This window comes from Anolis sagrei, chromosome 5 (assembly GCF_037176765.1).
Source record: "Anolis sagrei isolate rAnoSag1 chromosome 5, rAnoSag1.mat, whole genome shotgun sequence".
Classification (NCBI taxonomy): domain Eukaryota; kingdom Metazoa; phylum Chordata; class Lepidosauria; order Squamata; family Dactyloidae; genus Anolis; species Anolis sagrei.
The window spans coordinates 26,677,625-26,749,713 of NC_090025.1; the positions used below are offsets into that span (position 1 = coordinate 26,677,625).

At 40.1% G+C, this 72,089-nt stretch overlaps 1 protein-coding gene across 1 annotated transcript; it reads right to left on the bottom strand.

Annotated features, from left to right (window-relative positions):
* Nucleotides 1-4,477: 4,477 nt before the first annotated feature.
* EMCN (endomucin) lies at nt 4,478-55,302 on the bottom strand. The gene is made up of 13 exons (XM_067468612.1): nt 55,073-55,302; nt 40,772-40,819; nt 38,862-38,906; nt 38,199-38,243; nt 32,730-32,801; nt 30,888-30,959; nt 25,584-25,670; nt 14,374-14,415; nt 13,650-13,682; nt 9,756-9,851; nt 9,408-9,432; nt 5,551-5,612; nt 4,478-4,593 (listed from the first exon to the last, which is right to left on the bottom strand). Exons 1-13 carry the CDS (start codon nt 55,164-55,166, stop codon nt 4,493-4,495), a joined length of 822 nt encoding a protein of 273 aa, XP_067324713.1. The 5' UTR covers nt 55,167-55,302; the 3' UTR covers nt 4,478-4,492.
* Nucleotides 55,303-72,089: the final 16,787 nt, after the last annotated feature.

Consider the following 72,089-nt stretch of genomic DNA (forward strand, 5'->3'; position numbering starts at 1 on the left):
GGTTTTTTTTTTTTTGAGCTGTGCATCAAAGGCTGTAATGCAGCTGACTTTTTGCAGCAGAGGACCATGTAGGATCTTGGCAAACCATTTGGTAGAAAGCAAAGTTGTGTTTTTATCACACCATGTTACTATGGTTCTTTAAAAAGCAAAATCAAACACTGTTGTATCATTTATATATCTGGCATAACATAGATATTTACAGTGCAGTTTTGTGTAACTTTAATGCCTAATGACTTGGCCAAAAGCACTGTAAATGTGCAAAAAAGCAAATTTGCCTCATACAACTTCAGTCTTTTCTTTTTGTCCAGACCCCTTCCACACAACTGAATAAAACCCCACATTATCTGTTTTGAACTAGAATATATGACAGTGTGGACTCAGATAACCCAGTTCAAAGCAGATATTGTGGGATTTTCTGCCTTGTCATTTTGGGTTATATGGCTGTGATGAAGGGCCCCCCCGGGCCCATCCAGACAGTACCTTTATGCCAGGAGCTTTCGTAGCAAACAGAAGGGTGGCCAGATACCCATCCCTGTAAACATGGAAGCAATAGCCACAAAAGGCAAAAAACACGGGATTTCCAGGTGCGGGAATATTGTGGTTTTGAGCCGAATCTCTGGATCTTCGTGTGTCTGTATGTCCCTGCAATCGGATTTTTTATCTGGGTTTGTTCCTGGGTTTTAGATGCTTGTTCTTGATTGGTCAGTTCCTAAAATGAAGGTGAAACTTGAGTAGAAGGCAAAAACTTTGTTTGTGTGCCAGAAACCTAATGATAGGAGACAGTATGATTCAAATGTATCCTATTTTGGACAAACATAACATGCTTCTGAAGTATGGTGGAAACACTGAAGATCTTTAAGAGGAATCCTCAGGAGAGTCAGATAAGGCATTCTAGAATGATGTAGGGCAGTGGTTCCCAAACCATTTTTTGTCCAGGGACCACATTGATCAGGAACCATTTGACCAGGGAACACTTTGACCAGGGACTACTTCCAACATTAGTACCAAAAGGGTTACGAATTAGTTTGTGGTCAACTTTAGATTCAGTTTGGTTACTTGGTATGCAGATTCAGAAAATTGCATTGGATAGACCTCATCAGCTCTAGTTTCTGATACAGAATATATGCCATCCAGTAGTCAGCATCTGCTCACCCACAGAAAACCATATTTAATAATCTAGAGCTGATGTGGTAGTAGTAATCTTTTGTGGGTAGTCAGCCTCTCTCCTCCCAACATCCCTGTTGCCTCAGCACTATAAGAGCGTTTTGTGAGACCAGTCGCTCTCATTGCTGTGTGGTTTCAAGGCAACGGTGTAGTAATAGTGAGGCCACAGACCATATTTTCATTCTTGGGGACCACTGGTGATCCACGGACCACATGTTGAGAACCACTGATGTAGGGGAAACAGACATTTTTTACTAGGGTTTGGATACAAAACAACATTCCAGCAAGTAGATATTCTGCTTGGTGCAACATCTGGAAAACCTACTTGAGTACAATGATGCCTGGCTTTCAGCAGAAATACTGTCTTAAAAATCAAATATTTATTTAGGACACATGTTTTTCTCCTTAAAGTCTAATTCCTTAAATAAGGTTTGGTTTCTGTTGAAATGATCACTTTAGATCTGAGTAGAAAATCTTTCCAGTTTTGCATTCTTGTTCCATAATGCTTTTGGTGAACAACAAAGTTGCCTGAAAGTATAGATAAGTATATGGATTACCTTCAGCCATTTGAAAATTGCTGCATCCTTGCCCTTTATGTGAGATCTGTAAGAACCTCAATGACAACTAAGTTGAAAAGTGACAGAGGATAAAGAGTTTCCAGTACAAAGCAGCACTTTCTCTCTTTTCCATTTAGAAGGCATTGGTGCAAAAAGAAGCAGATTATGAAAAAAAAAAAAGCTTTAGTGTTCCCACTGTGACAGGAGAGTAGAAGCCTTAAGCAGTTCTGCTTCCCATGTAGCTATCATCATCAAATATTTACCTGAAAATGCAGGACTGAGATCCAGCTTACAATTGCGCAAGCTGAAAATGACTATTAGAAATTCTATCTTGTGTAGTCCTGTGCCTGGAAAAATAAGGATGTTTTCAGGGGAGATTTTTATCCTGGGAATGATTCTTCTACAAGGTAGGAATTAATTTGATTAATTTGTAATCTTGGGCATGTCCCTTGTAAGCCGCCCCGAGTCCCCTAGGGGAGATGGTTGGTGGTGTATAAAAATAAAATTATTATTATTATTATTATTATTATTATTATTATTTGATCTAAGTGCTAACTTTTTCCATTGCAACCTTTTTGTGTTTTCCTATCACTTGTTCTGTATTTTTTCTTACTAGGAAAAAGTATAGTGAAGGACGTATATATGAAATATGTGCCCAATTTGGTAGTACCAGGAGGCCTCCATCTGGTAGCATTCTCAGTTCTTTGTCTAGGATGCGATCAATATTATCAAACCACATACTGCTAATCACTGCAATGATTATCTCATGGATGAACCTAATTTTAATATTCTATGATCTATATTTACACCACAAGATCTTGTCTAGTTCCTTCATAGCTTTACTCCTTCGTTTATTAAGTGTTCTTAAACAAGTATCATCTCTTAGCTTCTCCCCCCACCCATCAACATTATGGAAACATCATTCACCCATGTTCTAATCATTCTTCAGAATGGATTTCCCTCTCCCCATATAACTGATACCGAGTATAATAGTTGGGATGGTCATTATTAGTTATTTATACCTTGCTTTATCCCCCCCCCCCCCCCCCAGGGAACTCAAAGTGGTGTAACATAAAAGCATCAGCATAACCATTTAAAATATATAAATATATGAACATTAAAACAGGATTAAATATAGACAGTATTAAACAACCATTACTAAGTAAAAATTCTCTTCTAGACCTCACTTTCAAACTCATGGAAATACCATTCATTCATTCTCCAATCGCTGGCAGAATGGACTTCCCTCTACCATTACTAAGTATTAATAGGGAACATGAAACTGTTAACTGTAGTTATCTATAACTACTCCATAAGCACGTGGGTGAATAAAATTTATGTCAGGTTGGGGCAGGCCAAAAGAGGTTACTTAGTTAAGTATACTTAGCTACTTAATAAAGCAGCTGATGTAGAACACTGGCCTAAATGACTAACAAAGGGCCCATCCAGACAGGCCCATAAATCGGGACCTGTTGTGGTTTTACCAGAGGTGTCCAAATGACACCTCCGGTAAAATCAAATTAATTTGGAAGAAAGATCCGGGTCTTACCAGGTGTTGACCCTGTGTGGATTAGACCGGGGAACTGCATCACGTAATCCCCGAGCCCAATCTACACAGGCATCTTGGTTTTTCGACCTCCAGGAACCTGAAAAACTGAGAGGGCACCCACCCTCCCCCAAACTCCAAAAGAAGCAATTAAAAGTAAAACAAGCCAACCTAGCTACCATGATGGTCCTTGTCACACTGAGACTCCTGCCCCCCCCCCCCCCAGCACATCATTTCCTCCCACCAGGAGGGTGCAAGGAAGACTGTAATGGTGGCGGGTAAGGTATTTTTTAACTTTTAAAGGGCTTCTTTTGGGGGGCTTCAGGATGGCTGTATGTTGCCATCCTCCCTGAGAAAACCTAAGTTTTGGGTGGGTTATGGGGACTTCAGTGCGGGTTTAAGTGATGAAGAGCCCAAAATGTTAGTTTTTCATACCTCAGTCCGGCTATATGAGGCAACCATCTCCCCTTCCAGCAAGAAGAAAATGACAATCTAGTGTAGCATGAATCTCTGTCGCTATTTGTTATTTTTTATTGGAAACATAAGAAAACTTGTTAACATTTTTCTTCCATTACAGATAGAAAATATTTTTATACAAAATCAGCCTCATTAGTGACATACCAAATGCTTTTTACCTTAGTTTTGTAGGATGTGAATATTACATTGTTTTTACATACGTAGAAAATAATAAATATGTACTATACACCAGTTATGTAGACACTGAGAGAAAAAAATACAAGAGAGTTCTCAAAAGATATTTTTCAAAACAATTCCAAGATAATTTTTTAGGGAAAACAGCAGACACGTAAATACAAATTATGGAGATCTAAGTGTGCACTTTCTGCCTGTAGGTTTGTAGATGCCACTGAATCACACAGCTGAGAAAGTCATGCCTTGGTCAGTGGTTGAGTTTCTTCCAGGGGAAAATAATAAAACAGGAATTCTTCACACCTGAAATGCAATAAAGTTTCAAGATATTTATCCCAACATGATTATATTGTATTCTTTATACAAAGGTCACCACAGTAAGATATAAAAATAATTTGACTTTTATTACAATGTAGATGTCATTATAAAGTTCCTAGTGCAAACTCCTACATTAAAGAAATGCAACATAATGTTACGCTTATAGAATTACTCCTCAGTTGTGCTATGCCAAATTGCAATGTTTGAATCAAATTTTTCATAGTATGTATATTAAAAACAAGAAATATTAATGATGTGCTTAGCGAACAGAAAACCTCGAACGTACACATTTGTTGCTCGAGTGTGAAGAGGAATCATTATGCTGACGAGTTTTATTCTTCCCTTGAGAAGACTGCTCTCCTAAGAAAGAGAAGGGTCAATTCATTAGACATAACAACATAATGACATCAGGTTTTAATGACATCAGAGTTTAATTGCAAACACAGGTAAACATTTTTGGGGGAGGGGGAGTTTACAATTTTCAGAATAACCCAGTTGGCCAGTAAGCTTTCCCAAAACAGCCACAGATAATTCCCCAAATTGTCTGGATGTGAATGGAACATCATATTTGGCTCCAGAAAATGGGACACATTGTAGCCCATGTGGGGTTTTGTGGAGCCAGAAAGGACCCCCTGACTCCACATGAGTGCCCTGCCTTAGAGAAAGATGAATGTGACTAAAAAAAGAAGCATCCAAGCAAAATTTGGAGGCAGAACAGCCTTTCCTTTTAGCCCTGTTTAACTGAAAAACGCAATATCACAGAACTCAAGGCAAAAGTGGATTTAAAACTTATGAAAAAGCATATGAGCTGGAAATGTATTAAAAACTTTCAAAAATCCAGCGGTGAAAAGTATATTAAATACAAATTGAATTAGCTCGAATGTGAAAAGGAAGAGAAAAATCAGGTTCCTCAAGTGGTTATGACTCAGAGGCTTTCCAGATATAATATGTGATGCCTGCAACATTGTTCAGTAATGAGTTTATTGAGCTTTTCTTTTTCCTGAAAAAGAAGAACTTTTAGCCAGGGTGGAAGATGTGGAACTTTCCAAGATGACTTGGAAGCTCTCTCTTTCTCTCTTTAAAAGGCAGCATGCAAATATTACTTGTTGGAAAGGGGACTTTTAACTGTCATAAGTAACATTTTCAAGTCTTGGAACAGTGACACTGTGCACTTTCAGTACACATAGGTCAACTATTTAGGCCAAGGGAACTGGTAAAATCTGATGTTTTGTTTCATGCAGAACAATATTTTTAAAACCCAGTTTCCACTTCTTGCTAACTTCAGGCAACAGTTGTTAATAAGCAAGTATAGCTTACCAGTTTCTGGAGATGTTGTCTTAACAGAGATAAGTTTCACATTCTCTTTATCTGATGGGGCTCTGTTAGGACATACCAAAATGCCAACATTAAAAGAGTAATGAATGCCAAGGGGAACATTTCTGAAAGAGGAACATTTCTAATCTAGAGGTGGGATGTAATCAACTGTGGTTTGAGTCCAGCTGAAACAGTTTTCCTCTCAGACTGCAGACTTTTTTCCCTCCCTTTTGTCATAGATCCCAATTGTGCTATCTGATTGCTGATCTCCTTTCACGGAAAATTTGCTTGGCTTCCATGCTGGGCAAAAATATCCTATTCTTCCTCAGCAGTGCATCACAGAATCATATCACAGAATCACAGAATCAGAAGAGACCATGAGGACCATCCTGTCCAAACTAATTCTACTCCCACATTACCATCCAACCTCATATTAAGAACTTCCAAAGAAGGAGAGTTTGTTACACACCAAGACACTGGAACAGTTCTTACCATCAGGAAGTTCTCCCAAATGTTTAGATGAAATCTCTTTTTCTTTAGTTTGAAGCAATTGCTCGATGCCTTAGTCCAGTGGTTCTCAACCTGTGGGTCCCCAGATGTTTTGATCTTCAACTCCCTGAAATACTATCAGCTGGTAAACTGGCTGGGATTTTTGGGAGTTGTAGGCCAAAATATCTTGGGACCCACAGGTTGAGAACCACTGCCTTAGTCTTTGGTGCAGCACTAAACAAGATCTCTCCCTCCTCAGTATGACACCCTTTCAAGATATTTAAATATGGCTATCATATCATCTCTTGACATTATCTTCTCCAGGATAAATATACCTAACACCTTCAAGCACAGCTTCCTGATCTTTTGCCACTTTGGTCACCCTTCTTTGGACACCTTCCAGCTTGTCAATATTCTTCTTGAATTGTGGTGTCCAGAAATGGGCAGTGTATTCCAGGTGGGTAGAACAGAATGGCACTATTGCTTCCTTCGATCTAGACACTATACTCCTATTGATGCAACCAGGAATTGCATTGGCTTTTTAAGCTGCTGCATCACATTGTTTTTTGCATACTATGTTTTTATGCACAAGAGATGACAGAAGACTCTCCCTCCAGCAAGGATGCCAAGCAAACTATAGATGGAAGAGTAGATGGATAGCTCTGTTCCTTCCCAAGCAGGTAGCTGCATTTCCATGCTGGGAAAAAGAGAAACCATTTCCTCAGTACCAAGCATGTCTCCTCTGTCCCAGCACAGGAATGGAATTAGGTTGCTGAAAGGAACAGGTTGATTTCTTCTTCCTCCAACTAAGCCAATGCATCTTGGCTAGGGATGTAAATCTTCGCTTATCCCATTCTTTTCAGCTGGAATGCATATTTTAAAAATTCTTTCCCCATTAGATAATACTATAAGAGTTTTTGCCGCATTGTCAGAGCCTTTACATACTTTTGTGAAAAAACTGCTTTTAAGGCTCCTACAGTTGTGCAGAAAATGGTATTTTGTGTCAAACGCCCTGATTCCTGTGTTTTTCACTATTTTCCCTCAAATGGTTGGATTGGATAAATATTTCACACAAAAAATCCTGAAATGAAGGAAACTTAATTTTCTTTATGAAGGCATTTCTATAGGTTGAGCTACTGTTTCTTATTTGAGGCAACACAAATCACAAGTATCCTTTACAAGTAATATTGACTTTGATGTAAGTCTTAGTTTAGGCAGGCTTACTCTAAGGGAAGAAAGCATTTTCAGGGAGGATTAACAGACTGCACTTGACCTTCCTATAAAGATGCATTTTCTAGGTGAATATTGTGTATGGAACTATAAACAGCAACTGCATTCCCTAGATTGTACAGGGATATAGTGCAGTTTGGCAAAAACATTACCCTAGCTGAAATAAAGGCCAACCTGAGCACATTTGAAACTCTATTTGGAAGACCCTGCTTTAAATGATTGCCTTTTTGGATTCATCCCAGTACTTCCAATATCTTCCAGAGGTAACTGAAGGTGCTATAAAGGGAGCTGAACATGTTATGGTTTTTATGGATGACAGTTTGGTATCTGGGTCAACAGTAGGGAAATATGTTGAAATCTTCAAGGTAGTCCATCTGGACTTTATTAAGTCTAGATTTAACGGAGTCAAATGAAACTTCTGCTCACACAAAATTGAATTTTTGGAGCAGAAGAGAAAGGAGGGCAGAGTAAATACAAGTCAAGATAACATATGGTCTGTTGGAGAAGTGCAAACACCTCCTTCTGTTCCAGAACTTTGGGATATCTTGGCAAGAATAAACTTACTGGGATGGTAACTGCCAAATTTGTTTTGATTGCTAGAGCCATTGCATGAGTTATGGAAGAGCGATATTGCTTGAACCAGAGACTGTTTTCAGAGGAATGAAAGAAATAAATCCTCTGAGCTGTCACAGTGCTGAAACTTTATGATCCAAATGAGACCAAACTGTGAGTACAGTCACCAACTGCATTGCCACAGGATGTCTACTGTTACAATTAAGATTGTGTGCAGATGGTTCTTAGCATCATCCACCTTTTTTTTGTGGACAGAAACTTTCAGAGAAAGGAGAAATGTTTTAGATTTCCAAGAGATTTTGTGAAAACTTAGTCTGAGATAGAAATAATAATTTAGGGAGAAAATGTGCTTTAACAAAGGTAATGAAAAACAAAAAGAAGGCAAAAAAGATTGTTTATGTAGTGAAATATAAAACTATTAGGATTGTGAACAAAATGAGATATCAGCAAGCTGCACTTTGAGCCATGTGATGGCAAATAGTAATATAAGGGCCCCTTGGTGGTGCAGTGGGTTAAACCTTAATGGTGCAGTGGCACTGAGCCATGGCAATTAAAGTGGTATCAAAATACAATAATTCTTCAGTGTAAATGCACCCAAAGTCTACTTCCTCAGAGGCACGGAGTGAAATACCTAGGAGCAGATCTTTATAGGCAGACTGTGTGTGAATAGCTATGGAAATGCATGACTTGTGGGTATGGTGAGGTGGTGACAACTCCAGTATTAATTATGGTAGCTGGGGGGGGGGGGGGGGGAGAGGGAGACAGATGTTGCTTAAAGTTAGAATGAGTTGATAACAATATGAATGATTGGGGCTGTGGTTAGCACAGCGGGTTAAACTGCATGCTATAGGAAATCTTGCCAATTAGAAAATAGGTAGTTCAAGCCATGGGTTGAGGTGAGCTCCCACCGTCAGTCCTACCTTCTGCTGACACAGCAGTTGGAAAACAGCAATGTGAGTAGATAAATAGGTACCACTGTGGAGGGGAGGTAAAAGACACCCTGAAGACATTCCGGCAATTCAATCAAGAAGGCATCTATGGACAAGAAGCTCCTCAGCATGGAAAAATGGCAGCACCTCCCCATGCCTGAGTTGAGCATAGACTCCAGATGTCGGAAATGAAAAAGAGGGAAGCCTTGCCTCTTTCTATGTATTGTCTGTCTTTGTGAATTGTATAACGACATTGAATGTTTGCCATATATATATTCTGTAGTCTGCTCTGAGTATCCTTGGAGTGATAAGAGCAGAATATAAATAAAGATGATGATGATGATGATGATGATGATTATTATTATTATTGAAAAAATATTGGACTGAAGTGTGATGTCAACTGGGAAGCAGAAAGGAGTCATGAAGCATTGGCTAAAAGGATTCTCATGAAGCTGGGATGTTAACTGGTAACATGATACATGCAGTGTGCCAAGAGACCACCATCTCTGTTCAACCCACTGTTGGTAGACTGGCGTTCATTGATATATTCCAATTCTGCTGTTTCACCTTCCAATCTTCCTCAGAAAACCATTAGGAAAAGTGTATACAGAAGGACAGAAGGAAAGGGGCACAACTTACTGTTCAGTTCCATTTTCTTGCCTCTCTGAAAAGAAAACAAGCAGATTGTCTTGTCATTCCATCATGATATATTGGGGAATTATCTTTTCATACCCTTTCCCCCTGAACAGAAAAAAACTCTCCATGTCTAGTTTAAAGCACATTTACATTTTTTTTTTAAAAAAAATGCAAACTAAGAGTATAAAAGTACTCTACACTGAACATAAGATTAAAAAAAAAATCAAAGCACCCGCACAGAAAAATCCCTGTCAGTTCAAAGTATTTTGTATCGAAAATGATAACACACAGTATAATGATAATGAATATTTAAAATACAGTTTTTTAAACAAAATAAAATTAAATATATACCAGGAGTTGTCTTCAAGCATATTTTGTACAAAGCCATCAGAAGGAAAATAACGAGGGATATTACTATCAAGGCGATGATGACTGGCAAAAGAATACCTGCATGTAACAGAGAAAATTTATTCATTCACAATGTCTACTTTACATGCTTTTTCAGAGATAAAATTAAATATCAAAAAGCTAAATTTCAATGCTTTTTGGACCACTATCAACAGCAAGGGAAGGATAATTTAGAACTGGACCTATTGTTAGGCCTAGTGAAGCAACTGACTCAACTGAGTATTTCATCTATTTACTTTTTCTGAAGCATAGAGCTATGTATGCCCATTTGGCATTCCCTAAATTAACTTGCCACTTTCAGGTGTTTATTCCACTGCTCTTGTTAGAATGAGGTTCATCAGCCAGTTCACTTCTGAACATGACTGGAGAAGGGTAACACATCTTGACTTTTCCCCCAAGCAGCAAAATATCTTTTTTGGGGGGAAGTGGGGTCAATTGTGTTTCAACCCCATCAACTCTGGGTTGCATACATGAATATAATTCAACATTAGGTTGCTAGAGGTCAGGCATTCTAATAGTCCAATTTAGACCTAAAATTACTATTGTTATGATATGGGAAATGAGAGACCCTTGCTGCTAATTTAGTGCAAATCATCCCGATTTTAGGGCAAACAGGTCAAAGACCTCACTCTCCTTTCTGCCCACCCACTCCTTATTTGTAGCAAGAGAAGACCCGCAAATGGCTAGATTTTCTATATTCCCGTATGACCACTAAGTGGCAGGCTTACAGCCTTTATGAGAGAAGATACCTGTTTCTCTCTTTACATCCAAAGTACGCTGTAGGAAATAGATGTACCATATAAAATTTGCATTCATTCCCTCTCTATATATACACATACACACACAGTATATCTTCCCAAGTGGCATAATTCATTCCACATTTGAGTTAGGAATGGCATTACCCCAGCAAAGATCAATAGCACATTAGCAACATATTTATTTATTTATCTATTTATTTATATATTTACTTCACTTGTATACTGCTTTTCTCACCTTGGAGCGAGGGGTGGGTTCAAAGCTATTACCAACTTATTTATGGCAAAATTTAACGTCTCACATACACATAAACCCTAATATAGAGCAACATATGGCTTGTTCTTGATGGGCGATGGCATTGCAATGATCTGTTGCACTGGTTTTGGTGTGCAGCAGCAGTGTTCGGAAGGGGGATAGTAGAAACAGCCATTTTGGTCAGAAGAGAAACTACTCTGCCAGATGTGTAACCTGTCCAGGACTTTAGCAGAGCATCTTTCTCTTCCAACATTGGTGCTATTTGCTGCTGGACCCGCTACCATAACAATACAGTAAGTGGCCTTGTCCCAATTTGGTCTTGTCCCAATTTTTTAACAAGGAGACATTAATGTTTTATGCTTTTATTGATGTTGTTATGGTTTTTATGATATGTTAATGTTTTAATTCTATTTATGGTACTGTGGGCATTGAATTTTGCCCTGTAAACCGCCTTGAGTTGCCTGTGGGCTGAGAAAGGTGGTATACAAATACAGTAAATAAATAATAAATAAGCAAGAAGGGGGCATGCATCATGTGGACACTATGAGGCAGATTCTTGGATGCCCTGGTTTAAATTGCCCATGTAGATATGTCCCTAGAGGCTCCTTTCACATGGCACAGTTATAGCACTATTTCCCACTGTAACTTCCATAGCAAGATCTTTTGGAATTTTGGGAATGAAGGGAGGGGTATTTCCGATTCTGTGCCAGGATTGCATACAATGTGCCATTGCAGTTGAAATGGAATATAGAACTATAACTGTGAAGTGTGAATGTCACTGACTTTCCTACTTTGATGAGATGCAGTATGTTTCTATATACAGCAAATATTTAAAGTTGCAAATTTTATGTAAATTGGTAATGGATGGGGTGATCCGTAATTGTCCACCCTGCTGGAAAATCTCATTACTGAAGGCAGCTTATCAACTGGATAAAGAAATAAATACTAACTTATACTGAATTACTTTTAATTATTTTGGCATGTTTGTCATGTCTCCTTTTTGCATAAGAAATATATTTCAGTTGGTTTTGTAAACCGTGTGGAAATATCCTCACAATTTGGGATCACAGCAAGTCAAGCAGAAAGATTTTAAACACCTTCACATGCGGACAGCCTGAAAGCAACCTTTGTGGAAATCAAGTACTAAAACATACCTACACAGAATATACCAAATAGAAATATTCTGTGTAGGCATATTCTGTTCACTTATGCTTCATATACAGTCAGGGGTATAATTATGGGGTGCAGAATAAAGAAGTTGGCATTTCATAGAAAGTTTCCCCTTCATCTGTGAAATCTTCCTTCAGCACCCAAATTTGTAGTATATTGAAGTTACTTAAAAACTTCAACGGCACATTGAGAAATACAAGAAAAAAGTGGGGACAAAATTACCAAGGTAATGAGGACACAGCAAAAAAAAAAAAAAAAAGCTGTGAAAATATTTCATTTTTTCAATCTCAGCAATGCTAGAAATTCAAGAAGTAAGAAGGTTCCATGGGAAGGCCCAGAATTATTATTGTGGGGAGGTGTCCTCATTTTGGCCTCCCCTTATAGATATACCATTAAGTGTAGCACCCAAATGTTTGTGACTCTAAAACAGGAATGGGAAAACTTTCTAACTTGGGGGCCACATGGTGGGCTAGAGCAGGGTGGGCGAGGTGGGAGGAAAGGGGTTCTCCCCAACCCCCTCCCTATCCTTTCCTCCCCTTCCTCTTCTTTTTCAGAGGCAGAAAGTGAAGGAAAGATGGGAAATGTTTGAATCCTGAAAAGGTTGGTATTGGTCAGGATGAGATGGTGGACAGGAGATAAAAAGTGTATCAATTAGAACCCATATTCCCTACTTCTGATATAGAATCCTAGAGTCCTAGAGTTGGAAGAGACCCCCAAAGGCCATCCAGTCCAACCCACTGCCATGCAGGAAGGCACAATCAAAGCACTCCTGATAGACAACCTCTGCAGAAAAGCCTCCAGAGAAGGAGACTCCACCACACTCTGAGGCAGCCTATGCCACTCTCCAGGAAGTTCTTCCTAATCTTTTCAGTCGCATCTCTTTCCCTGCCATTTGAAACCATTGCTGTTTTATGCTCTGGTATCTAGAGCAGCAGAAAGCCAGTTTTCCCCCTCCTCCTCATTGGGACACCTTTTAAAATCTTGAAATATGTTCCCTCTCTATCTTCTCTTCTCCCAGCTAAACATCCCCCAGGAGTAAAGGAAGAAGAACGAGTGTAAGAGAAGGATGGAAGGAAGGGTGGAAAGGAATGGAGGGAGGGGAGGGAAGACAGAGAGAAGGAAGGAAAGGTAGGATGGTGAGAGAGAGGAGGGCCTGGGAAAAGAGTCCAAGAGGCTGCATCCAGTCCCCAGGCCTGGGTTTGCCCATACCTGCTCTAAAAGATTACAAAAAAACACCAGAAGGCAGCATACTCCAAATGCCTTGCCCATACCCTGCTAAATGTTGTTGTTGTTGTTGTTGTTGTTGTTGTTGTTGTTGTTGTTGTTATTATTATTATTATTATTATTATTATTATTCAAACTTGTCCTTCTGTCTGTCAGGGTGATGTGGTTATGTCTGTTCACACATATCACACTGACCTCAATCCTCAGGAAGAATTCTGCAGCTTGAAGAGGAAAGCGATGTCAGTCTGAGCTCATTATATCCTGTTCTCCCATTTGGAAAGGGCTAGACAGGCGGGCAGATTACGTTTCTAGTCCAGCAGTCCCTGACAAGGCTGACAATTTCATTCCAGCCACTACCTTCCAGCCAAACAGCTTGTAAAAGCAATGAATGGGGAACTGAGAGGACATATAGGACACATGGAATTTACTCACTGCTGTACGAAGAATCATCCTTTGCACCGCTATCTATAAGGAGGAAAAAGTAGAGATATTCTCACAAATATATGAATGAATGGACACATATTCAGCATAACATCTGTGCATCCCTCATACATATATATATATCTTTATAGATTGAAAACCTTATACACAAAGTTGATAAAACATCACTTCACGACACCATGTCTGTCTTGGGGTTGCATCACGTTTGAATTGTGACTGGATCATCTTGTTTCATTCGTGAGAAAAACCCATCAATTAAGCCAATATCGCTGTTGTTTTGCCAATACTTCTTTTGCAATAATTTCCTTCAGCTCTGATATTGCAAAGCAGAGGAAGGTCTCGCAAGAATAACAGTATTGTGTGGCTGTGCAGTTGCAGCAAAATAGGAGGAAATACAGTGTGCATGTTGAACAGGGTGGACAGGAAGCAGGTTTTACAGAAGACCGATCATGGGAAATCACATCAACAGAGTGACAGCATAGTGCAAAGGCAGTGAGGAGTTCCAATAATTGTATGTTTCTATTTGCTTAAAGAGCAGGAATGCCACGAGGCAGCAGTCTGGTGTGATAAAGTCCTAAGATGAGCAGCTGTGGAAAGGGTTCAGTCCAGAGTCATTCCCCCTTATGCCATTGGCCACATGGGAATCAAACTGCTACATTAAAACATAAGCTTTAAGTCATTTTGGAAAGGGACAGAACACACCAGATTTACTCACCAGTAGGAGATGGATCCTCCCTTTTTTCATTATCTGTGGTATCTATAAGAAAGACATGAAAATACACATCATTCACTGGAATATTTTCTGCTTTTCAGAAATTACATTTGGTACTTGAACATAATGGTCTGAAGGCACCGGAACACAATAGTACCTTTCTTCTCTCCTTCAGTACCACCACACTCCAAATAGCAAGACTGAGATTCTGAGTGCAAATGCTGCTGTCTTTCTCTCTCTCTCTCCCCCCCCCTTCCCCCCACTGTGCAGATTTTTATGTTAATCCAGGAGCAGGCACTATATAGTCCAATGACACATTCAAATGTGCAAACTCTCTTCCTCCGAATTAGCCTTGCCTTAAGGAAACCTGTACACCTAGGACAAATAAAGTTCAACCTTCACACTGGAGCTTCACACACGAGGCCTACCTCACACTGTGGGGCCTAATAACACTAAGGTCTATTTTACCACAGTGAGGCTTACTACCACTGAGGCTTTTTCTCCCACTGAGGTGTCCTCTCACACAGAGAGGCTTCTCTCACACTGAGAGCTCTCTCAAATTGTGGCGTTACTAAGCAACAGGCACACCTGCTTATATTGAACTACAGCTTTTGCGGCGTCATTGCATCCATTTAGACCTTTCAGTGCTTAACTCATATTTTTGTAATTAAAAATACCTAGTTATTTTTTTTAATATTTCTGATATGACCTTCATACTTGGTCATTGGCCATGTTGACTGATACCAATGGAAACTTGATTCTAACAATTCTGGAAGCCCATAGTTTGCCTGTGATATCTAAGCCAAAGGGAAATATCTAAATCCCAAAAGGAAATAACCTTTAGGTTAGGAACCAATCCAATTAGAGCAATTCAAATATTAATTGATTCCACTTAAATCTGACCTAATTACACTCCATGTCAACTTTTGGTTTTATGCCAGTTAAATAGTGTTTGCTACATAGAGATTTAAACTGGGTTGAAATAAGGTATCTGAACTTCACATTTTATATGTTAAGCAATCTCTCTCCTTTTCTAATAAAATTAATCTTTTAACACTAGCACAAGGTCTACCGATCCTTTTCAGAGGTTTTCTTATAGTCTGCTTCAAAATTATTGCTGTTCTCATTAAAAGTAGATCTTTTATTCCTGGTCCAGGTGCAAATTTATTGAGTTAATGTTCGGCTTATATTGGTTAGCAATATTCTGCCTGTCTGCCTTGTCATGTTCATTCTGTCAAAAACAGTCTAACCTTCATTATTGTGTTACTTGAACTTTTCCACATGCTTAGACAGTTTCGACTGACTGAAATTTTTGATTTTTTTAGTGTAAAAAATGCTTTTGCCCCCTTTTGCTTTCTTTTTCTCCTTCTGTTCATTTTCCCTTGTCCACTCCAATCTTTTGGGGAAAAACATTTGTTATTGAAAAGATATATACTTTTTTCTGAAATGATGGAATTTATTCTCAAATTTGCATGCTGCTCCCTAAATTTGTAGGGGAATACATTTGCTATTTATTTTTTTAAAAAAACAACCTACAATTGCAAGTATATAGTACACACTTGCATTAACAAATAGAGCAACAAATCAGTATTTGTTTGAACCTGTAAATGTATTTTATTTTGAGTATATAATTATTATTTATAGTTGCCCCTCTATAGCCACAAAATTTTCATCCACAGATTTAATCATTCATGGCTTGAAAATATTTTGAAAAATCTGGAAGGAAAATCTTGATTTTGCCATGTTATACAAGGAATACCATTCTAGTACACCTTTGTACAGTAGACTCTTAGTTAACTGGTATAGAGATTGGTAGATGTCAGATAAATGTAGTTTTGGGTTGCTTGAGAGCTATTATTAAAATAGGTCTACCTTCTACTATACCCCATGTGATACTATACTGTAAACTCTATGTTGACTTAATACTAATACAGTAATTAAAAGCAAATGAAGACAAACTTAACTTAATGTAACACAGTTTTACTGTACCTCCATACCAAGTTCGGAAACTCCAGATAGCTCAAACCACAGGAACACCCAGGAGTATATCATTCTTATGCTAAAGTCACTCCACTGGTTGCCAATTAGTTTCCAGGGAAAGTACAGTGTTGGTTATGACCTTTAAAGCCCTACATAGCTTGGGTTCAGGTTGGGGTAGCTCCTCCAACTTGCCAGAACCCGATTGGCAACCAGAATTCATGGATATTAGCATCCATGGAGATGCTAAACTGCATAAATATGAAGGAACAACTTAATTTTTTTTATTTATATCCATTCCCTCAATATTGCAACCGTTTTTAAACTAAAATGTTTACTATATAAAAACATAAAAAAGCATTATAAACAAAAGAAAACACCTAACTATTTTAAAAGCCTATTTCTACACATTCTTTATCTACCGATAGAAAAACAGGAAGAAGAAGCCCTTCTAATAGTCCTAAAATCCAAAAAGTCTCCAAGGGCATCCACTAAGAAGGCCCTTGGAGCTAGAAAGCCACACATATTAACACTGTTTATGAATTGTGTAACGGTGGTGCAATGAGTTAAACCCTTGTGCCAGCTGAACTGCTGATCTGGAGACCTCAAGGTTGGTGGTTCGAATCCACAAGATGGGGTATATCATCTGTCAGCTCCAGCTTCCCATGCAAGGACATGAGAGAAGTCTCCCACAGGATGGTAACACATCTGGGCAATGTCCTTGCAGACGGACAGTACTCTCACACCAGAAGCAACTTGCAGTATATTCTCAATTCACTTATGCCACAATAAAAATGTATTGTGCTGTTTTGTGCTAACTTTGTTGCTTGATGGTTCATGTTGTTTAAATGGAGCTGTTTCATATTTATTTTTCAATTTTTAGACATTAAATGGGAAAGTTAAGACAGAGAAATTGTGGGGTTTTTTTTGGCCTGAAATGGTTTCATGATTTCATTGATGTAATGTAATTGCAACCAGGAACTCCCAACTCATATAGTATTCCATTAAACCATTAAATTATATTTGTCCCCAACAATGAGATATAGCAGTCATGTTCCCTTCCGTTGATCATGAAGAAATCTGTCAACAGGAATGCATTAGTTCTTCTATTATTTATTCTCAAATTATTCTTACCAGTCAAAAATCCCTTTGCTGCACTTTAATAGAGGTGTGGGCTTTCTAAATGATTTATTTATATCATGTGTAATTTAAAAGGAAATCCAGTGTGCATCATTATGATGGATTGGTGATAATACAAGTCAGTTTCTTATAAAATAATGTGCAGAAGTTTTTCTCTTAATCCCTTCATTGTTTTCTTATGATATTTCTACATACATTCTAGAATTAGACAAGTAAAATCAGTGAACATGGAGATCATGCTATATTTATTATATGCTACTAAGTAGAGTTGTGCACAGATTTCATTCCTACTGCTTCTACCATTTTTTCGTGTCTGTTTCTTCGGGAGCACAAAATGGGAAGCTCCCTTCCCGCACAAAAATCTGCTCAACACGAAAGCCTGCTTTTGTCTGCAGCCAAACTTGTCTCCTTGCCTTGGAAAGAAAGTGTGTGTGTGGCAGGGCATGCAGGGCACTCCAGGCCTGCCTGCATGCCCCACCACACACTCTCTGAGAGTGTGTGCATGGTAGCCAGCCAGGCTGTGCAGGCAGTCTTGGAGCATTCCTGCAGCTGAGTGTCTCTTACTCTATAGCAAGAGGTGCTCGGCTGCAGGCATTGGCAGTTGTGCATGCTTTCTGGGCCTGCCAGCATGCCATGTCACACACACACACAATTTCTAAGGAGGGAGTGTGTGTGGCGTGGTGTGCAGTCAGGCCCAGAAAGCATGTGCAACTGCCAGTGCCTGCAGCCGAGCACCTCTTGCTCTAGAATAGAAATAGCAGGTGCCAGGTAAGAAGAATGGAAACCTCCTTAAAGCACACACCAGGAAGGGGAGCCAGTGGGTGGGAAGCCACCCCGATAATGGTCCAATTTCCGGAGACCCAAACCAAAAACAAATATCTACCCTCTCAATTTTGGGAGGCTACCACAAAATGGATTGGGGCCCCCAATGAAAGCCCAGACATGAAATAGGCAAGGTTTATCCCCAAAAGCACAACCCTACTACTAAGCTGCAAGTGGTTTTGGTGAAACATACCACACTAGTATTGACAACCTGTAGCATTTGGGCTATATGTAACCCCATAGAAGCCTGAGCCTAATTTCAATAGAATGGTATCTATTTAGATTTTTATCAAGAGACTTTGGATTTAAGAAATGAACATTCTGAAGTCATTTACTATCCAGTCATTCTGTAGAACAAAACTGCAATTTTCCTATAGCAAGGGATTGTCTGCCAGTCTGTTTCTGGACACAAAGTGTTTATTATGATCTGTAAAATCCTATATTCCTTAGATATGAGTGACCTGACAGACCATATATCTCCCTATAAGCCTGAATTGATCCTGAGCTCCAAAGAATCCCACCACAAGTTTTTTGTTTGGATGGCCTTTTGGCTGTTAGCTAGCCATGATGAAATATCTTTTAATAGGACATAGTAGACTTTTATAATCGTAAACAATTATTTTCTATATGATTGTTGGTTGTTTTGTATTTTCTTTTGACTTCAATTGACATCTGCTACGGTTTCCATACTGGGGATGAATTTATGCATGTATTTTTTTCCAATCCTAACTTTGATGAGCCTCTGTTTCACATATATTACTATAAATAGCTAGCAGAAACAAAACAGTGACTGTCACTATTTGTGATCACTATTTACGATCTATAATTGGCTATTGTTAGAAAAACCAGGAACACTGAAAGAATACACCCATGTGTTGGGGGGCGGGGGGGGGGGAGAAGGGGTATGGCAATACTGTGAAAATGAGTTTAGCACCATCACTTCTGATGTATCATACATTTTTGTTTCCTCTGGCAAAAGCACATTCTTTTCATCTGAATTACATATACAGGGCAAAATTGCTCCACATTTGAAATACCACGCCACACAGATATAACTGGAACAAAGCCACAGCTTTATTGGTTACAGCTGTAAATGGAGTTGGCCTGCCTCTGAATGGAATGGGATGATGGGGAAGTGACCACGTGGGCTTTCTGGCCATGTTGGCCATCTTCCCCAGCTACCAGGGAATGCCACAAAGGTATCTGTCCCTGAAGCTGGTCTAGGTCTGTTTCTACCCTGCTGGAATGAAGGCAGTTAAAATGCTATCAAACTGCTATAATTAGACTGTGTGAACACATCTCTGGTGTCAGAATGGTTATGTTAGCAGCAATGTTGTGAATAGCCATTATTAATAATGTAATTGTTAGTAATGTCTGCATTTAATTTTCTTCTGTTTTCATTGTTTACAACTGCAACGGAAACACTATGATTTGCAGATATACTCGAAATTTGGGACAATATTGCATCTCACGAAGTGGACTATATTTCATGACATCATGAGAAATGCATTTGTTGCTCCTCTTTTACTGCAGCTGACTTGCATGACTATCTATATGTAAACTAGCCATTAGCTATTCCCTGGCTTTCTTTATTTCCAATAAGGATTGTACAATGCAAAGTAGTGAGTGGGCTACAAAGTTTGTCTGTATGATATCCTTAAGTTCAATCCTTGGGCCCTTTCAGACAGGCCCTGTATCCCAGGATCTGATAAAGACCATCTTTGAACTGAATTATGAGTCCACACTTCCAGATAATATGGGATAAACAGAAAACCTGGGATCACATCCTGATATATAGGGCCTGTCTGGAAGGTCCCCTTGACATCACCAAATTATACCTAAATGAATACTCCAAAGAACTGCTTTCAGTCAGTGTGGTAGCTATTGACCTAGAATATATCCCTTTATTGTTGACCCAAATACCAAACTGTCATCTGGAAAAAATAACATACTTGACATGTCTTTTTATTAACATAGTCAAATACTCTGGAAGATTCTGAAAACAAAACCAAGCTGATCACATGGTGTTATGTCGAAGCTGTGCTTGTTCTCTCATATAATTGGAGTATCAACATCCAATTTAGACAACGCAGCTCTTGCATTTTTTTAAGATGGGACATTCATGTTGCACTTTTCCTTTAATGAGCCAAGGTAGGAGATATGTCTCCCCTTCTCTTCATTTTGTTGGAAGTCAACCTCACATTACTCAAGTCTGCAGTCCTCAACAAGCAGAAATTAGTTAGCTTTAGCTAGGCTGAGGAAATCTCCTCCACTCCTGAATGTCTGTTAATTTATCAATTTGTGCTCTCTCTAACTGAAATCTCATATTCTTCTTCTGTTTTTCCACCTTTGCATGCAGACCTCTCTCTATTCTCTGTATTTGAAAAAAATATAGTCTTTGGAGGGTTCCCCCGCCCCTCTTGTTTTTGAACCTTAGAAGTAATGGAGTTAGACAGAAGCTTAGACCCAATTCTTTTTTTGTCAGCAGGGAGCTGCTTGTTGCAGTGATGCAATGTTACCTTGGCTGGCCAGCCATCTGGATGATCAAAGGGCTGTGGGGACACTCCTGTGCTGCATTGGAACAGCTCTAGAATGCTTTAATCTGTCTTAGGACCTCTTCACACAGCACAAAAATGCCCCATTTTGCTGCTTTATTTCATGGCTTGATTGGGGCCTCCTGTGCGCATGGCAGGTTCTGTCCTCTTTCCTCCCGAAGTGGAGGCAAAGAACCAAAAGCCGCTTTGTTCTCCACCATGGGGAGGAAAGTGTACTTTGGGTTTCACTTTCCTCCCCAATTCCCTGTGTCATGGCAGAAAGGGTGCTGGGGCAACAGGCATTGTTGCCCTTTCTGCCATCTCATGGGGGGAGGGAAAGGGTGCCAACACACCCTCTTCCATCTCCTCCACGTGATGAAGGGAAGAGGGAGGGTGTGTGGGGCATCACTGGCCACCACAAATGCCTTCCTTTTTGCCAGTGATTGCTGGCAAAGAGATCCTTACTCTGGAAAGTGTAGACACATTCTATGTTATGTTAGACAAAACTTTCTAAAAAGACATGAACTGCAAATGTTTAGATTTTTTCTTGGAAATAAGCTTTATTGGATGAAGTGAGGTTTCTGAGTGAAAGTGCATTGGTTCAAATTGACAAAGGACTACAATTCCACTTTAACTGCCATGACAACATTCTATGGAATCATGTAGTTTGAAAAATGCTGCTGCATTTTTCCAAATGAAACAGAGAGTTTGAGAATCGGGACATTCATAGAGATACCTAGGTGCTTGTTTATAAAACTATTTCCTCCCAACCCTGCTATACGCCTGTGAAACATGGACTGTCTATAGATGTCACACTCAACTCCTAGAACGATTCCATCATAATTGCCTCTGAAAAATCCTGCAAATCTCTTGGGAAGACAGGTGGACAAATGTCAGCGTGCTGGAAGAAGCAAAGACCACCATCACTGAAGTGATGGTCCTATGCCATCAACTTCGCTGGACATTGGCTACAATGTCCAAATTCCTGATCACTGCCTCCCAAAGCACTAACTATACTCCCAACTCAAGAACAGAAAATGTAATGTTAGTGGACAGGAAAAGAGGTTTAAAGATGGGATTAAAGTGAACCTTAAAAATGTGGCATAGACACCAAGAACTGGGAAGCTCTGACCCTTGAGGTCTCTAACTGGAGATCAGCTGTGACTAGCAGTGTTGTGGAATTTGAAGAGGCATGAATGGAGAGCGAAAGGGAGAAACATACCAAGAGGAAGGCACATCACGCCAACCCTGACCGGGACCACCTTCTACATGGAAACTGATGTCATCACTGTGGAAGAACTTGCAGATCAAGAATAGGTCTCCACAGTCACCTTACAGACCCACCACAAAGATACTACACTTGGTAGGCCATCATTCTCAGGCTATGAGGGATCTCCTAAATAAGTAACATAAGCATGTGGTTTGAAATTTGGGAAAGCCCCAATGAGAGTATTCTAAACCCCTGATGACACTCTAGTTTTTATAGTTCCATCCTATGGAATCATGAAATTTATAGTTTAGTAAAAATTTCAGGATTCTATAGGATGGAACTATGAAATCTGGAGTGTAATCATTACACTATCATTGTCTAATATTAAATAGCTCCAAAAGGGACTATGAATATTTTCTCCAATGTGGTTTACATTCTCTTGGTTGTAACACTTTAGTGACCACATTTTGGTAGTTGGGAGGAACCCATCTAATGGCAGATGAGTTTAGACCCCAAAGTATGAGGCCAACACTTCTCCTTCCCTCCCTTCCATTCTCATCCCACATTTGCTACCTCCTCCTCTCTTTCTACTATTTCCTTTCTCAGCTTCATAACTCTCTATTCTTCTTACTTTCTTTTCGTCCTTCTGCTCTTGTTGCTCCCTGCCCAGCTAGAGATCCTTCTTGCCAAAACATCAAAACCAATCTCTTCCTAAAGACTCCTCCCCACGTCTGTCACTCTGTCCATTTTGTCTTCTTTGAACCAGTGATTTGTCATATTTGGTCAATAGCACCATTGGTCTTGAATACCTCTTTTTGAAACCAGCATGCAGTGAGTAATTGTGCCACATCAGGTTCATCAGTGGGGAAAGCCAAAGAAACAGACAGTGATTGACAGATCTATCATTCATGTTTTATGATTCCCCAATTCTTTCCAGTCAGTCTTAGTATCCTTTGGGTGGCCTGTGAGATACAGGGGCAGATGCCCTGCAAGCAGATTCTGGGACAATGTCCAAATCCATCGCTAAATAATGAGAAGGACAATATTGTGTGTAATAAGTTGTTGGTGGGCAATGAACTATGGAGGGAGGTGAGGGAAAACTTTATTTTTTGACATCGCTGGCATGCATATTTCCAATTGTCTTATTCTACTAGGAAGTTAACAGGCAAACAGATGGTGCAAAAGAAAGAGACCCTAGAATATCCTCTATCATATTCTCCAATGGCCCTTGAGTAAATAAACCTCAGCAGTCTTTCATTTGTGCTTTTTCTTTCATTATTTTTTTGGTTGACAACCAAATGAAATGAGACTTAAAATGAGAACAAATCTCTTACCTCTGATTGCTCAGAAGTGGAGCTATGATGCCAACTAAAGTAAAAACCTGCTGGTCCTCCTATATGCATAAGCACTAGGCATGGGCAATCCATGGTTCTAAAGTACTTCAAAACTAGAGGGTGCTGGTGCTTTGCTTCTAAAGTGTTGTTCTGGTGGTGAAAATTTCAGAACTCTAACAAACTTCCAAAATTTCATTATTCTTTCATTATTGGTGATTTTTTATGATAGTTCCAATTAGGAACTGCCATTTATAATGAAATGTTGATTTTTTTTCCGAGTTCTGAAATTTTCACCACCAGAACTTTAGCAACACTTTAGAAGTAACACACCAGAACCCTCTAGTTTTTTAAGTACTTTAGAACAATTTAGAACCATGGATTGCCCATGCGTAATAAGCACCACAGTTACCCCCCCCCCATCCCCACTATTGCTTGTGGCAAGAAGAATTAGGGTCCCTCAAACAGGAGATAGCTTGCAAGAGAATTATGGGTGGAAATGGTAACCAGCTGCTTCCCAAAAGAACAGGGAAACAGACCCATATCAATCGCTGCTGCTGCTTCAGATTGGGGTAGTAAATACATAACAGTCATGAGCTATTAAGTGCAGCTTAAACATTCATAATAGCCATATCTGGCCACATTATTTATTTATTGCCATCAAAACTTTACATGCTGCTTTATAGTCCTTCTCCAGATGATAGGATTAAATTTGTGTGAAATGAGTCCAGATAAACCTCTTTGGGAAGATCCAAGTTCAGACATGCTACTTTTTGGAAATAAACTCCTTGTCCCTATGGCCATAGTGACTGATAAATTATGAGTGTTGCAGTTTGAAAAAGTAACTCTTCCAAGGTTTGGACAGGATCCATTGTACAGGGGCATTACAAAGAAAAAGCGCAACAAGAAAGGAAAAGAGTACTACTGCTGCTGCTACTACTACTACTACTACAACTACTACTATTACCATTTCTTCCTCCCCCTCACCTTTTCCCCAGAACTGGGACCCCAAGTAGCTCTTCCCCAGATGGTTCTCCAATTCAATGTTGCTGTTTTACATGTATGCATTAACATTTGTCCTAAGTTGCTTGATAACTTAAGGCAACCCCATGAATTTCACAGGGTTTTCTAGGTAATGACTACTCAGAGGTGTTTTTGACATTTTCTTCTCTGAGATATAATTATGGAACCTGGTATTCATGGATGGTTTCCCATCCATGAATGGAAGTGCTGACCATGCTAACTTCCAAGATCAAACAGGATCTGGCATTTTTAGGGTATTTCACTTGTGAATGTATACTAGGTGAGAAAAAATTGTAATGGTTCCTAACAATATTTAAAAGGAAGGTACAAATAAAGCCACAAGTTACAAATTTGATATCAAAATAAAAAAAATTATAAGTGGTATATAATTATATATATTTAAAATAAAGCACATAGTAATACGGCATATCTCATTAAGGATGTGTCTATTTTGCATTCTGCCAAATGCCAAAACTCATATGAATGCAATGAGCTTTGCCTATTGTTGGAAGCACAACAGGGAGGGAGCCAGGTCTATCTTTCTTGGTGAGTCTGGGAGCAGCCACACACACCATTCAGTTATTTTTGTTATTTTTTCCACACACACCTGATATTGTTATCATGTTTGGATGTCCACACTCATGCACAAGACCTTGAACTTTGTGTAACAGTAAGAGGGTTGTGTTGACGATTCCCTTCCATTCCCAAAACCACCCTTCAGTCTCAGGTTTTAGGAAGTCGGCCTCCACAATTGCTCTTCCATGTGTGTGAGACAGGGTTGAAAAACTATATAATACTTGTTGCTGTGCACATGTTTCAAAGCATTTTCAATCTTTGTGGTGCACCCAGAAATATGATCACAATCTGGCAAAAGAGAAGAAAGGTAACTAAAAATCAACAGATGACTCAAAAAATGAACCACAGTATGACCCTTATATCCACAGGGACATGCTACCAAAATTTATATAGATACACGAACCCACAGATAATAGTGATCCCTATTGAAATAAAGGACTTCTGCCCCCAAAGTACTATAGAGTTGTGCTGGAGGACTTAAAAATGTCTAGAGAGTACATATATCAGATGTGGATAAATTGAATTGTAAATGCGGTTACAGGGGTTGTACTGTAATATACTGTTATTTCTCCCAGGAGCAGGAAATCTGTCATCACTTACTTGTAGTTGTTTCTTCATTTGCTTCCTGAGATGTGTCTGTTGTACTGTTCAAAGTGCCAGGACTAGCCATTGTCTTGTTATTTTGGTCTGTAAGAAAAAGAACTCAAATGAACAACCAACAACAACATGGTTCTAAAGTTTGCTTTGTTTTGCTACCAGCAGCACCAATCTATATGTTGCTACATTCCTCCAAAAAAACCCCTTCACATGGTAGCTTTCTCCTTTTGTTGATAAAATCCAAACCCTCCTGATTCTATGTAGAGTTTCCATGTCAATAACAGATGGCTCCATGGAAACCCTCCATATGATTAGACTCCTACCGGCATCTGGCAAGTCAATCTAGATTGAGAAGTGAGTCATTGCAGAAGCACCTTGCCATGCAAAAAAAAAAAAAAAAGTTGCACAGATACACGTTTGTAGGATGAGGACATCCAGGTAGAGGCAGCTCTGAAAGGTTTTTTTTGTATATGTATTTTATTGATATTTTACTTTGTGAGCGGATTTATACAATTAATACATACATGTCGTCTGTAACCACATTTCTCTATCCCCATCCATTATCCTCCACCTCCTCCGTTCAATATTATCCACTCCCTTATCTAGTATGTCTTAGAGTTCATTCACTTTTTTGTTTTGTTTTTTTTTAACTCCATCCATGAGCTCAGCTTTTCCCATCTCTGTACAATATTTACATTGGCTTTGCCTCTTTTTATCCATTCTGAATATATGAACCATTTCTCTTTAATTTTCCTCATTTTGTCTTTCTTCGTATCCTCAGAGGTTACATTTGCAATAATTTCTGATTGGACCTGGTCAAACAAATAATTATTCCAATTAACCATATTCCATTTTTTTGCATCCTTCCAATGCCAAGCTATTACAGCCTTCCCTGCAAGAATCATTGCTTTGAATACATCTTGATATTTTAGATTGATCTTCTTGTTTCCTAATATTCCCATGAACATCAACTCCATATTTACTTGAAGTGGTACCTTAAATATTTTCTCCATTTTTCCTGTTATTTGTTCCCAAAATGTTTTCGCCTTTGGACATTCCCACCACATATGTGCATACAATCCTTTGCTTAAGCTGCAATGCCAACAAGTTGAGTTTTTACCATTAATCATGTTTAATAGCTATGCTGGGGCATGATACCATTTCCATAAATAATTCCTTTCCATTTCTTTGAACTTCTCTATTTTGATTTTCCTAGCCTCTTTTTTAAAGTCATCTATTATTTGTCTTGTAATTACTCCCTCTTTTTCCCATTTATCTTGTAATGTTCTTATAATATATTCATCTTCTTCGATCATTCCTTTGTATATTACTCCAATTAACCCTTTCTCAGAAATCTGTGCTTTTTAAATTATATCTTCCATTATACTCTCCTTACCTATACATTTCCCCCAAACTCCACCAGTGTTCACATTTGGGCATATTGAGTATTTGTGTCAAGTTTGGTCCAGATCCATCATTGTTTGAGTCCACAATGCTCTCTGGATGTAGGTGAACTACCAATCCAAAACTCAAGGTCAATGCCCACCAAACACTTCCAGTATTTTCTGTTGGTCATGGGAGTTCTGTGTGTCAAATTTGGTTTAATTCCATCATTGCTGAAATTCAGAATGCTCTTTGATTGTAGGTGAACTATAAATCCCAGCAACTACAACTCCCAAATGACAAAATGTGGGCATATCGGATATTTGTGCATAATTTGGTCCAGTGAATGAAAATACATCCTGCATATCAGATATTTACATTATGATTAATAACAGTAGCAAAAATACACTTATGAAGTAGCAACGAAAATAATTTTATGGTTGGGGGTCACCACAACATGAGGAACTGTATTAAGGGGTTGCGGCACTAGGAAGATTGAGAACTACTGTACTAGTGCTTAAAGACCAGGCAAAGAATATGTCTGAAAGCCTGTAAATTGCCTCCTGCAGAATTCTGGGGCATGTCGTTTTGGCGGGAGGGGGGAAGCTTTCAAATGCTCAGCCAGAACTGTCCTGGGCCTCACTAAACTACAAGTCCCAGAATTCTGCAGGAGGCAGCCAACAGATGTCAGATGGGATTAATACTCTTTGCGTACTCTTTCAGCTCGTGTTCAACTTTTTTGAATTCCCACAGCTGAAAGGTTGACAGATTATAATGAAGCCACTCATTCTTGTTAAAATGTTATAGAAAAAACATGATTCTACATTTTACCCTTAATAGTGGTAGCCAGATTTTACTGTTGGACATTCCACAGATATATAAACCCCATTAGTTCCAACAGACCTCACAGCCTCTGAGGATGCCTGCCATAGATTAGGGCAAAATGTCAAAAGAGAATGCTTCTGGAACATGGCCATACAGTCCATAAAACTCACAGCAACCCAGTGATTCTGGCCATGAAAGCCTTTGACAACACAGTAAGAGGTGACTTTGCCAGTTCCTTCCTCTGAAATAACTGTCTTTCCCCTTTCCTTACAGCCCGGAAGGCTGCTTGGAGAGATACACATGGCTCTTGTCAGAGTTCTGAACTGATTGTTAACAGAAGGAGTGTGAAGTTAGGTTGGGGGAAATTAATGCATATTCATTTTTTCTCTCTAATGGCACATATTTCTGTAGGCAATGTCCTCTACTGCACCTTTTTTTATTTCAGAACACTGTAATACCCAATTCAGAGGAAAAACAGCCGGCAAGGTTACCAAGGAAATGCCAACACAATGTCTTGATTTTCATCTGTGAAATTATGAAAGGCCTGACCTTGCTGCTTATGTTGCTTGTTAACCGTTTTATCTTTTTTGAATTTCTTGCTGTTTTGATTGATTTAGTTCTAGCTGCTTTGAACATTCTAGGTATTAAAATCAATAACTAAAATCAGTAGTATCCCTCTGGAAATCCTGGAGACTGTGTGGAAAAAGGAGACGTTAGGAATGGAGAATAAATTCTTTTCATCGATAGTTAATGTCCTGCCTTGCAAACTTTATAAGGCTTACAAGGCTTGCTCATTGCAGTCATGGGCTGTCTTTAGGCACAAAGATCCACTTAGTACCCCTCTCTAATACAGTACCATTCTGAACTGAAACCCAAGATCCTCCAGTTGGAGTTGAGAAGGAGGCATCATTTATATTCCACTGCTGTTTAAACAATTGGAAATTGGCAGCTCTTGTGAGGGTCTATTGCAAATCCTGCAGACATTCAGCCCCACCTTCTGACCCAAATCATGGTTTAGTCAGTGGTTCTTAACCTCTGGGCCATGGAACACCAGTGGGTCGCAAGGACGAAATTCTGGTCTGTGAGCCTCCCTCCTCTTTATTTTATTTTATTTCTGCTCCTTTCATGCCACTTGCCAAACCTTCCCTGTTATTGACCATGGCATATGTTCTGGATCAGAAACTAGAGCTGATGTAGTCTATCCAATGCAATTTTCTGAATCAGCACCCCAAACCAAATCTAAAGTTGACCAAAAACTGATTCGTAACCCTCTTGGTACTAATGTTGGAGAATGGTCCCTGGTCAAGTGATCCTTGGTCAAAAAAAAAAAAGGTTGGGAACCACTGGTTTAGTGGTACTGCATTCTCTGTCCCAGCAGCCCTATTTCCCTGTTGTGGTCTGCAAGCACACATTGTCTCCAGGAATGCACACATCTTCACAACAGAAGTCATGAAAGACAATAAAGATCTTAACCTTTATCATCCCATTATAAACTAGACATTTTTTAACAAGTTGAGGAGGAATCATTAAAATATTCTTGTGTAGGCAGGAAACACTGAATATAGACAGGACTGAAAATGGTTTCTGTTTTATAAGAATATCAATTGAAAGTTCTTTATAACATCCCAGTATCTGAGATGCATGTTGGATTGCCTCCCTGAAAGATAAATGGTTGGATTGATTACTTGCCATATATATATTCATTTATTAGTCGCCCTCATATATTAGCTGAGGGCAGATTTGGGGGCCAGAATTATGGACTTTGATATGACTTGTGGATAAGTCATGGCTCATTTGGTGGAGAGGGAAAAACATCAGTATGGTGGCCAATTCCCCTAAATCCTACTATTGTCATTTTTCCACCCAGGTACTCAAAAAGGCCTTTTGCCACTACTCAGAGAAGGGGATGCTTCAATGTTTGATTACTGTTAAGGTACTGTATTCTCATCAAAAAAGGAAACTATCTTTTTGTTGAGTGGTGAAAGGCGAAAACCTCAAAGAAGTGCTGAGCTCCTATTAGTGTTCTTTGAGAGAATGGGACAAAGAGCATTGCTCACATTTTTCCACCCAGGCATTAAAAAAAGTTCAGAAAAAGTGCCATAGCAGACAAAGCAGAGCGGGCAAGTGCTTCTTTTTGGATTCCCTGGGACATTTCATTGCTTTACTCAGAGAAGGGGATGGTTCCTTTTTGGATAAGATCATGAATACAATTGACTCATGGATAAGTCAACCCAGGATTGGGTTTATCTCTTGACTAAAATATTTAGACTTCTACATGAATATACACACATACATACACACAGTAATTATTTCCACAACAATATCAAGACAGACTACATGCTCTTTTCTCCTTCCTTCCAGGTCAGGTGAAGAGATAGGTAGGTCAAGCAAAAGGGAAGAGATTGGCCCAAATTCACCCAAGTAAGGTTCATGGTTCAATGTATTGTCGAAGGCTTTCATGGCTGGAATCACTAGGTTCTTGTGGGTTTTTTTCGGGCTATAGAGCCATGTTCTAGAGGCATTTCTCCTGACGTTTCGCCTGCATCTATGGCAAGCATCCTCAGAGGTGTGAGGTCTGAGGATGCTTGCCATAGATGCAGGCGAAACGTCAGGAGAAATGCCTCTAGAACATGGCTCTATAGCCCGAAAAAACCCACAAGAACCTAGTTCATAGTTCAGTTGGGACTGGGACCCATTTGAACCCCAGTTCAACATTTAGCTACAATAAGACACAAACTTTTTTTCTCCTTACTGCACCTTGTGCATTTCCTTTCTCAGCAGGAATAAAATAATCCCAGGGCTAGGCTGAAAAGTAGCTATTTTTGTATTAACAATTTGGAACTGGTTCTCCCCCAAGACAAATTTCATGGCTTGTTATGTTCTCAATTTGAGATTTGTAGAAGGAATTTTTCTTACCCACTACAGTAATAATAATAATAAAAACTTTCTTTCCAGATCAACTGCATGCAGGGGACCTGAGGCTATAAGAAGACATCACAACGTAGGAAGTAAAATGCCACTCTAAAACATTATATCATTGCTCAATAAGCCTATTGTGGACACCCCATTATGAATAAGAGTAGAAAGTGGATGTCTTACCCTTGGCAGATAGAGTTTCATTGGGGTTTGAAGTAGTCATAGGCTTCTGTGTTAATGATTCGGCCCCTCCTGCTGATATTTAGGATAAATGACAGTGTGTTAAACTCTGTTCTGAAAACATGTTTGTCAAGGGGACAATCTACAGGCAAGCATGGGGAAGTCAGACAGAGCTATTTTCTGAACCACCTCAGGTCCTTGCCTTTACCTCATTTGTTCTCAGCACTGCAAAATTCAACCCTGTGTCCCAGACAGAATATCTGCATATTGCCTGAAATGAACTAAGGATGTCGTGCCATCAAGGTTTGGATGCATATTTTCAGAGATTCTTATTCTCCGGTTGCATCTACAGCTAGATTTGGAAAATCATTTTCAAATGACAGTTTATACCAGGCATGGGCAAACTTTGGTCCTCCAGGTGTTTTGGATTTCAACTTCCACAATTCCTAATAGCCTACTGGGCATTAGGAATTGTGGGAGTTGAAGTCCAAATCACCCGGAGGGCCAAAGTTTGCCCATGCCTGGTTTATAACATCCAAAGGCATGCCTTGGCTAGTGCCAAGTTTAATTGCTTTCAGTCAACAGGAATGGGCCAGGGGAAATCTTTAATGAACACCCCTTGTAAATACAATAAAACAGTGATATTAGGCTGCAACAACTGTGCAGTTTGAGTACTTGTGCTTCTAAGCACATTCACTCAGCTTTCCCAGTATTGTTCTAGTTAGGCCAGTAACCGAGGAAGTACCTGACCTCAAATAGTGATTCAGGCCACTTGATGAAATTGAGCAATAGAGACAGATCTGTCTTTGCTCATTTGGCTTTGCCTGCATGCCACAAGCTTTAACTTGGAGTACAAGTTAACTTCAGGTGCCTGTGCTCTAGTGGTCCTTTTTAGTTAGGAACTGCTCTCTGACCTAAAGGAAAAGCAGTCAAATTAGTGGCTTTTGTTTTGCTTCTTTCCTGCCTTTGGGATCTCTGGAGAAAAACAAGAGAACAAAAGAAAGTTCAAAAGCTCAAAACAATGCAAAACTTAAACCACATCTTCATCGCCCACAGCATCAATTCAGCATTATAGATTCATAAGAATTCAGCAAAGTTCTAGTTGTTGATTTCTTTTTGCAGTACCAGCAGCACTATTGAGCATCTATAAAGAAGAATAAAATAAAATGCGTGCTTCCAACATTATGGTTAATTGATCTGCCCTTTGGGTGTAACTGCATCTTTCGAAGGCAAGAAAAATACGTAATTTATACACTTCACCCATTCACCATTGATGTTATAGAGGCTGATGTAACATATTGAACTACAGGAAAGCCAATGAAACAGCTCTTTGCAAACAGATGAATCAGAGTTGGAAGGCACCACAAGGGCCATGTTGTGTCACACAATATGCAACAGAGACATCACCATCCAAACTTATTGCCATCCAACCTCCAACCTCCACTGAAGAAGATTTTATTACCCTCAGGCACAGTTCAATGTCAAACAGCTGTTATCATCAGAAACTTTCTCCCAATGTTTTAGTAGAATCTGTTTTCTTCCAATTTTTAATGTGACAGAAGAACAGTAAATTTCAAATTAGTACAGAGGATTTTCATCCATCTAGACTTCTGTATCCTGTGGTAGCTTTCCTCCTTTGATGTATGAGATAGCAAGTGAAGTGAGAAGACTGTGAGGCATATCCAGAGGTCATTATAAACTTAAAGAGTATCAAAATGCTAAGTGAGATAGCTTTTCAATCTTTCTAGATTTCTTACACAAGCATAATCTCTCACTGAATTTTGATGAAGTGAGCAGGCGTGATGTAATACATTCAGCAGTAGACATGGAAAACACAGTATTTACCTTTAGCTGGACTTTGAGTTGTTGACTGTGTTGTGTTTGCTGAAGAAATCGATGTATTTGTTGTGATCTTAACTGAAAGATACAGTGCATACATCATTTGATGTGGTTTTCCCCATCATATAAACATAAAAAAGAACCATTCTGGTTTATGTAAAGTAAAGGTAAAGGTTTCCCTTTGACATTAAGTCTATTCGAGTCCAAATCTGGGGGATGGTGCTCATCTCCATTTCTAAGCCAAGAGCCAGTGTTCTTCATAGACACCTCCTAGGTCATGTGGTTGGCATGACTGCAAGGAGTGCCATTACCTTTCCACTGAAGTGATCCCTATTGATCTACTCACATTTACATGTTTTCAAATTTCAGGTTGGCAGCTGGGACTGACAGCGGGAGCTCACCCCATCCCACTGATTTGAACGCCAACCTTCCGGTTAGCAAGTTCAGCAGTTTAGCAGTTTAACCCAAAATTAATTCAAAATTCATATTATTAGGATGGAATTACTGGTCACCACAAGGCAGTACAGAAAGAGGAAAACCATAGTACAGGTGGATTGATGTAATCAATGAAAATATGGTCCTCAACAGGACACTTGTTGGCCAGGGCCGTTGGAAGTCTCTCAATCACAGAGTCACTATAGGCCAAAGTTAACTTGATGGTAAGCAATAGTTGGCCACCATAAGAGATGATATTAGTCCTTGATGGCCACAATATGGGGTAACAAATTGAAACTAAGAGCCCTGCTATTTATTTAAAAGGTCTATGAGAATTCATAGAAGAATCCAATAAAGTAAATGGCAAAAAGGGGATGATTCTGGGGAAACAAGGTGGGAGTTTGGCCCAACAAAAAGTCTTGGGGGGTACATGCTGCCTCAGAACATTATAAAATTGATCATAAATTCATCATTATGAATTGATTTCCAGCAGAGGATTCTAATATTTTCCTGTTTACCAAATATTTACTATGTTCTAGAAAGCATTTGCTTTTCGAAGGAAAATTGTGATCCTACTGTAAGGGTGTATATATCAAATAAATGGAATCAGAACAAATTAATTGTGCTTAGATCCCATGATATTCAGAGTATTAAGACTAGGAGCTAACTTTTCACATTAATTTCAGTGGTACCAAAATGCAACTGATTTAGACTGGATAACACACTCAATGTTTGTTGTTTTCTGTAGCAAATGATTGTATTACTCAGAGAAACAGCAGCACAAGTTTGACATCAGAATTAAGCAGGAAAAACTGTGTATACATCATTGGTGGGGAAGGTGTGGTCCTCCAGATATTGGGTGGGTATAACTCTCTTCACAATCTAACAATGATGGGAGTTAAAGGGTAAGAACAGCAGGATGTCCATCTGTTCACCATCACTGATCTACAGTCTTAATTTCCTCCTTTACTTTCAGCAACCTTTGCATTTGGCTTTGGGCTTTTCTAATTCTATAAAGGAGGAATCATGATGTTATTGCTCACTTATGTTGCAGGGGAGTTGCAAAAGCAAATTAGCATATGCCACTATAGCATTTTGGAAAATGAAAAAGTGTTCACCTTCATTAGTGGGAGACTCTTCCAAGGCATAATAGAGCTTCACTGGTAGGCAGTAGTGCAAGATTAATCACTTGGAGATGAGTAAATGGCACTCTAAGGAAATCATTCCAAATCTGATTTGCAGTTATGGAGCCAAATTGTTTTTGATGTCAATGCCTATTTTTTTCTTAGGCAGTACAGGAAAGTACCTCAGGTTCCAACACTAGCATGTTTAGTTGGAAAGGATGCCTTAAGAATGAACTAAAATGATGCCCCAGAGATGAAAGTTCTCGACAAAGGCAGTGCTCACCTACCATCATGCACTGTTACATAATACTCAAACAATTAGGGACCCTCCAGCACCAACACTGCCCTGACAAAAGCATTTTCATTTACCCAGATATTTACTTTTTCCATCCAATTACATTGTAATCTAGTTTGTTCAATGAAACCTATTTCCTGATAATACATATGTATATCTAGGATTAAAAGTTCACAGTACCAATATATGCATGTCTTCTCAGATGTAAGCAGCACTGAACACAATGGGCCATACCCTTGGTAAATGAGTATAAGGGATCATAGTCTAATCTCTTTGAAAACTTGATGGGCTGCTGTGCTGTCACGCGCTGGGCCTATAATAATTGTCTTTTGAACAGGACGTGCTCTTTGTGCCCAGCAGGAAGACAGGGTGCCTCGAGTGAGAGGCCTAAGGATTTTCCTATACAAAAGTCTCTAGATGCTTGAAAAGTTTAACAAAGTCCTTTATTATTGCTTAAATCTTCAACAAACAATCAAATGCTTCTTAGATCTTTATCAAATCAAACAAATGCTTCTTAACTTGTCTACAATAAACAGGAACCTTGCCTGGAGAAATGTTTCTATCCTTTACGAGGAAAACCCTTTTTAACCCCTCTCTGGCAATCTGCTTTCTATGCTTGCTGGTGTGGGCTTCACTCCCGGCTCCAACTACTTCTGGTTACCCAAGTAGACCTACCAGTCAAGGCTCTGTAGATTCTCCAGCTGGAGTTCTTTTCGCTCTTTTCCACAAAAGATGTGGAGCTGTTTCCCCTGGATGTTGTGAGAAACAAAGCTTGTCTACAGATGGAGCTGATCCACATCCAGTAGCTAAGCTTTCCACTATAAGACTGAACTAAAAATGGTTCCCTTTCTCTCCCAGAGCCCTGAAAAAAGGGGCGGAACCAAAACTTAACAATGATCGACAGGTGGCTAGTCCTATGACTGCAAACCAAGGGAAGTCACCTTTTGCAAAATGTATGGAACCTTGGAATGCATGCAAACACTCAATAGGAAGAAATGAAGTTGAAGCTCCTGGTACAGCCGTACCAGCACTGCTGCTTTCTTGGTTTTGTAGTGATTTAATGTTTCATACTACCCATCTAATGTGATAAAACGTGATATTAAAATGTTTTAAATTAAAAAAAACACAGTTATTTTAGAACCTGCCTTTTCACAATGGCTAAACATAGCACACAGAGAGAAAGGACCTAACTAGTTATAATCAATTATGTTATCAGTTAAGTTGCAAATCTGCCTTTAAAACAAGGTGCACATTCCTACCACATCTTGCTTTATACCAAGAATGTATTTGTGAATGTATTTACATCACACCTGAAATTTGGTGGCAGCAGAAGTTACAAAAACAAGTCAAGGGGTGCATGCAACACTCAGGTGGAAATAACATTCACTGTGATATATTTTCTTGCTGAAAATTGGGTTTTTGACACTCAGAGACCCAATCAATTAGAATGACACAGTGGTGGCAGTTTTGTGCAGGTTTCACTTGGTGCATCCTGAAGTTTTTCAGGAGTTTTTTTCTGTGCAGAAACACAGATTGGCACTTTCCACAATAATCATGGGAAGGGGAAAAATTTATACAAATCCCCACATTCTGGGGGGCAAAAAGCCTCCTGTTTTAAGTAGCTACATGGTTAGTTTGCTCAGCATTGTAAGACTGCTGTTAGCTTGTTTCTTTCTCTCAGAATATACTTTATATATATATTCAGAATATATATCTGCAATCTTACATAATACCCCTATGTGATTACATATACGTTTGTGTAATATTGCTGGGAGAGGTTTCACAATTTTTTTGTGTGTGGAAGTTTTATTGTACAAAATTGACTTTTTGTGCAAAAAGCAACATTTCAACAGTCTGTGGGTTTTGTTTTGTTTTGTTTTTTTCACACAAAGCCACAGTTTTCATGCAAGACACTTTTCTATATATTTCTATGGAGAATAATTATGAAATACACTTTAGGATGAACAAATTCTGGATGAGAACTACACAGAAATACATACTTTCTCCACAAGAAAGAAAAACTGTGGACATTATCAATTATCCGTCCTCATTTGGGATGGTTAAATGGGCGAATATTTACAAGTCATGTCTAGTTCACCAGTAATTAACAACAGGAAGAGCTTTCAGGATTAAAGAGGACTTTTATAATCAGTTCCCCACATTTGCAGATTTAACTTTTGCGGATTAGATTATTTGCAGATTTGATTGAAATGGTCTTTCTAGAAACCTCTAGGTCATGCAGTGTAACTTTGTGGTCAACTTCCATGGGAGGTATATCCCAAAGCTGCACTGAAAGACTTCAATGTTTCTAGAGGGAAAAAATTAGCCTTTTAACTCATTTTTTCCACTTTTGCAGGAGTCCTGCACTTCTAATCCCAGTGAATGTGGGTGGCTGACTTTATTTGAAGAAGACTATACTGAATGCTATTGCCATGCACTAATGGCAGAGTGGAGCCCCCGGTGGCTGATCTGCTGAACTTGCAGACCAAAAGGTTGCAGGTTCGAATCCAGGGGGCGGCATGAGCTCCCATTGTTAGCCTCACTTTCTGCCAACCTAGCAGTTTGAAAACATGCAATTGTGAGTAGATCAATAGGTACCACTTCGGTGGGAAGGTAACGGCACTCCATGCAGTCATACCAGCCACATGACCTTGGAGGTGTCTACGGTCAACGCTGGCTCTTTGGCTTAGAAATGGAGATAAGCACCAACCCCAGAGTTGGACACAACTGTATTGCTGGATATGCATGTATTTGACTAAGTTTCTGTGGAATTACCTCTTGTGTGTGTGTGTTAAGGGAAAAACACCTGGTCAATCACAATTCATAGTTGTGTAATTAGAACAATCAAGCATAACAAGCTTAAACCACTCCCTGAATGGGGAATGTTTGTAATGCTTTTGGGGCTTACTGAATCACTTGCTTCAGAACTTATTCGGAGTAAGTTCCTGGCTGAGAGCCTACTATGCTTGTCTCCTCGCACCATTGAATGAAGAAGAAATCTCCAAAGAAGATGCATGAATTTAATGCAACGAACTTTATGTGAGTTTGTTGCTCCAGATGGGCTGAGTTTGTCCTTTTGATTCTACATGTTGCCCACCCATTATTATTGTGCTTGTGCATATTCTTTATTTTTCATATTGTTATGTATTCATGTGTTATATAACTATGATGTTACTGTTTATTGTTCGCGTTTTCAGTTTGTGTTTTTGGTTTTTCTTTATTGTAATTGTCATTTGGGCTTGGCCTCATGTAAGCCACTCCCGAGTCCCCATTGGGGAGATGGTGTTGGGGTAACAAACAAATATTATTATTATTATTATTATTATTATTATTATTTCAAAGCTGGAGGTTTTGTGTTTTTTTGAAGGTGCTTGTTTAATTTTCTCCTTGACTCTGCTACTTAAGAGTAAACTTTGATTTTCCCATTTTCTTGACTTGTATTTGCTCATTGTGGATGCACAGTAAAGGCTGGATATTTCTGGACAGAACTGTACACATTTTTGTTTAGTTTCAAACCCATAACAAACTGGACTTAATGTCAGGGAAAAACCTTTACCTTAATGGAAGAGTGGATTTTTGATCATCACCTATCTAAATAAATTCAATATTTTCAGAAATTACCTGTAGTTTTAGAAATAGTTCCATCCACTGCAGGGGATACACTGCCTGTTATAGGAAAGAGAAAAATAATAATAAAATAACTCTTTTTTTAAAGGAATGGGGTGCAGTGTTGAATCCTCCCATCACATCACAGTCATCACTTACTAGTGGGGAGTGGAGTGATGGGGGAGGCAATTTAGACCATGAGTGTAAGTCAGTTAAGGAGTTCAGAAAATTTCATATTCATGGTATGTAACATCAGACAGGACTCCTCCTGGGGCTATATAACTGTTAGGCCACGGAGAAATTGTGGACAATGCAAATATACTTTTTACCTCATCCAAAATGAGACTTACGTGCATTAAGCAGCATTTATGTATATATAAGTCACTAACATAATGGCAATCTATGTGTGTCTTCCAGGGTTCCACAATGATGGCATCAGAAAAAAGCAGACATAAATCTGCTGACTTCGATCATTCTATTTACTCAAGATTTTGTCCAGCATTTCTTCATTTTGCCATCATTACTTCTGCCAAAGTAGACATGGCGATGTAGTACAACAACAGGATTCTACTCACAAACAGTTGGACAGTTACAAAACTGGAAACACACTATTATTTAGCTAAATTTAGATATTCACACAGGTTGGTATTTTAAACAATTCTGAACCTCATTGCTCACCTGCAGATGGTGAAGTCGGTGAAGCTGGTACTGCTTTGGATGGTTCTGTGCAAATAAAATTAAACATTGAAAGTGGTGCTTTATTCTTGCAGATCCAATTGATTCTAACAATAAATAAACTGGCCATTTAAGGATGACTGATGAATGAATGAATTATATTTTAGTCATTACTTTGTTAAGGAATTCCGTCATTATTTATAGCTCATAGTCATCATGGACATAGAAAAGTCCCCCTCCATCATTTATGCCCATGTGAGGTACATTGATGTGAGAGATAATGAATTGCCCAGGGGAACCTGAGAAGCTTCATAGAAGATGGATTTAACTGAAAATTCCTGGTCTAAGAGCCCTTTCTCTCTTGTACCATTATGATTCCACTTTAAGTGCCATGCCTGAATACTATGGAACCCTGAGGTTTGCAGCCTGGTGAAGCACCAGGGCTCTCTAAAATTCTGACTACTCCTTCATAAACAGTAAATCCCGGGGTTTCAGAAGATGGAAACAGCAGTTAAAATGAAATCACAGCTCAGTTATTATGTTGTATAAAGGGGTCCCTAGTTTAACAATCCAACTAACACATACTGGCTCTTTGGGTTCACCATAGCTGTGCCCGAAGTAGATTGTTGTTGTGTTTATTCATTCAGTCACTTCCGACTTTTGTGACCTCATGGACCAGCCCACGCCAGAGCTCCCTGTCAGCCGTGGCCACCCCAGCCAGTCCAGCCAGTCACTTCAAGGATACCATCCATCCATCCATCTTGCCTTTGGTCGGTCCTTCTTCCTTCCAAAGTAGATTGTTAGTTAGAAATTCTGAAATATTTTTGGATTGGCTTCTCCTAGGATCTCCTAGGATTTGCCTCCTGGCAGATACCAATACTGTTAAAAGTTACCTGTTGCTTTAATCCCTGGTTCGGTTCTGTCCTCAAAATGAAGGCAATACATGGAATGATGGTGTCTTAGGAATCCACCTAGGTTTTTCCATTGCCCAATTTACCAAACCATAATGCCTTAGCTCTGAGGACCAACCAAAGACTGGTATTATAAAGTTAAGTGACTCTTGATCAAATTTTGCCTTTGATGGGAATCTTCTGCAAGGAGAATCATAGAACTGGAAGAGACCACAATTGTCATACATGTAGGAATAAGCAACTAAAGCAATCCCAACAGATGGTCATCCAGCTTCTGTTTCAAAATCTCCAGAGAAAGAGATTCCATCATTCTGTGAGGCAGAATAATCTACTGTTGAACAACTCTTCCTAATATTTGAATGCAACCGCTTTTCCTCTAGTTTGAATTCATTGTTTTTGTCCTAGTTTCGAGAACAGTAGAAAACAAGTTTGGCCCATTTTCAGTATGATGACTTTTCGCATTTTTTTAAAAAGGGGTATTATGTTATTTGTTAGCTGTCTCTTTTCCCAGCTAAACATACTTATCTCCCTAAGATGCTTCTCATAGGACATGTTTTCCAGACCTCTGACCATTTTAGCTGCCCCTCTCTGGACATTTTAAAACTTGTCAACATCCATTCTGAACTTTGATGAACATAACCGAACATAGTATTCCAGCAGAGGTCTGACCAGGGCTAAAAAGTATAGACATTATATTCCTTCTGATGCAGCCTAGAATTGCATTGCCATTTTCACTAGCTGTTGCACTACACTGTTGAATCATCTTCTACTTGTTGTCTACTATGATGCCTGGGTCCCTTTCACGTATACTGTTCTCAAATCGGGTGTCACCTATACGATATCTGTGCATGACTGATGCAATAAATGTATGCATTTCAAACATTTAGAAAATTAGGATAGTATACAGAAAACCTGAAAGATGATGTTCTTTGTAGTAGAAAGCCACCTCTATGAAAGGGTCTGCTCTCAATAGTTTAAAAAGATGATAAGCTTGTTGCTTACCAGGAGTAGGTGTTGCAGGTCTTGTTGTGGTTCCAGATGTTCCCACTGCTGAAAAGGAAAACATGAGTGTTAACTATTGTTTTCAACAATCTGTGTCAAAGGATTAATTAGCATAGAAGTAGAAGAAATGGGAACCATTCTGCTAAACAGCTGTTTGAACAGTTGGCCGTGCTTTGCTTTGATGGTTTATTGATTAACCTTTTTGATTATAAGCCATTACTTGTTTAGAAATATCAGGATATTCTAAAGACTAGTGTAGCTCATTTTTACATCATCAAGCAGAGTTGAATATGTTTGGGTATGTCTGTTTTCCAAGATCAGGCTTTCATAGTGTGATATTTGATGTCACCTATGGTTGTCTGTGTTTATTTGGTTTTAAGTCACAAGTCGGGTTATGATGAACCCATGAATTTTATAGGATTTCCTTAGGTAAGGAATATTTAGAGGAGTTTTTTCCAGTTCATTCCTCTGAAATATCGCCTACAGCACCTGGGATTCATTGACAGTCTCCCAACCAAGTACTAACCAGAGCAGCCCTTGCTTAGCTTAGTATTGGATGCTAGCTACTTTTGTTGATGTTTCCCTACCAAAACTGATGATCCACCAAATACTATTTTAATATTTTAATGCATTTCAGTATTCCTCACTGTATTCCTCTGTTGAGAAGTCCCAGCAGATCAGGCTTTATCTGTGTTTGGTTTCCTGTAGAAGATGGGATTGCTAGAGTTATCTGATATTTTAATGTATTCCCAAATCAAATTTATATTTGGTCATGGGGCAGTCAAATTTAAAGCCTCCTGAGCAAACAAAAGCTCTAAAAGAGGGATATTTGTATTTCTAATTTCTCCTCGCTCCCAGGAAACATATTTCGGCCACTCAGCTCCATCTTTCAGGGTTACATGCTGTTAGTTTCTGATATCCATACTGCAAAGGCTGGTAGTACAAGCACATACCAAAACTTGTGTTATGGTGACTAGCTAGCTATGTAACCAATATTCAAACATTTTAACATGAAACTTCAATACAATGATACAACTGCCTCTGTCCTATCCTTCCCCCTTTCCAAGTCTAGTGTCACAAGATTTTTTTTGTACAGGATTGGGAGTTGGAAAGACAAACAGAATCATAGACCCAGGCCCTTCCAGACAGGCCCTGTATCCCAGGATCTGATCTGAGGTTTTCTGTTTCTCCTAGATTATCCGGCAGTGTGGATTCATAAAATCCAGTTTAAAGCAGAAAACCTGGGATCAGATCCTGGGATATAGGGCCTGTCTGGAAGGGCCCACATAGAGTTAGATGTGACTACTGGGGCAAACCAGTCCAATAACTTCCCATGCGGAAATACCCAATCAATGCAAACCCAACAGATTATCAACCTCGGCTTAAAAACCTCCAGAGAAGTAGACACCACCACATTCTAAGGCAGCATATTCCACTACCGAACAGCTCTTATTTCATGCTGCAAAGAATATATATATATTCATTACCACAAATCTTCCAAAAATTATACATGGGGCTCTGAGATTGAAACTACCCCTCTAGTCTGCCTAGGTTAGACCACACCTGGAATATTGTGTCCAATTCTGGGAACCACAATTGAAGTGAGATATTGACAAGCTGGAATGTGTCCAGAGGAGGGCGACTAAAACAATCAAAGGTCTGGTGAACAAGCCCTATGAGGAGTAACTTAGAGAGCTGGACATGTTTAGCCTGAAGAAGAGAAGGCTGAGAGGAGACATGATAGCCATGTGTAAATACGTGGGAGTAAGTCATAGGGAGGAGGGAGCAAGCTTGTTTTCTGCTGCCATGGAGAGTAGGATGTGGAATAATGACTTCAAACTACAAGAAAGGAGATTCCATCTGAACATTAGGAAGAACTTCCTGACTGTGAGAGCCGTTCAGCAGTGGCACTCTCTGCCCCGGAGTGTGGTGGACACTCCTTCTTTAGAAGCTTTTAAACAGAGACTGGATGGCCATCTGTCTTCGGTGCTTTGAATGCAATTTTCCTGCTTCTTGGTAGGGGGTTGGACTGGATGGCCCATGAGGTCTCTTCTAACTCTGATTCTATGATTCTATGAAACTGTTATCCCTCAGTGGTTAGGTCTCTAAAACATGAATGTATTGACCATTTATTTTAAAAGCATAGTTCCCATATAACTACCTCCCCTATATTCTGATTCTTTCTTTTAACCATTTCTTATGGTTTTTTTAAATGGATGAGCAATATCTGGCTTGTATTTCCTGGCAATTAATATTGAGAGGAGTCCTGTCTCTGATGTTAAGATCCAGTGTGATATAATGGTGTGACTGTTAAACTACAACTATGGGAGAAAGGGGTTCAAATCTGAACTTAAGCCTTTGAACTCAGTGGGAGATCTTGAGCAAGTCACAATCTCTCAGCCATAGAGAAGGGCAATTCCATGTGCTCGTGGAACCTAGTGTTATTGGAGTGTGAAGTTCATCACTTCCTGAATTTGGGAGAAAAAAAAAACACTGGGGAGAAAGTTGCTTTTTGTGCAATATCTTCCAGAATTCTCCAGCCATGCTCTTTGGGTAATTCTGGGAAGTGTAGTTTAAAAAAGGGTAACATTTCCAAGCTGTGGTATATGCCAGCTGGTTTGCAGTAAGTAAATTTTGGGAAAATGACAAGTTTGCAAAAACTAAAATACTTTGCTTCCTATGTATTAAAACCTGCCTTAAAAAAAACAGGAATTGGCTGGTTTTTAAAGTGGGAACTTATTCTTGGACCTTCATCTCTAAACAGAAGTAAACCATGTGGCCAAAACCCAGCTAGGCGATATGGTTAGGCTTAGTATAATTTATTTCCAGCAAATCTACTTAAGTGGCCCTGTGCTCAGCATATTGACTTTACTGTGTGAAGGGTCAATCTGCTATGAAAAGCTTAATTATATGGCAGTTATTATAGTGTGAAAAGCAAATTATAGAAGAGAATCCAGACACAGGAAAAGTCTATTGGCAATGATGGTAGGTCTGAATTTTTCAGTGCAATGTGAAATGTAAATTGCAAACTTTATTTCAGAAAGTATATAGTGCTACAGGAGGAGATGTTTATGGATATTGCATGGGCAAAGAACATGATGTGACTTCAGAGTGACCAAACTGTTTGCTCACCAACCCAGCTTGGTATGTATCTGCAAGTTAATGGGATTTAAGTAGTTGACTTGTATACATACTGTGCATGATGGTGACCATTAAAGAGTCTCTTATTCAGACCCATAGCTGTGGGGAGAAGATGGAATAGAGAACGAGATATTTCAAATTTTCCCTACTAGAAAATGTACATACTGGATCGTAACAATGATAGTAGATGGGCCATTGTCAGGAAAAATTCAAAACTTAACAGAAGGGAAACCTTGTCACATGGAGTTTTCTAGTGGAATCTGGATATCCACTGGGGTTTGGTTCCAGCCCTCCTGCCCCATAGAAAGAAAAATCACCCCACAGATGCCAAAATCCATAGATCTGCAAGCTCTATTATATGTAATGGAGTAAACAAAGAATGTCCCTTACATACAATGGCAAAATATTTTCAAGCTGTGAATGTTTGAATCTGTGCTTACTGAATCCGTGGATACGAAGAGTGTTTTTCTGTCTATATCTATGCATATAAAAACAGAACACATGCACACACTGTTTTAAAAATATTCCTGGAACATGTGTTGTTCTAGGTTTGTACACATTTTTTGTTAAGACACAAATAGGTCTTCCAAATACAGATTCAAGCCACAACTCCCAATTCCTGAACGTATTTACAATGCCAGTTCAGGAACTTGGGAGTTTCCTGCCAACTGTTCTCAGGGAAAGAGGCAGTTTGCATCTAGAATGAGTAATTCTTTCCACCCTTGATGAAGAGATAAGAGACCAATGCCTGTGTCACTGAAGGACAAAAGGAACAACTATTTTGAATATTGACTGGATACACATAACCTCTTCCAAAGCCAGTGTCCAAGACAAATTGTATGTTGGTCCTGGAACCAATACCAGTGGATACTGAGAGCCCACTCTTTATGCTTTTTGAACATGTTCAAAATGCTTTCCTGCAAGCGTTTAAAGACAAAGTGGGCCATTTGCCCAATCATCCATAAACCTCCAGACCCAGCTTTGGCTAACTGTAGAAACACTCGTTGTAAATACAGCTGGTGGTAAACAAAAATGCATTTGCAACTAGATTCTTACTTAGGATTTCATCACACACAACCCCCTCCCTAATTTCAAAACCTAAAACAGTTTACAGATGAAGTACCATAGAGCCCATCATGCAATGCAAACAGATTTCCACCTGACATCCATGATGCATTGTCAGTTAACTGTTTTAGAAGTTGTTAAATCTTTGCTCTGCCTTTTCCTCTCCTCTGCTTTAGTTTCCCCTATATAGGTTTTCCTAATAGTGTAGATACCTTCCTTTGTATTAGTTTTTGGGTGGAGCATAAACATCTTAAAGACCAGTGTTAGTTGGTCTATTCCATTTGCCTGTATCGAGCTCCTTTGCTGTACTCCTCCTGGTTTCCCCTGCAACAGAGCTACAGAGAATAGAGCAGTGGTTCTCAACCTGTGGGTCCCCAGATGTTTTGGCCTTCAACTTCCAGAAATCCTAACAGCTGGTAAACTGGCTGGGATTTCTGGGAGTTGTAGGCCAAAACACCTGGGGACCCACAGGTTGAGAACCACTGGAATAAAGGATGGGGAATTGTCTGGTAATCCTAGGCTGAAGCAATCCAAAAACAGGCATCCTTAGCACCTGCATTCAGCAGTATTCTTATGCCAGCAGTCCAAAGGACAACAGAAGCTTATGACCAGCTTAAGCTTTGCAAGAAAGAAGATTGAGACAGTTTATAACCATCGCTTTGCAGCAGAGATAGGAAACCTTCAAAGACTCCAGAAAGATTACTGCAACCAGCAAACTCACCTTTTGTAATGTATTAAGTTATCTTATGATAGTCCCGGGTGGAGTTAACCCTTTATTCATCTTGTTTGCAGCATACTCATTTTGGTTATCTTTTCACCTTGCCTAAAGTGCCTCTGTGTGCTAAGGGTCTTGATCTTATCAAAAGGTATACAGATAGACCCCAAGTAAAGCCAGACACTATAGTTTCCCCAAAGGCTCAGGGCTGCCATCACAGAAGTATTTAGAAATGGGGGGAACAGGAGACAAGGAGAAATAATCTTCTGAGCCCATGATTTGCATGGAAACAGGAGAAGGCATTTGTTTACATTAGGCCTGGGTAACAACGCAAAAATTTGTTTCTAAAATTGATTTGTATTTGGGGGTTTTTTTTGTTTCGATATTTAAAATAATTACAAAATTTTCCCTTAAAAAAGTTCGGTATTTACGAAATTTCGTTAATATTTACAAAACATTTTGTAAAGATGGCGCCCTTTTTTTTCAATATTTTTTCAATATTTTTTTAATTTAATTATTGATTTAGTAGAATAGGGAGGAGAAATTATTATTAAGGAGGGAAGGCAGGCACTCACTCTGGCGGGCCCTCAAGCGCTGCCGCCGAGTCGGGCCCGGCTCCTCCGAAGCTAAGGTTTCAGTGCGGAATTGGGAGAAGGGGCTCCCCAAAGGCCATCTAGTCCCGCCCTCTGCTATGGTCTCAATGCGAAATTGGGAGAAGGGCTCCCCAAAGGCCATCTAGCCCAGCCCTCCGCTAAGGTTTCAGTGCGGAATTGGGAGAACGAAGCACACCCACTGCAAAGGTGAGGAAGGAGGGACGGGCCGCCTTCCCGCTGAGGGTCGCTCGCCCTCTCGCTCGCTTGCTCAGCCGGCGCCTTCCCCGCCCTCTCCTCCTCCTCCTCCTCCTCCTCCTCCTCCTCCTCCTCTTTCAGGCTCTGACTGGCTAAGGAGAGGAGAGAGAGGAGAGCTCCCAGCAAGCATAGCCATCTTACGTATTTCCGAAATGGACGGAAATACAAAAATATTTGGCGCATGCCGTTTCGATATTTAAAAACACTTCCGGGTTTAAAAATAAGTTTTGTAATCGTTTTGTAATTGCTAAAATTAACGAATATTTAACGAATTACAAAATTAACGAACGAAACCGCCCAGGCCTAGTTTACATGTGTGAGGGGACCTGTCAGATTCACCAGTGTTGAATCATTCCAGTGACATGAGGGAATGGGCATTCCTATGGCTGGTGTCCTACTGAGCACCGATGCCCCACTTATCTTTCAAAATCCTGTTGCATGATTCTTGCAGGGTAATTTTTAAAATTAATTTATTCGGCAGAATTAGCACAATTTTTAGATATCTCTACTTTGCTTTCGCTTATTTTCTCCTACACTGTATTCTTGGCTTTTGAAATTGTGCTTTTGCCACCTTCCTAAAGTCTCTTTCTTTTATCAAAGTAGTAGTCACTAGAAAGCCCTGGAGTAATTAACATCACGATTCTGCCTTAAATTTGAACACACACAGACACAGACATAGACATATGAAGTGGACAGGGACTATACTCATTCATGTGATATCTCAGAAAACAAATTATTTCAGTAGAAACGCTCCAAAATAAGACCATATAATAGGTTTTGATAGATGATATGATTTGTTTTTGAATGCAACAGAATGAAACATCAAGGTATGAAGGCATTTCCACCCACTTTCAGCAAATAATGGGATGAAGTCCATAGTTTGTATATTTTTTTACTATTAATTTCCATAGCTGTGAACTTGATTGTGTTAATAAACTAGTCAATGCAGAATAGCCTCTATATTTTCAATAATTCCAGTGAGATGGAAGGAACCTGCTCTTCTGCACTAAAGCAAATAATATCCAGTCTTGGTTTTGCATTATTCAATCCATTTCTTGTGTGTAGCTGGCTTGACCTGCATGTCTAACATCAACAGGAGGAACGTGACTTAGCCATGTACTGCATGAAGAGGGTCACTGCAGCTGCTCCTGTAATGCACTTATTTTTAGAATATCCTGTTATCTTTCATATGCTAGCTGCAACCACACCTACACCCACAATGTTTGCTACTGACACATTCCTGGAAGCTAATAAGAGATTAGTGAATAGCCTGACACTTTCTGTGGGAATGCTGAAAGAGATTACTTTCATGGCAAGTCCACCTTGAATTCAGTCTTTTTGCCTCAAAGATGAAGCTCTGATGGTCCAAACTGAAGCATAGAACACCATTGTGTTTCAGGAAGATACTAGAAAGGCAGAGCCAGAAACAACAACAACAACAACAACAACAGCAACAACAACAACAACAACCACCCATGAAGAGTTGAATAAATTGCAAATGATCTCACCCTTAGGGACATTTTCTTTCTTCGTAGCACATGATCAATGATGGGCTAATAGATTGAATTTGATCCCTGTTTTCCTAATTTGGATGGATATAGCATAGTACAGACTTTCCCAAACATTTTTAGGGGAAGAAGAAAAACATAGCCTGCCCTTCAAAGAGCTGGATAATTTGCTTAAGTAGGTCAGGTCATTTTCATCTCTAATTCATGAGAAGTATGGAAGATGCCATTGGGTCAACACAAAATAGGATTAGGGTAATTGTGTGGATGCTTTTTTTTAAAAAAAATTACTAGCAGCATGTCTCAAGTATTGGATTATTCTTAAAGTAGTTTTAATATGCCTTTGACTCTGCGTGCTAACAAAGAAGTTGCAGGATGGATGGCAATGATGTTTAATTAATTTTGGGCTTTATACTTCAGAATAAACCAGACATAAACCCCTCTCATATTGAACACAGATGACATTGGGAAAATTACTTTGAGGTGGTGAGCATGGCCATGATGGTGATGGGATTTTGGCAAATGTAGTCCAAACAAGTAACCCATTCTACATACTTATGCAACAGCTCAAAACTAGGTCTCATCTACACTGCTTTATAATCCAGATTATCAAAGATGGTGTGAGGAAGTGCCAATTCCACTGAATGTGAGGAACCTTCTCTTTCTTTGTCAATTAAGCTGCCACCAATAATGTTCAGAGACGCAAGTTTATGTCTCTGTTTATCCTTAGTTGTGTTGTGAGGTGATTTTGGTAGTGTGGAATGCACCAAACGTAAAAGCAATGGAGGAGGCAGGTTTGAAATACAAAGAGAACAAGTTTTATTGTTAACAGAACGTAATTGTTGCAGTTTTAAGAAGTTGAACTTGGCACAAGGCTTGATGTTACAAAATGTCTGGTTTGAGATACATTCAGGCTTCTGATGTTACAATTCTACAAACTCCTTCTTTAGTGAAGTGCTTTTATTACTTCAGAGTTCCCAATTGTGAATCTCCACACTGTTTGTCCTATACTCGGATCAAACCCCTGATCACCAGTCTTTTCCTACTGGCGATCCTTAAAACCCCTTCTGTTAGATTCTTTTAACCTAAGCAATCTAACAAGGTAACACCTTCAGCTCTCTTGCTGAAGAAATATTCACAAATCCTAAGAACTAACTGAATTCTCACAGCTTCACACCACAGAGCCCTAACTGACTCTGCTCTTCTTCCCCGGGTCTCATCCACCGGACTGAATATTAACTGACGCTTTCAAACCTTTTATTCCTTAAACTCCGCCCACCTCCTCTGAGGCTTTGTTACCATGGCAACCTATCCCTCACAGTTAGGCCATAGCAACTAATGTAAAACCTAAATACAGTTTAAATACAGTATAATAAACACTCTATAATAAACATTTCTCTACAGATGGCAATCCACATTATCTGCTATGAAATGGATTATTATGAGTCTAAAGTGCCATACAATCAAGTTCAAAGCAGATAATATGGAATTTATATGGGAGTGTAGAAGGGGCCTTACTGCCTCTCACCTGCTAGCCCTCTCTAGTTGTCAACCTTTCTCTCTCTCTCTCTCTCTCTTTCTCAGTTTCTTTCTCTTTCCCTCCCTCTCTTTCTCCCTTTCTTTTTTATTCCCCTTCCTTCCTTCCTTCCTTCCTTCCTTCCTTCCTTCCTTCCTTCCCATGTTAAACCACTTTGAATCCCCCTAGGGGTGAGAAAGGCGGTATATAAATACTGTAAATAAATAAATACCCTATTACATGTTTGGCCAACAGTACAGCGAATGGGGATCATTCCCAAAAAGTAGACCACACCAGAATAGTTCAGATGCACTAGTAGTAACATAACATCACTTCTGGGTACCATTTTAATCAATTTTCTGCTATTTTTTTTCCTTTTGGGGTTTCTGTAGGGTCTGAAAAGTTTGGGGAAGAAAACTTCCACATTTAGGTTTGAGGTTTGTGGGTAAAATTGTTTCCAAATCAACCCAACCATCAATTTCATGGGAATCAAAATACTGGGTTGTCCAGGTCTCACTCCAAAAGTCAAGCCATTCACTTGCCAGGTTACTTAAGAGCAACATAGATCAGATGCCATTAGTGGAGTTCAGGCAACCTTTCCAAAGATACAGAATGCTCATTTCAAACAATCCCATGTGGCTCAAACAAATTCTGCACATCAGAATCTGCTAGGAAAAGGGGTGAACTTGTGGTGTGTGGTATATAGCCAGGCCTGTGGCCAAGGGGAGGGGGGTAGGGGTTCACCCCCCCCCCCCCAAATTTTCACTGGTAAACCAAATCCCCATAGTAAGTCTATGAGAAGCAAAAATTAAACAAGTCCCTCTAGAACTGCAAGCACTATCTCAAACCAAATTTGACAATATATTCACACTGTCATTACTTGCAGCAATAGCCGATATAGTGGAAGCAACTTGGCGGGGGTGGTTGACAGGGGTGGAGCTGCAGGCTATTTAAGGCTGCTCTGCCCCCCCCCCCCCGTGCTCTTTACTTCCGCATGAGGTAGGAGGCAGGTTTCTAATGGGGAACTAGGCCTTGCTTTCTCCCCCTCTGCCTTGCTCCCCCTCCCATTTTCCAGATAGTAGGGTTCCCATTGCTATACCTATACATAGGTAGTTTTCAACTCTTAAACATTTGAAAGCATACATAAGAAGTACAATGGAGCAAGAAAGACTGATTGGACTTGCACTCTTGAGTGTCCACTGAAGTTTATCAATGGAGCCTGATTTCTGTCAAAGTGTATTGACACAGTTTTCAATTGTTTCCAACAGACATCATGGCATTCTTTTGTAACAATAAATTACCAATTAACAGCCACTTTCAGTTATTTTAAGACTTGAAACTTTGTAACCAAAATAGAAAATTGATTGAATTAAGTCTATATAAAATATAGAATGAACCATACTATTTAAATTATTTTGTGTTATGGGACTACTTTTCATGATTCGCTAAAGAAAAGTTTCAACTCCCCCTCCCCTGAATTTTTTTCTGGCTCTTACTCTTACGCAATCCCCTGTTCTCCGAGTAGGATAGTCTTCCAATATTGGTGTACTGGTGGTGGGTTCGTAGGTGACTGTGGAGCCCTATTCTTGATCTGCATCTTCTCCCGCAGTGAGAGCATTGGTTTCCAGGTGGAAGACAATCCCAGCTGGGGTTGGCTTGATGCGCCTCCCTCTTGGCACATTTCTCTCTTTCACCCTCCATTCGTGCCTCTTCAAATTCTACAGCGCTGCTGGTCACAGCTGACCTCCAGGTGGAGCAGTCAAGGGCCAGGGTTCCCAGTTCTCAGTTTTTATGCCAGAGTTTTTACGGTTCACTTTGAGCCCATCTTTAAATCTCTTTTCCTGCCCACCAACATTCCGGTTTCTGTTCTTGAGTTCAGAGAAGAGCAACTGCTTTGGGAGACGGTGGTTGGGCATCCGGACAACATGGCTGGTCCAGCGGAGTTGGTGGCGGAGGACCATAACTTCAATGCTGGTGGTCTTTGCTTCTTCCAGCACACTGACATTTGTCCACTTGTCTTCCCAAGAGATTTGCAGGATTTTCTGGAGGCAGCGCTGATGGAATCATTCCAAGTTTTCTGAATCGTTTTCTGACTATGGCCCTGTCTATAGCTATACTTCTCTCCAAAGCAGGTATCCTTTAGATTTGTGGGTCTACAAGTCTTCAGTCAGCATCAATAAATTACTATCTTTCCAACTTGGAAATAGTTGCTCACCAGTACAAACACATCTTAAACCCAGGAACAAACACCAGAAATTGCAACAAATCCCCATGCAAACTTTATCTCCTAGAGATATATTTTTGGTGTCCACACAAATTCACATAGTACCATCACACTTATTTGTACCATTTGGGCAATGTCCTGAGTATCTTTGTGAATATAAATGAACTGCTGTTGCAAGCTCACTTACAAAACTAATTGCTTTGGTTAATTATCTGGCCTCTGGTCTGTCCATTGCTAATGCAAATCCATACAGTAGATGGATGCAAATCCATACAGTAGATAGATGCCCAAAGACATATCCAGTAGCAAATATGGGACAGCCTATTCTCTATAATTCATCAGGGATTTTTCAGGACTTCATGGGCTTTTCTGAACAATAGGTAAAATCGTAAAGGTAACACTTCACCTTGGTGGCAGGTGTGTATACATTTATTTATGTAATGCTTATGTATATCTTTGTCCTGAAGCCACTTATCCAATCGCTTCTGAGCAGAACAAAGAAATAGCATGAAAGAGCTCAGGCATCCGTTGTCAGTATTGCTTTCTGACAAACAGAGTGCAGAGCTGAGTTTGTCACTATTGATCTTTCTTCATTTTGCTTTGTGAAATTCCATACAGTTCATTCAGAACTCAACAATGGCAGCAAAGCTATTGTCAGATTGTCAGAGAGCAGAAACTGGGTTCTGCAAAAGATTTTCAGCATTCAGTGCTGATACAACATAGAACTGAAAGCAGACACTTCAGTGATAATGTCAGCCATAGTGACAACACCAATTATTTTCTTTGCTTTCTGAGAACGGCTATGAGCCAGAAGGAGAATGTGAGACAGACCACAGCAGTGTGCTGTCTATTTGAGCTCCTAACAAGTAGCCCACCGCAAACACGTCAATGTGATACCTATGATTATGGAATCACTTAAATGCAGGGCATTCTGCTAGAATTGAGCAGCTTGATATATAGAAGGCTGTTATTATCATCTAGCGTGTTATAATACCTATTGGAAAGTATGCATCTTCTTTTAAAAGGCAATTATACATAAGGAGCACCCTTTTACTATCCCATTGTAGTATAATAATAATAAAAGGCTCTGGCATAAACCAGTATAGGTGGTCCCAGTGGTCATCGGCACACTGGGTGCCATGCCAAAAGATCTCAGCCAGCATTTGGAAGCAATCAACATTGACAAAATCACAATCCGTCAACTGCAAAAGGCCATTTTACTTGGATCTGTGCTCAACTTTCAAAAATACATCACACAGTCCTACACACTTGGGAAGTGTTCGACTTGTGATTTTGTGATACAAATACAGCATATAGATCTCGTTTGCTATGACATACTGTGTTTTTGTGTCAGTAAAATAATAATAATAATAATAATAATAATAATAATAATAATAATAACAACAACTTTATTTTTGTATCCTGCCACCAACTCCCTGAAGAGACTTGGGGTGGCTTAGATGGGGAACAAGCCCAGTCAAACAGAAATTAAAACAGTCAAAATTACAAATACAAAACATCATAAAAACACAACCATCATCAACAACCAATAGCCTAACATAGTGGTCACATACTAAGCTAAGGGGTGAGGTAGGGGCTTGTGCAAAACAGTTGCAGGGACAGGACTAATGAAAAATTGCAAGAGCCAGGTGATAAGTATGGGCTAGGAGGGCCAAGTCAATTAGTGCAATACAACTATAGGGCAGGGACAATGATAAAATGCAGGAGCCAGATATTAAGTTATGGCTGTAGGGGCCAAAGTTATCTAGTGAACTGATTATCAAAAGCACATTGAAACATCCATGTTTTTATGGAGAGTAGACAGGGTGGATGCTAATCTAATCTCCCTGGGGAGAGAGTTCCAAAGCCGGGGGGCCACCACTGAGAAGGCCCTCTCCCTCATCTATGTATCTACCCACCTTGTGACGGAGGTGGGAACGAGAGAAAGGCCTTCCCAGAAGATCTTAGAGCTCACGCAGGTTCATAGGGGAAGATGCAATCACGAAAATAAGCTGGACCTGAACTATTTAAGGCTTTGCAGGTAATAACCTGAACCTTGAATTGGTACCGGAAGTATATACTGGAACTTGACCAAGCATAGATTTTGGTATACGCCATGTATGTGCATGTAGCTTGGATGCCAAGGGCCTATTGTAGACACAAAATCATAGCAAATTCCTCCTCCCTCCAACAAAATTAAAGCTAATTTTGGCCACCATTTTGAATCACGTTCTTTTTTAAAAAAAACTGCAACTGACCATATATATATATATATATCAGAAAAATGAGCTATATTATGGTACATCAGGTATGACCAATGGTATATACCTTTCTAGTCATTGCAATCCGGGGGGAAAAGTTTTAAAGAAAGGAAGAATTAGTCCTAGCTGTATTTCACTGTATTTTACCAATAGCATCCCATTCTGTAAGAATTTGCAGAAGATGGCATGTTATAGACATGCCTCTGTATTGCATTATAATTTTTATTCTCCAATAAAAATATCAATATCAAAATTAAAAATAAAATTGGAAATTTTCAATGATAATGAAAGAACCATCCTCTCTTCTGTTTCACATAAATACATTGGTAAGTAAAATTATAATGAAATCTTTGCTTTGCAACTTGTCTAATGCTCCTGTACAAAGTTACCTGGGCATAAATTATAGATCGCAAAAGGGAATCACTTCTGTGTATATGTATGCATTTTGCATTGCAGTACAATCTTATCCATGCTTGCTCAGGTGGAGATCATTTGCTGTTTATTTGGTTTTGTTTTATTGATATCCCATCTTTCTTGCATTATGGAACACAATGAATTCAACAAAGCTAACTGCTGTCTAAACTGGCAGATTTATTCTTAACTTGGAACGTCTTGTGATCTGGACCAAGTATGCAAAAGCAGAATTTGCACAAAGTGATACTGCTTGGATGCCACATGATCCCATGATACCTCAAAGATTTCTAGATTTTAGAAAGAATCCAAAGAATTGATTCTCCAGATCTCCACATAATATAACAACAACAACAACAACAGCAAAAAACAACAACAACAACAAAAGAGAAAGATTCAAGCATGAGCCTCTAGCACTATGTATGTATACTCTGTCTGTGAATGAAGTCATAGAATGGTTTTGCTGATCTGTCCCTTCCTTCTCCTTTCAACATGTAGCCAACCCAAATCCTGCCCTTGTGGTAATGAGTGAGAAGGAAACAGCAATATAATAGCAAGAAATCCCCAAGAGGCTAGTAGTAGTTAAGTGAATAGCAAAGAGGACTCTGTCCTTACCACCAACATCTCCACTGCAGGAGCTGAAGAAAACCAGAGAAAGGAGAGCTGTTCCCAAAAGCATTATAGCCATTATTCTCTGTCCTGCAGGCATATTCCTTTCCACAACTGCCACCAGTAGTACCAAGATGGGCACAAAACTCTCTTGCCCGTTGAGTATGAACAGGAAAGGTGAGTAGAAGAAAAGACTGAACAGCCGCTGCCCATTCCCACTTATTTTGGGGATCTTGATAAAGAACGGGAGGAAACACGACAGACTCCCTCTGGGAATTCCGCATGGAGCAGATTTATTGTTTCAGCCCTTCAACAGGAACTCCTTTTCTTTGTTGGCAGGCAGTTGTGTTTTTGTTACCACTTTATTTTGTTCTTCTTTGGCCTCAGAGGTCAGGAGAAGTTTCAAAGCCTGCAGAGTTTTCTTTAGAAGGGATTCACATGCAGGCTTTTAAAAAGACCTTTGAGAATATATTTATACACATACGTATGTTACACAAATATCTGTGTACACCATAGGGCTGTAAGTTGCTCTCATATGTGAGGTTTTATCTCTCTTAGAGTACATATGATGAAAAAGTCACTTGCTATTAAAGTCCAGTCAGTCCTATGAATGGTGTTATCTGATGTGTCTTAGTAAAAGAGCAAATTGCATTTAATTCAATGAAACATACTTCTGAGTTGCCATAATCATGGGGAACTAGCCACTCCAGCATCACTATATGGTGATTCCAATCTGAGTTTTAGTTTCAGATTTAAAGGATGCAGCTGGATTCCAGTACCCTGGACAGTTTTCTTAAATTTTAGAGTAGTGTTTCCCTACCTTTTTTTGACCAGGGGCCACTTGACCCGGGACCACTCTCCAATATTTGTACCAAAAGGGTTATGAGTCAGATTGTGATCAACTTTAGATTCGGTTCGGTTATTTGGGTTGTTGATTCAGAAAATTGCATTGGATAGATCACATCAGCTCTAGCTTCTGATACAAAACATATGCCATACATTAGCCACGATCTGCTCACCCACATAAAACCATATATAATAATCTTGAGCTGATATGATCTATCCAATGCAAATTTCTGAATCAGCACCCCAAATAACCCCAGGAACAGGCCTAAAAACAAAAACACCAAGAATTTTTTTTTTGGTTGGACTGTGTTATTATCCATGGAATGTTGTTAACACTCATGTTAAAAAAAGGAAAGGGGACTGAGGTTGAAAAGAATACAAAAAGCAGAGCATGAGATACAAGAAACTGTCCCTAATGGCTTTAACAACAACAACAACAAAAACTTTAATGGACTAAACAGGGTCTTACATAGGGCTGCTTTCCCATTACAACTCTTGTGTTTGGCAATGGAAGCAAAGAAGAAGAAGAAGAAGAAGAAGAAGGGGAGGAAGAGGAGGAAGAGGAGGAAGAGGAGGAAGAGGAGGAAGAGGAACTTTGGGAGACTAAAGAGGGTCTTACAATGGGCTGTTTCCCATTACAACGGATGTGTGGCAATGGGAGCTAACAAAAACAACAACAACAACGGGAGACTCTCCTCCCTCTTGCTCTCTTCCAGCAGTGCCACAGAAGCTGCAAGAGGGCAATGGCACTGGCCTCCTTCCTTCTTTCCTTCTCCCCCTTTCCTTCTCACTCTCCTCCAATGGTGGTACGCACCCCCAGCCATGGACCTCATTTTAGGGTTGGAAACCACTGCTTTAGACTAAAGTCCAAGTTGATTCACCATCCCACTAACATGGGAGCCACCAGCCGCCACCAGCCGCCACCAGCCCTGCTGTGATTGGTTGTGGTAACACATTTATGGCCTACATTTTGTGAACCAGAACCCTTTTCGGCAGAAATCCAAAGTGGAATGTCAATCTCCATTGGTGGATTCTACTATATTCACCTACTGTAGCCACAAAAGCCTATGATGCAGAGCATTTGTTAGTCTTAAGGACAGGGCTGGCAACATGTGGCACTTGGCCTAATTTCTAAAGCACTCTGCAATCGGTTATATCAAATCCGATTAACAGGAACAATATGCTGTTTTACAGATCACTGTGTGGTTCCCATCCAACAGAACTCTTGCTGTCTTTTGAATTGCCAGTTGTTGTTGTGTATCTTCCAATCATTTCCATCTTATGGCGACCTTAAGACAACCCTATCACAGGGTTTTATCAACAACATTTGGGTATGACCTGCCCACAGTCACCCTTCTCATGGCCAAGTGAGGATTCAAATCTTGGTCTCGAGAGTCATAGTCCAGTGTGCAAACCACTACACCATGCTGGGTTTCATGCCATGTTTAGAACTGGGAATCTGGAGACAAGATACTGGGAAACCAAGACTCATGAGGCTTTGTGGATAATTGTGTCATATCAATTCCCCCAGTATGTGTTTATGAGCCACACATCCTGCTTCAGTCTAATTAAATGGGAAACAGTGACTCAGTCTCCTTGGCATCTTTTATTATTTGAAATGCATGCACTGATTATACTCTTGGCTGTCTCACAGGAAGCAAACCAGAAGCCATGTGTTAAGGGCCAAGCCTTAATTTTCCAAAAGACTGTGTAAGCTCAGCCAATATCTATCGAAGCACAAATCACATCTTGATCCAAATCATAGGTCATTTGAAAGCAGCAGTGGGAATGAAAAGGAAGGGATGGAAGTGGTATGAAGAGAACATTTAAACCAAATAGTCAGAGGCATAACTCAGTAAAGTGCACAAAGTGTTCAGCTTTGGTGCTTTGTGCGACAGATTGTAAAATCACGATGTACTGTGATTTGAGGGGCAAGAGTCAGGATTTGTGGGAATATTTTGTTATTTCTCACAAAGGCTCTCTGAGGCCAGATGTTCAGAGATTAATTACTTTTTTGACTACAACCACCAGAACCCTGTAATCAACTATGGCTGATGCCTGGGGATTCTGGAAGTTTTAGAGTGGCATATTGTTAATCACATGCAAGCGTTAATTTGGGTTAAGTGCATCTCTCTCTTGTTTTGGGTATTTTTTGGGAGGTGGGAACTATTCTCCAATTCTTCACTTTTATTCCTTCTCCATCCAAGCTGAGGCCTCCTGCTTCTTCATCAACTGAATTGTCTCCTGCCATCCTTCCCTTCCTACTTTTTTTTTGGTCGTGTCAGGAGCGACTTGAGAAACTGCAAGTCATTTCTGGTGTGAGAGAATTGGCCGTCTGCAAGTCCATTGCCCAGGGGATGTCTGGATGTTTTGATGTGTTACCATCCTTGTGGGAGGCTTCTCTCATGTCACTGCTGAGAAGTAAAATATTGAGTCGGCAATTCTTTTTTTGTTGAAGGCTTTCATTGCCGGAATCACTGGGTTGTTGTAGGTTTTTTCAGGCTATATGGCCATGGTCTAGAGGCATTCTCTCCTGACGTTTCACCTGCATCTATGGCAATGGATGTTTGCCATAGATGCAGGCAAAACGTCAGGAGAGAATGCCTCTAGACCATGGCCATATAGCCCCCCCCCCCAAAAAACCCCCTACAACAACCCAATTCTGTTTTTGTTTGCTCCTGCCATCCAAGTTTTTTAAAAAGTTGTCCCATTTCTTGATTATTTTGGTGGGGATACTATATGGTAGGACTCGAAACAAAAATATTAATTTGGGGAGAATCATCATTTTGGCTATCTTAATTTTGCTTGACATATCACAGTTCCAGTTTTTCCAATTGTGAATTTGATTGTTGACTTTTCCCCGTAAATGATTATATTTTAATTGTATTATATTGTTTAAGTTTTTGGGGATTCCACAACATTGGGCCATGGCAGTTAATATGGTGTCAAACTGCCTTAATTCTACAGTGTAGATGCACTCCCAGTCTGAAGATGTAGAAACTGCTAAAAGCAAAGTGTTTATAGTTGGGCTGTTGGCATTTAGCATTTCCTCAATTCTTAGATTCCTGATATTGTAATTGTTTGGCATTGTTGCCATTCAGTCTTGGATTGCTGTTGGATTTTGGTTTTGAATCTCTTGCACTTGGCTTTCCTGACACTCTGGTAGGACTTTATTCTGATGTTGGCTTTTGTTCTCAAACATAATTTTGGATATTTTCTATCGGATTTGTCTCTTGGTTGTGCAAGGCTTTGTTGTCATGGACTTTAGACTGCTTGATTTTGATGTCGGGACTTGTCCACCAAAATTTGGACAAGACAAAATAAATAGGTGTGTCCTTTTATTTTCAGAAAAAGTGGATATGGGAGTCAGCAATGACTTGTGGGTAGGCAATGCATGGGCTCTGCATCTGTTAAATTTGTTTATATGTGTGTTAAATTATGTAGTACAAGAATGAGAAGCTTGTATACTTACGTTTCTTAACATTAAAAGGACTTCAAAAATATCTAATTTTGGCTGGGTGATTTCAGAAATATATAACCAACTTAAGGATTGAATTTGTGAGAGAGCAAGAGCAATTGACTGACTGTATTGCCACACAAAGTATGCACACTGTCAGGGCCAGAGAAAAGGAAATGAATGAGGATTGAATTGGTGGATTGTACTTTCAAGGCAGTTCTAAGTGTTGACGCTGGCCAGCGCTCAACTCACAATACAGGGAACACGCATTTGCTGGGGACCCCACACCATTTCCTTTGAAGGAGTTTGTTATTCTTCCTGTTGTTCAGCTGAAGGACAGCTGAATGACTCACTGGAACACTTTCATTTCCAAGCTACTTAATTCCAGCCTTCCCACAACAGAAACCATGGCTCTAGCCTTGTTCAGGTGTTACCTAGTCAGAATGAATCACTGAGAAGGGAATGCCTAGCCTTGCCTGACTCCATATCACTTTTCTCATGTGGAAAATAGCATGTTAGAAGGGGAGAGATTTCTCTCCACAAGAGCAAGTGCATTAGATAGTCAGGGTTCTTCCTCACAAGAAGATTCTCCATGTAAACAGGATGCCTCCTCTTCAGTCCTGCCCTTTTTCACATGAGGAAATTGATGGGGGTGGGAGGACGAGACAGCAAGACAATCCCCTCCTTGTGTTTTGATTCAGATTGGGTAAGTAATGCCTGAATAAAACATTAATGGTCCTGGAGGACATCTACACTCCAAAAGTAATGCAGTTTAACACCATTTCAACTACAGCAGCTCAATGCTATCGAATAACGGGAACTGTTTTTTTTTATGAGGCACCAGCATTATATGACAGAGATAGCTAAACTACCACTCTCATGATTTCATAGATTAAGCCATCTGTCAAGAGTGCTTTGATAATGTATTCTTGTATGACAGGAATCGATGAATTGTCACCTTGTCTTGGTGAGAGGGCTTATGTGTTCCATTGAACCTGTGGTGAAACTGTCGAAGTCATGTGTTCCCTGGGGATTTCCTTGGGTAGCAGGGCCACAGAGGAGGATCCAGACTGCCATATGGGTGGTGGATATGGATTCAGTCATTCTACTTCAAAGTCCAAGGTAGCTGAATAGTCTGGCAGCTGTATCCATGACTGAGCATCCCTTTTTTTAGTTCCACTCTGCTTATCCATCATGGGGAGGGGGCTAGAAAAGGTGTCTTAAACACAGTCTGCCTCTTTTATCCCTGTCTGGATGCTGTGTCCAGAGGGGTTACTACCCTGCAGCCAAAAATGAAAGATGAACTTTGGAATGTGAAACATATGGATATTGTTGGATAACATGGACAATGAATGCCCTGAGTGCAGGACTGCTATTATTGCAAGGGATGCTTTAACATTGATATAGCAGCACTTCAAGAGACCTGGAGAGCAGGGGAGGGGCAGCTAAGGAAGAGTAAGGAGGCTTCACCTTCTTCGGGAAAGGACTGCCCAAAGAATACACAGTTGGCTTTGCTATCAGAAACAACCTGGTGAAACACCAGTCTGAAACACCCATAGACATTAATGAACGACTCTCAACCCTCCAAATTAATCCAGATTTTAGTGTTGCCAAAAACCAACAAGCTAGATGCTGATGAAGACACCAAGGAAAGATTTTACTGTCAGCTCGACACCATCCTATCGAAGATACCCAAGGAGGACAAAATCATCCTCCTGGAGGATTTTAATGCAAGAGTTGGATGAAACCTGGACCTGTGGCCAGGGACCATATGAAAAGATGGGGTTGGAAACAACAACCCAAATGGCATCCTACTTCTCACTAAATGTGCAGAACACAACCTTGTCATCACCATCACGCTCTTCCGCTACAAAAACCAAGTCAAGATATTATGGAAGCACCCCCTGTCAAAGAACTGACACCTCTTAGATTATGTAATTTACTTATTTATTTACAGTATTTCTATACTGCTTTTCTCATCCCTAGGGGGGTTTGGCAGAGTGGGTGAAGGTGATGGTTAATGCCTCCTTACAGGAAGGAAAATTTCCAGCGAGCTTAAAACAAGCTATTATAAAACTGCTGTTGAAGAAACCATCACTGGATCCCACTCAATTCGACAACTATCGGCCAGTTTCCAATCTCCCCTATTTGGGCAAAGTCATGGAACGTGTGGTGGCAACACAACTCCAGGGGTTTCTGGTAGACACTGATTATCTAGATCCGGCACAGTCTGGTTTTAGGCCGGGACATGGAACCGAGACAGCCTTGGTCGCCTTGGTAGATGATCTGCGCAGGGAACTTGACAGGGGGAGTGTGTCCCTGTTAGTTCTGCTGGACCTCTCAGTGGCCTTCGATACCGTCGATCACGGTATCCTTCTGGGACGCCTCTTGGACATGGGGCTCGGGGGCACTGCATTGCAGTGGCTCCGATCCTTTCTCGAGGGACGGTCCCAGAAGGTGTTATTGGGTGACACCTGTTCGGCCCCACAACCGTTGTTGTGTGGGGTCCCACAGGGTTCAATCTTGTCCCCGATGTTATTTAACATCTACATGAAGCCGCTGGGGGAGATCATTCGGAGTTTCGGAATGAGATGTTATCTCTATGCAGATGATGTCCAAATCTGTCACTCCTTCTCATCTGTCACCAAGGAGGCTGTCCAGACCTTGAACCGGTGCTTGGCCGCTGTGTCGGACTGGATGAGAGCTAACAAATTGAAACTAAATCCAGACAAGACAGAGGTCCTACTGGTCAGTCGTAAGGCCGACCAGGGCATAGGGTTACAGCCTGTGTTAGACGGGGTTACACTCCCCCTGAAGACGCAGGTTCGCAGCTTGGGAGTGATCCTGGACTCATCGCTGAGCCTGGAAGCCCAGGTCTCAGCAGTGGCTGGGAGAGCTTTTGCACAATTAAAACTTGTGCGCCAGCTGCGCCCGTACCTTGGGAAGTCGGATTTGGCCACGGTGGTCCACGCTCTTGTTACATCCCGATTAGATTACTGCAACGCACTCTACGTGGGGTTGCCTTTGAAGACTGCTCGGAAACTCCAACTAGTCCAGCGAGAGGCAGCCAGATTGCTCACCGGGGCGTCATACAGGGAGCATACCACCCCCCTGTTATGTCAGCTCCACTGGCTGCCGATCCAGTTCCGAACACAATTCAAGGTGCTGGTTTTGACCTATAAAACCCTATACGGTTCCGACCCAGTGTATCTGTCCGAACGGATCTCCCTCTACATCCCACCCCGGAGCCTAAGATCTTCTGGGGAGGCCCTGCTCTCGACCCCGCCTCTATCACAAGTGAGACTGGCGGGGACGGGGAGCAGGGCCTTCTCGGTGGTGGCCCCCCGCCTATGGAACTCTCTCCCCGGGGAAATCAGATCTGCAACCACGCTCCTTTCCTTCAGGAGAAAACTAAAAACATGGATCTGGGACCTGGCATTCGGACAAGCGGATAAATAAAGAAGAACTCCATTGATGGCTAGGAAATGACTAACGGATTGGTCAAGTGGAACTCTGGAAACGAAACGCTTATTATAAGAGTTGACTTTTTATAGGATGTTTTTATATGATGTTATACAATGTCTCAGGTACCAGTTGTTGATGTTTTATTGTGTCTATAGTTTTAATTGCATTTTTGTATATTGTTCTTTTATATTTTTGTATACTATGTATTGTGTATAGGCATCGAATTCTGCCTTTTCTGTAAGCCGCCCTGAGTCCCCCTTCGGGGGTGGAGAAGGGCGGGGTAAAAGTACCAGTAATAAATAAATAAATAAATAAATAATTATACATGTCAGATACCATCGCAATGTGCTTCTCACAAGAGCAGACACTGATGACTGCTGGACAGACCACAGATTAATTTGATCTATGATAGCCATCAAGATCGCTCCCAAATGCAGACTCCAAGGAAGAAAGATAAGGTGTAAAATAAACACTCAAGCCCTTCAAGAGTCCTCCAAATGGGCTCCTTTCCAAACAACACTGAAGGATCATCTAACCATAGAACAAGCAAAGACCACCAGCACTGAAGTGATGATCCTCCACCATCAACTCTGCTGGACTGGCCACATTGTCCAAATGCATTGATCAACACCTCCCAAAGCAGTTCTTGCTGTTCCTTCCAACACTATGATTCTATTTTTCCTTACATAAAATGTGCATATTTATTGCAGTCTATTTTATAAACAACATCCTTGAACCCATACTCTTCTCCTTTCCTGCAGACAGTACTGCAGCTCCAGTGTTTCAGTTAGTAGCACAAATACAATGTAGGAGTTGGAGAACTTTGAATAATGTCCCCTCTAACTAAGGAATTATGATCTTAAAAACATATCTCTTAAATTATGAACATGCTCATAGATAGCCAAAGAGCAAGAGCCTGGAGTCATGAAGCAGATGCTAGAAAACACAGACTGGAATTTTAGTTCCACTCACAAAACTCAGACCAGCCTGGAAGTTGTGATGGAGTTCCCATGTTAAGTTGAGCCAGTTGCTAGTCTTGATAGAGAGCATTAAGGAAAATGTAAACACCAGAAAGCACTTTCAAATATAATCCTGGCATAGCAAGAATGAATTCTCCATTTTGTGGATTCCTTATTCAAGCAGTGTATCAAGGTTATCCATCCACTGATGCTCAACCAGTCCCTGTTCAGTGGATCAAATGTGCATTGAATGTATGAACATGTTTGTAGACCTTACATAATCTATACTACAAACAAATGTTGGCCACTGATATGGTGAATGGGTCAGTCATTGCCACAAAGAAAGAACAGTGTTGGCATTAAACCTGTCCTGTGCCAACTTACTCATTGTCAGTTAGGATTTATCTGTGATAATTATCTCATTGATTATACAATGGGCCCTTGGTAGCTACTGGGGTTTAGTTCCAGGACTCCCGTAGATAGTAAAATCCATACATGCTCAAGTCCTGGTTTATAAAATGGCACTGTAAAAGGATACCAGAATCAAGATTCTCTATGTAGAATGGCTAACAATTCATTCACTTTCATACAAAAGCAAATTACACATTTCTCCCAAGCATTATCATTATGTACAGATGGCAAAGAAGTCCTTGTATCAGCTCAATCAAGTGTTTCTAAAGAAGCTACCTATAGGTGACAAAGTTATAAACTGTATTTCCAAAAGATGTTTTCTTTGAAGTGCTGCTGAAGTATCTTGCCTTCAAAATCCCTGAAAATAATTTTATATGCTGATGGGTCATCTTTTATATGCTGTTGGGTCATCTTTTTTGTTTCTTCTTTCCTGCTTTCACTAGAGATTCTCCCTTATTTGCATTCCAATATCTACTGCCAGCAGCCATATTCTGTGAACAAGAGCAACGGGGAAACCTGTTTTATAATTTCTATGTTTTGTCCTCTCCTCTCCTCGCCCCAGCATCTGCAATATGACTGCACTTCTCAAACTTCACAAAATAATTTTGACCTTTTTGCCTCGGGGGTAAAATTTTGCTGTGTCTGCTAGGCAATCCAGGGGAAAGAATTTCATTTTAGCTGAGAAAAAATTGATTTATTCATATAGCTGTTATCAAATCCTCACTTCCTCTGTGTACTTTAATCTCTCTTATTATTGATTTGTTGATCATGATGAGTGAGCAACTCTCAATCTTTTCTCTCCTTTTCCCCTCCCACAAGCAGTGGTTCACTAGCAACAACTCTGAAGGTGGAGATCAGCTACTTAAATGATGTATCAAATCCAGGTTGATCTTTAGGGCAAAGGTAGATATGACAGAGGAGATCCATCACCCAAAGCACCTTGCTTTTTTGGTTCTTAAATTCAGAAAATGTTCTGCTCACACGCACCCTGCCCCCAAACTTAGTATATTTACTTTTTCTACTGACTAGAGATTCTGGGAGGTGGAAGCGAGAGGCTCTCCTCTTGCTCCTGTCTCCATCACAAGAGTGGTTGTGGGGACGAGGGAGAGGGCCTTCTCGATGGTGGCCCCCCAGCTCCCCCCAGGGAGATTAGGCTGGCATCCACCCTGTCCAAAGATCTAAAAATATAGATGTTCCATTGTGCTTTTGATTAGACATTTTCCCTAGAAAATGTTGGCTCCCAGTTATGACTCAACTTCCAGTTCCTGCACTTTACTACTACCCACTGCCTAGAGATATAGTGTTTCACCTTATATTGTCCTTTCTCCCCAATTTTTGTCATCTGGCACTTACACTTTATCTATCAGCCCTTCCTAACAACTGAGTCCGGAACTGTATTGCTATTTCAGGCCATTGGTTGTCTGATGGTTGTTTTTAAATTGTGTTATGTCATTGTTGTATTTTGCTTGTCACTATTTTATGAATTTTAACGTGTTATATTTTAACTATGTTGATCGGGCTTGTCCCCATGTACACCACCCTGAGTTCCTTCGGGGAGATGGAGGTGGGGTACAAAAATTAAACAATTATTATACTGGCACAAAACACAGTATGACACAGCAAACAAGATATATATATATATCCTGGATTTTGTATTACAAAATCACAAGTAGAACACTTCCTAAGCATTTGGCACTGTGTGATGTATTGTTGTTGTTGTAGTCCAAAAATAATTTTCCACCCAAGCTTTGGTTTTGACTGGGGAACTTTCTGTTGGAGTAGTAAGGGGTCCCCCACCCTTTTTGTCTGCCTTGTAGAGTCTTCTTGATGTGAATTCCCAGAAGGCAGCTGACTATCCTGCTGGGGAAATGCAAAAACTTCCAGGCAACCTTTCTTATTCTCATTTATTTCTCCTTTAGCAAAGCAAGACAGTTTAGATTATGTGAATGGCACGAAGGGAAAAATAAAGTCCCAAGAGTACAGTGCTTACCTAGGTTTGGTTTCCTTTGGGGGAAGAGAATGCCCTGGGAATTGAAAATGTTTTAGATTTATCTTAACATGAACAAGTGAGAAATTATTTTGCCCCACATCAAATATTCAAGGAGGTACTCCTGCATCCCCAAATGCTGCTAGCTTACAGAAGCTGAAACTTAGCGCTCTGTGAGGAAATCTGTACCTATCTTTGGAGCAGCTTGATCCCACTTTAGCTGCATGGTTCTACCTGATGAGATCCTGGGATTTGTAGTTTGGGAACACATTTAGAGTTCTCTGCAGTTAACTCTAGTCTGCTCTCTGGAACAGGGCCAATTCTAAATCCTTCTACAAACTACAAATCTTAGGAATCATTAGAGTGGAACCTTGATACTGAAAGTGGGATCAAGCTGCCATAAAGTTATATTGCAGATAAAACTTTTTCTCTCTCTTACCTTTAACTGAAACCCATTTCCTGTCTTAAATGTCGCAGGCACAAGACAGATCTAGAATACATCATCTTCAGTAGAGATGGAAAGGAGCACAACCAATTGGTTACAGATCTTCCCAACAAGCCTTCTTCACCATTATGCCCTTCAAAAGGTTTTGTACTACTGTCCTCATCAGCATGAGCAGCAAGATGATGGGAGACCTGAAGGGCTTTTATTTGGGGCAAGACAGGTTGGACCAACTTGCCACAGTCCTTTTCACCCCATTAATCTTGTCTAAATCCATGCTTCTGCAACACTAGTTTGTGTGTATATGTGCCTTTAAGCCAACTCTTGACTTATGGTGACTTCATGAATTTCATAAAGTTTCCTTAGGCAAGAAATACTTAGAGGTGGTTCCGCCAGTTCCTTATTCTGAAATACAGCCTTTACTGTTGTGTGCTTTCAAATTGTGAAACTTTTAAGCAAATCTAATTTTTGGGGGGGAGTGTCGATGCGCGGTGGGCTCCCAGTTGTCAGCTCCACCTTCTCATGTAGGGAGATAAGAGAAGCCTTCTACAGGATGGTAAAACATCCAGGCATCCCCTGGGCAATGTCCTTGCAGATGGCCAATTCTCTCACACCAGAAGTGACTTGCAGTTTCTCAAGTCACTCCTGACATTTAAAAAATCTAATGGATTCCCGTGGGTGAGTGGAAATTCATTAGAAATCCACTAGCCCAGCGGTTCCCAATCTTTTTTTGACCAGGGACCACTTTGACCAGGGCCCACTCTCCAACATTAGTACCAAAAGAGTTACAAATCAGTTTTTGGTCAACTTTAGATTCAGTTTGGTTATTTGGGGTGTGGATTTAGAAAATTGTATTGGATAGACCATAGTTTCTGATACAGAACATATGCCATCCAGCAGCTGCCATCTGCTCGTCCACAGAAAACTACACTTAATAAGGCTCAGCACTATTAAGAGGGTTTTGTGAGACCAGTCACTCTTGTTGCAAAAGTGAGGCCAATGACTATATTTTGGTTCTTGGGGACCACTGGTGGTCCATGGACTACTGGTTGGGAACCACTGCACTAGCCCAACACCTAAACCTCTACGCTTTGTTAGTTCTCAAAAGCTCTGGATGTGATTTGACCCTTTTACAGTGTTTATACTTTAGCCCCAGCATGGGCAAACTTCAGCCCTCCAGACATTTTCAATTCCCAGAAATCCCAGTCAGCTTACCAGCTGTTAGGTATTGTGAGAGTTGAAATCCAAAACACCCGGAGGGCTGAAAGTTGCCCAATCCATGCTTGTCTTAGTTAGCTCTACATAAATATCCTTAGGGCAACAGATCCCATCCGGAGCAGAACTATAATGCAAGGGGAGAGAGGGAGGGGGAGACAGAGGGAGGGAGAATATATGGCTTGGTTAATTAATTTAACATCAAGATCACTTATTCACTAGCTTTACTTTTCTATCACATTAAACTTCTCTTTGGGGCATCCATCTGTCCTTTGTTAACTTTGTTAACTCATGAGCTTGACACATTCCATGGAGGAAGCTATTATGGAAGCTTCCCCAGCTCTTGTAATGACACATGATAGGCTTGGGTCTATAATGTACTGTTATTACACTTACCTGAATGGATTAAATTATCTGTCGTTTGGAGCACAAAACACCCTGTTTCTTAGATACCCAGGAAGGAAGAATGATTGCAGAGGAAAATGTTGACTTTTTTTGCTCAAACAGCATGTACTGAATTCTGAGCAATTATGATTCCAATATTTTTAAAGCTTCGGAGGCTCAATGGGTCCCTTCATAAACATGAAATGAGAGAGCTAAGGAGTTCACTTTTGCAGGTTGCTGAGTGTCTCAAAGGAAGGAAGCTTTGTTTTTGCTAACACTTAAGGCTTAATACATGTAGACATGGCAAACAGGTAGCATGCTATGTACTGTATGCCAATGAAGATAGGGGCAGAGCCCAAAATGGGCAGAACTACCTGATTCTCTCAGATTCTGGGTTGTTGTACGATTTTTGGGCTGTATGGCCATGTTCCAGAAGCATTCTCTCCTGATGTTTTGCCTGCATCTATGCCAGGCATCCTCAGAGGTTGTGAGGTCTGTTGGAAACTAGGAAAATTAGTTTTATATATCTGTGGAATGTCCAGGGTGGGGGAAAAGAACTTGTCTGTTGGAGGTAGGTGTGAATGTTTCAACTGGCCACCTTGATTAGCATTTGATGGCCTGACAGTTTTTAGGTGTGGCTTGTTATTGCCTGGGGGAATCCTTTGCTGAAAGGTGATTAGCTGGCTCTGATTATTTCTTGTCTGAAGTTCCCCTGTGTTTGAATGTTGTCCTTTATTTGATGTTATAATTTTAGAGTTTTTTTAAATACTGGTAGCCAGATTTTGTTCATCTTCATGGTGTCTTGTGGATTTCAGTGGCTTCTCTGTGCAGCCTGACATCACAGGAGAGAATACTTCTAGAACATGGCCATACAGCCCAAAAACCCTACAACAACCCAGTGATTCCAGCCATGAAAGCCTTCGACAATACATCTCTCAGATTCCATTCAAATGTACATCTGCATTCCATACATACATGTATATGCCAAGGAAAAAGAAGCAGTCCGGGAGGTAGAATTGCTGCTTTCTTTGGACACATACACAGATGAATGGCTCTTTTCCTCAACTGGATGGCTATCAATTTCTTATGTATATGTCGGAGAAAGAACTTGTTCCTTTCTCTTGTCACCAGAGGCTAATACAAGTAAAAGGGTGATGAAGAAGAAGGCTGGCTCTTTATCTTATGCCTGAACAAAATCTTGGTTTTTAAAGTACTTAACTCTAAGGTCTTTGTCTTTATTTTCTTTTTCTGCCCTGTAGCTTGGTTTTATACATTCTTTTCTAAGCTTAGTGAGCCAGAAACTCTGAAAGAACAGACAGGTGCAAGCAGGATTATACTGCTACTATGAGATGTCCAGCACTGTAATAAATTACTAGAAGCGTGTATGGGTGAAAAATCACCTGTACTTTCAACCTTTCTATGAGTAATTTGAAATATCGGCTTTCAGCAAGTCACCCTGAACACTTTTGATTTTCAGCCGGTTACTTTACTGCCACAATTGATAGCTTTCCGTGGTCTGGAATGTATTTCATCCTACTTTATATGTCTTATATAAATTGGAAAGTGAGATGCAGACAATAGGAATTGGGGGGAGAGGGGAGATGTGCTATCTGAAAAGAAACAGATACACAGTTCACCAAGCAGGTGAATAATTGGAAGCTTTTTCTGAATATTGGAAGTCTTAGCCTGATATTTTTCGCAACTAGCAGCATGTATTACCTTTTTGGGTTTAGACAGACCATGCTATATTTTGTGTATGCATGAAAACTTAACAATATCCCCCACATATCCTACCACAACTTTCAACCTCATTTCTTATCTGGAATTCCTAATTCCAAAATATTCCAAAATCTGAAATTGTCAAGTTGTCAACATAGCTGGTATGTTGAAATAGTTACACCTTTGCTTCCTGGTGGTTCAATGTAAGCAAACTTTGTTTCAGGTACAAAATAATTTTAATTTTTTGTATAAATTTGTTTTTAGGTTATGTGCACAAAACAAATGAGAAACACAAGTGAATTTTAGGTTTATATTTGGGTTCTATTTCCAAGACATTTCCTTATGTTTATGCACGTTTTCTATAATCTGGGGGGAAATGAAATATGGAGCACTTCTACCTCAAAGCATTTCAAATGGTCCTGACTTTGTTTGTGTGTGAGGGAACTAAAGGGGAGGGGCTGAAAGACCCAAGTTCAAATGGCTATGTGGTTTGATGTTTCCTGGCTAACACAGAATGTGTCAATAAATATCCAGACTAACATGTCTATGTCTCTGAATACAAATGAGCTGTTATTTGTGTTATGCAAGGAAAATTTGGAATCAGCATAATGCACCTTAGTATTTATAGGAAGGGTGCATATACTGTAGAATGAATGTAGCTTGACACCACTTTATCTGTCATAGCTCAATGCTATGGAATGATAGGAATTTTAGCTTTTCAATATCTTTGATTTGCTCTGCCAAAGAGTGCTGGTGCATGACCGAACTGCTAATCCTAAGGTTTCATAGCATTGAACCATGGCAGTTTAAGGACCTCTTCATGTGCCCCCTGGGACCATGCTGTTTTTCTGTCAGTTGCTGGTGAAAGGGAAGTTTGCAGGACACCTCATGGCGCCTATGCACCTTCCCTCCATCATATGGTAGGGACAGGACAAGGCACATTTATTAATGACTAATGATGAAAGGTTAGAAGTTTGCAGATGACACCAACAGGGAGGTTGGTGTCATCTGCAATACTCCAGAAGACAGAAGCAGGATTCAAAGCGATCTTAACAGATCAATAGGAGGATAGTGTCTAGATCCAGGGAAGTCATGCTACTCCTCTATTCTGCCTTGGTCAGACCACACCTGGAATCACACTGTGTGCAATTCTGGGCACCGCAATTGAAGGGAGATGTGACAAGCTGGAAGGTGGCTAGAGGAGGGTGACTAAAATGATCAAGGGTCTGGAAACAAGCCCTATGAGGAGTGCCTTAAAGAGCTGGGCATGTTTAGCCTGAAGAAGAGAAGGCTGAGAGGAGACATGATAGCCATGTATAAATATGTGAGAGGAAGTCACGGGGAGGAGGGAGCAAGCTTGTTTTTTGCTGCCCTGGAGACTAGGATGCGAAACAATGGTTTCAAACTACAAGAAAGGAGATTCCATCTGAACATTAGGAAGAACTTCTGATTGGGGGAGCTGTTCAGCAGTGGAACTCTCTGCCCCGGAGTGTGGTGGAGGCTCCTTCTTTGGAGGCTTTTAAAGAGAAGCTGGATGGCCATCTGACAGGGCTGCTTTGAATGGGTTGGACTGGATGGCCCACGAGGTCTCTTCCAACTCTATGATTCTATCAAATGGGTGAAAGGGTGGCAATGCAAGTTTCCCCGTTGCCCTTTCCCTCATCATATGGGGAAAAGGAGAGGAAAGTGCGGGTAGCTCCATCAAAGCTACACGAAAAACACTTTCCTCTCCATCTTTGGAGGAATGTGGTTGGGCCCTTATGATGCTTGGCAGGTCCCATCAACAAATTAAAAAACAGGGCCAAAAATCCCATGTAAAGAGGTCTAAAGTGGTGTCAAATTGCATTACTTCTCCAGTGTAGGTGCAGCTTTAAGTCACAGAATGACTGCCAGTAGAGCTCTGTTTGAATCTCTCTCTGTGTTAACACAAAGGATTAGCAAATACAGACATTCAGTGACATAGTAACTACAGAAAAAATAATTCAAGTAATGACCCATATAAAATTGGAATGTTCATTGAAATAAAGGAAGGACAACTGATAGTGTCATTAACTGTGGCAGACATAAGGAAGTGGTGCCCTTTTATCTACAATGCTAGGATGCTGATATGAGTCCTGGTTTATGACGTACACATGGGC

Coding starts and splice junctions, on each gene's coding strand:
- EMCN (XM_067468612.1), bottom strand. CDS start 55,166: ATGCCTGCAGGACAGAGAATAATGGCTATAATGCTTTTGGGAACAGCT. Junction 40,820..55,072: donor CTGCAGTGGAGATGTTGGTG/GTAAGGACAGAG, acceptor TTTCCTTTTCAG/CAGTGGGAACATCTGGAACC. Junction 32,802..38,198: donor AACTATTTCTAAAACTACAG/GTAATTTCTGAA, acceptor TGTATCTTTCAG/TTAAGATCACAACAAATACA.